Raw genomic sequence first — 64,923 nt, 5'->3', positions numbered from 1 at the left:
GGGCTTCTAGCCTGAGCCCTGTGTTTAACTGTCTGACCCAGGACAGGGCTCTCTCGCCTTAGGGATTGGATCAGATCCCTGAAATCCCTTCTGGATCCTGCCTAGGGATGGAAGTGCCCTTGGAGAGACAGAGAAGACGTGGGTTATCCCTGCCCTTGGATAATCCTGGGCTTGGTAAAGGGAAGCAACTGTTTTGCTAATGATGACAGAGCTCTGGGCCAGGAGACCAAGAACCCAGTTTCATCCTTGGTGTTGACAAACTGTGTGACCTTAAAAAGTAATTAACCTTTGAATGCAACTGTTCTCTTTCAGAAGCATAAGCCCACCCTCCACAGTTCTTTAGGTTTTCTCTGGAGGAAATCCTCAGGGTAAATGAAATGGCTAGCTAAGCTTTCCTCTTGCTTTTACTGACACAGAACTGCCCCATCTTAAACAGTGGAGGGGAGACTCTATTAACAAACACCCACTGCAGTCGCCTGCACACGCTCCACGGGGGCCTCTATGTGGAGCGGCTTTTGGTCAAAGGTTCTCAAACTGGCTGTGTAATAGAATCATGCTTTATTATTTAATTCAGATTCTTGGTGATCACATTTGAAGATTCTGATTCAGTGGGTCTTGGGTAGAACTTGGCAACCTGTACTTATTTAAAAAGCTGGAAAAGCTATATGGGTAATTTGGATGCTTATCCAGGGCTAAGAGGCACTGATTTATATGTTTTCAATTCAACGAATTTTCATTAAGGGTGGCTGTATGGAATATGAAAAAAAAAAAAAAAAAGATATAAGGGCTGGCCTGGTCTTGACTTTCTAGGAAATCCCAGCAGCGTTTGCTCCCAAGAGAGGCAGATGCTAATACAACGAACTGCCATCAGGTGAAACTCGGGCACCAGCCAATGAGAACAGAAACTGCACCATAAGAATGGAGGTTGGTTGTGAACAGTGTGGCCCTACCATTGAGAGGCAGGTGATACTTCTAACTGTAATCATTTGGTGAGTACTCAGCTCCTGCTGGTGAAGCCTCAGAGGAGTAATATTGGAGCTGAGCCTTGAAGAATGAGGAGGATACAGATGTATCTTTGTATTTGCTTAAGATTAAAGTAATTATGGAAGGATAAACCAATGAAGGATAAATTGTGAAAATTGTTTACCGTTAGAAGGAAGAAAAGAGTAGAGGAGACCAGAATAAGAGCTAGATTTCTTTGAATGTTTTATAGAGTTGTCTTTGGAACTATATAAATGCTTTTACATAATTTAAAAATGCAACACAAAAGAGCAGTTCCTACTGATTTAAAGTAAAATGAAAATTTAAAAAGAGAACTTAATGTACATCCAGTTGGAACATCAGTTCAGTTCAGTCGCTCAGTCGTGTCTGACTCTTTGCAGCCCCATGGACTGCAGCACACCAGGCTTCCCTGTCCATTACCAGCTCCCTGAGTTTACTCAAACTCATGTCCATGGAGTCGGTGATGCCATCCAACCATCTCATCCTCTGTCGTCCCCTTCTCCTCCTGACTTCAATCTTTCGCAACATCAGGGTCTTTTCCAATGAGTCAGTTCTTTGCATCAGGTGGCTAAAGTATTAGAGCTTCAGCTTCAGCATTGGTCCTTCCAATGAATATTCAGGACTGATTTCCTTTAGGATTGACTGGTTTGATCTCCTTGCTGTCCAAGGGACTCAAGAGTCTTTTCCAATAACACAGTTCAAAAGCATCAAGTTTTCAGCCCTCAGCTTTCTTTATGGTCCACCTCTCACAACCATACATGACTGTTGGAAAAACCGTAGCTTTGACTAAGCAGACTTTTGTCAGCAAAGTAATGTCTCTGCTTATATAAAAAGTACATATTTTTTATTTCCCTAGTGATATATGCCCTAAGAATAAAAATAACTATACAAAATGAAACAGAACCTTACGTTATGTTTACCAAGCATATTGTTGGTGGTAGCATTGGTATTTTGCTATTCCAAAGTTGTGGTGTAAACGAAGTTGTATATTGCGTGTATACATTATTTTATGCGTATGTGTTGTATGGGAGTAATCAAATGAATGTCATTGACAATAGGGATTTTTACCATGTGAGAAAAGGAATACAGATGTGAGATCAATGAAGCAAAGAAAAACACGTGGTTTTGCATTATTATAGAAAATATTACAAATTTATGAACTTCATTGTCTTTGAAAAAGATACATGTTTCCTGGCTCTATTTGCTGAAAAGACCTACAAATAATGAACAGCTCAGTAGCATGGAACTCTTGTAGCTCCCTGATTATGTTTTCTAAATACCATTTCTTCTTAAAGGGAAATAGAGTTTCTTGAAGAAACTAAATGCCTGATTTAAGATCCAGGGCTGGAAACATACATGATGAGCCTAGAAAATCTGGTCACGCTAGAAAGCAAACTAAATATAAACTACTGGTGTCATGTCAAAAAGGACTCAGGAACCTACTAGAATAGATTTTCGCTGACCAGAGCTGGGATGGTTTAAGCATCAAAAAAGATAATAACTGCAAAGAGTTGGAATTCACAATAAATACATTCACATATGTGAGCTCATGAGGCCGCCTCTATTGATCATTAGAGGATATATCTCATTATTTTTCGTTTGACAAGTAAAAGAAAAAAAGTCAAGTATCTCTTCTGCTTCTCACATGTGATATGTATTGTAGGGTTATCAATTCAATGAAGGGAATGCATGTTTAGAAAAATATGACTAACAAATAAAAAAGGAAGCATAGAAAGTCACTGTTTTGCAGTCCCCTATTATGGTGGCCAGATTTAACAAATAAAAACATAGAACCCCACTTAACTATAAGTTTCAGATAAAAAACAATTAGTTACTTAGTACAAGTGTATTTGAAATAAACTGACACTAAAAATTGTTCATTGTTTACCTGAAATTCAAATGTAACTGGACAGCCTGCATTTGGCTGACAATCTGACCATGAGTTAATAAATCTAGACAGTGATCACTGACACTGCTAACATCCTCACAAAAGAACCAACCAGACGTTGTGAACCTCCTGACAGAAATACATCCCACTGCCCATGAAGTAGGTCTGTCAAATTATTGAATCTCGATCATTAAAGTAGATTGATCAAATGATTAAAGCCTGCAGATCTAATTATCAATATACAAGAAATAAAAAGGGACAGAGAAACATGTTAAATGATATGTAATCAGTAGACTCCAGACTGTTAGAAAGTCTATGCAACAAATGGTCCAATCTTATGACAAAAAAGTTGCAAGGGGAAAATTAGTAAAAAAATAAAATTGAAGGAGGAAACTGTGCATCATCTGGTCCCCTCACTTCATGGGAAATAGATGGGGAAACAGTGGAAACAGTGTCAGACGTTATTTTTCTGGGCTCCAAAATCACTGCAGATGGTGACTGCAGCCATGAAATTAAAAGACGCTTACTCCTTGGAAGGAAAGTTATGACCAAGCTAGACAGCATATTAAAAAGCAGAGACATTACTTTGCCAACAAAGGTCTGTCTAGTCAAGGCTATGGTTTTTCCTGTGGTCATGTGTGGATGTGAGTTGGACTGTGAAGAAAGCTGAGCGCTGAAGAATTGATGCTTTTGAACTGTGGTGTTGGAGAAGAATCTTGCGAGTCCCTTGGACTGCAAGGAGATCCAACCAGTCCATTCTAAAGGAGACCAGTCCTGGGTATTCATTGGAAGGACTGATGCTGAGGCTGAAACTCCAATACTTTGGCCACCTCATGTGAAGAGTTAACTCATTGGAAAAGACCCTAATGCTGGGAGGGATTGTGGGCAGGAGGAGAAGGGGACAACAGAGGATGAGATGGCTGGATGGCATCACCAACTTGATGCACATGAGTCTGAGTGAACTCTGGGAGCTGGTGATAGACAGGGAGGCCTGGTGTGCTGCGATTCATGGGGTCGCAAAGAGTCAGACACGACTGAGCGACTGAACTGAACTGAACTGAAAGAGACATACCAGGCTTACCAGGTAGGTCAGTGGGTAAAGACTCTGCCTGCAATGCAGGAGACCTGATTTTGATCCCTGGGTTGGGAAGATCCCCTGGACCCGGGTGTGGCAATACCCATTCCCGTATTTTTGCCTGGAGAAATCCCCATGAACAGAGGAGCCTGGCAGACTACGGTCCATAGGGTCACAAAGAATCGGACGCGACTGAGCGACTGACCACAGCAAGAGACGTATCAACAAATTTCAGTGTGCGGACTTTTCTTCATATCATTTTGAACAGAGATGGAAAATATTTGATTTTATAGAATCATTCTATATTTTGGGAGGAGGGTGATAATGTTATTATGGTTATTAATTTTTTAAAGTGTGCCCCTTTTTAAAGATGCATACTGAAACCTTTAAGGATTAAATAGGATTTGCTTTAAAACAATCGGGGGCTGGGAGTGAAGTGGGTGGAGTGTGGTTGCAGCTGGATGAGTCATTCATGATACTATTTTGATGTGTGAGGGCCCATTATACTGATATTGTATACATACTATATACAATTATTTATAGTAAGTTTTTTTAATCTGAGGATTTCTGTTGGCTGATGTGGTGGAATAAGTGTATTCTAGGTGCTTTATTCATGTTGGCTCATTTTAACCTCATATATTACCAAATGAAGCAGGTATTATCATGACCCCTATTTTACAGATGAGGGACCAAGGCTCAGACAGGTCAGCTGAGTTGCCCAGAATCACCTAGGAGTAAATGGTAGGGCCAGGGTTTGAGCTCAGTGGGTCTAATTCCGGGCAGTCTCAGCCCATGGTCTTAAGCAGCATTATCCCCTAAACTGGTAAAGGTGGTTCATCTGTCTCCATATCTGGTTACCACAGCGATGACGCACCCTGTGTGGTCCTGCCCCTCGAGCTATTCAGGTGACAGCAACTGTCTGGGCAATGGAGGTTCCTGTGTTGGGAGGCGTTCTAGATGAGATGGGCCAGGTGACTAAATGGACTTTAAGTTCATGTCTGATTATGAGATTTTATAATTCTAAGTAGCCTTCTCTCCCCCTAGGGTGACTGTCCTGAGAGTGTGATGTGATAACACTTCGTCTCCAGGAGCTGTGAAGGCCAGTAGGAAAGAAATCGGTAACCCGGGATGAGGCAGGACAGGAGGAAACTCACAGAGCCTGCAATTTCTCAAGAAGGGCCCTCCTCTGCCTCCCTCAACCCCCGCCTGGGGGAAGGCTGTCAGGGGGTCGCATACCTTCTGTTTTCCAGGTCAGATGATTGGCTTGAATATTTGCAAATGTTTTCTCCGGCTTCTGGGTATAAATCTGGTTTCCATCATGAAGACCCACTCTACTCCCGAAGGAGGCAGACAGCGCCAGCAAATGCCCTTTTTCCCCAACACTGAAGTTCCTCCAAGTTGGACCAAACCTTCCCCAGGTTGTAATCTTGCCAGGAGCTGGAATTTGAATGCCTCCCCTTGAAGAATACAACTTTGTCTCTCTGCACCCTAGATCTTCTCTTTCTTTGAAACACCTCTTGCTCTTTTGCCTTATGAACTTCCTTGGGTAAAAGGATTGAGGGGACGGTCACATCTAGGGGAGCAAAACAGGTGGTTTCAAAGGACTCTGAACTGTGCAGGTGCATCAGCTTTATCAGCTATAGGAAGGAGAGATGAGTTCATGTGTAAGATTGCCTTTCCGCACCCCCCACCCCCCCCAAATTGGGGACAATCTCATAGATTCGCTGACACATATGTTCTATTTTTCATAACTCAGAACTATCTCTGGAGCTGCCAAGAGTCAATTCCAACTCTCTGTTTGGATAAGATGGAGGTTTCAAAGCAAAGTTTTCCTTGGCAAAATTTATGCCTTGGCTGGAACAGTCCCATGATGAAAATACCCAAGACCAAAGGCGAGGTAGGGCTGCTTCCAATTACTGGAGTTGAGCTCTTAGGGGAGAGGCCTCGTGACAGGCCTTGGATCGCGAGCAGACAGTGTTTCGATTGGCAAGCCAGGGGAAAAAGAAAGAGATCATGTCTCTGCTATTTGGTGGACTTTCCCAATGATGGAAAGGTAATTCAAGTCTTTGGTGATTTTGGAAGCCTTTCCACTGGAAAATTCCCCTTGAGTATTGGTATTTGACTTCTTCTGGAGCACTGAGGGAGAAGGCGATGGCACCTCACTCCAGTACTCTTGCCTGGAAAATCCCATGGACGGAGGAGCCTGGTGGGCTGCAGTCTGTGGGGTCGCTGGGAGTCGGACACGACTGAGCGACTTCACTTTCACTTTTCACTTTGATTGAGAGTGGGCTGGAGGGAGCAGAGTCTAAGTTGTCCGGGGGCTGGAGATGAATTCACGGGCAAGTAAGGCAGAAAGGTTGCCTGGGACCTGCCCTGAGGCCTCTGAAGCAGGCTGTGGCTTTTCATGGGAACTGAACTCGTTATAAACCAAAGAGCAGTCAGAAATCCCTTCAAGGCTAAAAACCGACAGAAGCTGAAGTCAAGGAAACAGAAAAGGAACTCACAGGTGGGGAGGCTGGGGGAGGAGCAGTGTTGCTCCTTTCCTGAGCTGGAAGGTGGGACAGGAGAACAACTCTTGAGCTGCTGCCTGGCGTTTCACAGGATGACAACCCTGCTTACTCTGAGTCTGGACACGTAGATAGGAGCTTAGCAGTCCTGACTCCTGACTCAAGTTCCCACTTGGCTTTTCCTGGGTCACCTTTTGAAATAACTGCCCAGAGTTGAGCTCATGAGAAGTTAGTGATCTCCACCCCAACCACCTTATAATAACAGGTGCTCACTACCCTGCTTTGTATTTTCTGCCCACCTGCCTGTGACCTTTGATCTGTGATTGACCTGGGAAGCAGGGATAAAGGACTGTCCCTGCCTCAGCTCACTTTATGCATCCTCCCCATTTATGGGACCTGTGAGAAGCAAATTTTGTCACTTTCTTTCCTTTGTGTGGGTGGGCTTATTGAAACTGTGTGCTGTGTGTGCTAAGTTGCTCAGTTATGTCCGATTCTTTGTGACCCCCTGGACTCTAGCCCACCAGGCTCCTCTGTCCATGGGATTCTCCAGGCAAGAATACTGGAGTGGGTTGCAATGCCCTCCTGCAGGGGATCTCCCTGACCCAGGGATCAAACCTGCATCTCTTATGTCTCCTGCATTGGCAGGCGTGTTCTTTATCGTTAGCACCACCCGGGAAGCCCTGTATCAACCAAAAGGACCTCAGAGTTTTCAATCCCTTGATATGGGAGCTCTGATGCTGAGGAAGTTAGTTGCTGATCACATGTAGGTGGCTTGTACCTCCTCCTTCAGTAGGTCATATGTGCCCTTACTTAATTTTATTATTGGTGTAACGTTGGTTTATAACATTAAATCAGGTTCTTGAGCACAGCATTATACTTTGGCTTCTGTATACCCTGCAGTCTACTTACCATCAAAAGTCAGTCTCCATCTGGCACCACACAACTGACCCTCTTTGTCCATTTCTTCTTCCCTCCATCACCCTTCCCCCTCTTGTAACCGTCTGTTCTCTCTATCTCTGTGTTTTTGTTTTGTCTTGTTTGTTTGTTTACTGTCCCACATATGAGTAAAATCATATAGTATTAGTCCTTCTTATCTGATTTTTTCACCTAGAATAATACCATCAAAGTTCATCCGTGTTGTCCTGAATAGCCAGATTTCATCTTTTTTATGGCTAAAGTGGTATTCCATACATATAGACCATATTTTCTTTATCCATTCATCCATTGAACGGGTGAATGGCACTTAGGCTATTTCCATATCTTGGCTATTGCTAATAATGCTTCAGCTAACATATGGGTGCATATTTAATTTTGAATCGGTATTTTCGTATTCTTAATACAAATTCCCAGAAATGTCATCGCTGGATCATGTGGTGGTTCTATTCTTAATTTTTGGAGAAACCTCGATACGGTTTTCCACTGTGACTGCACCAACTTACATTCCCACCAACAGTGCACGAAGGTGCCCTTTCTCCACATCCTTGCCAACACTTGTCCATTGCTGTCTTTTTTATTGTAGCCATTGTAACAGTCGTGAGAGCATCTAGCATCGTGGTTTTGATTGCATTGCCTGATGATTCATGATGTTGAGCATTTTTTCACGTGTCTGTTGGCCATTCCTATGTCTTCTTTGGAAAAATGTCTGTTCAGATCCTCTGCCCAGTTATTAATCGGATTGTTTGTTTCTTTGTTGTTGAGTTGTATATTCTTAATTCAGCACACCAGCTGCCGCTTTTGAACACACCAACTCAATAATAAGCTCTTTTCCTTTGCTGATGATCCTCAGTCACTGATAAGCAAGCTTGAAGCACTCTGCCTGGACGACTTGTGCCAGGAAAGCCAAAGGGGGTGGACCTCGCCTTTGATCCCTGACACCGCCCTGTGCTCCTTCTGAGCTTCATACTTGCTGAGATACTTGAGTGGGGAGGAGATGAGAAAACTTGGGCTAGAATAAGTGGTTCCCATTTTCAAAGTTTCATGTCTTCTTTTAATCGGAAAACAGCTGCATGTGGCCAAACAGCTGCATATGGTCTCCCACCCAGGCCCCCATCTCCTTCAAAAGCCACAGACCTCCCACACTGTCTAGACCTGTGAGTCTTCTAATTACCATCTGTCTCACCCTGGACAGGTCTCAGCTGTCTCAGCCATCATGAAGGAGGCAACACTTTCATGTTTGGGGGCTCTCTTCCCAGTACTGAATGAACACATGAAAGGTCATCTTTCATAAAATCTAAGATATAAAATCTAAGGAGATCAAACCAGTCAATCCTAAAGGAAATCAAACTTGAATATTCACTGGAAGGACGGATGCTGAACTGAAGCTCCAATACTTTGGCCACCTGACTCATAAGAAAAGACTCTGATGCTGGGAAAGATTGAAGACAGGAAGAGAAGGGGATGACAGAGGATGAGATGATTGGATGGCATCATCGATTCAATGGACATGAGTTTGAGCAAACTCTGGGAGATGGTGAAGGACAGGGAAGCCTGGTGTGCTGCAGTCCATGGGGTCACAAAGAGTAGGACATGACTTAGCAACTGAACACCACCAACAAGATATACGTTTGGTAGAAACAGTACATATTAAGAACACAATTCCCTTGGCCCCCTTGCACATGGAAGGTATCCAGAGGAGCAGTCCTGACCATTTCCACATGGGCAATGGAGGCTTGGTTATCAGTGGGATCACAGTTCCCAGTTCTGTCCTTGGTACAGTGGCTATTTAGTCAACATTCCCCCTGGAGATTCATTCCAACCTCTGCCGCCTAGATGAGAAAAGAGACGAGGGCTTCTGTCTGCCCCTTTCTAAACACAGGCCAGACTTTCTTGCAGTGGCAGGGGCAGGAGGGCAGAGAATCACCGATGCAGAGTTGCTGGAATCCATCTTACACGACATCCCCACCCACAGGACTCTCTCCCTGGCCTACATTCCCCGCACCCGCCTCAGGCTTTCTGCAGCGGGAGGGGGAGAGTGTCTGGGAGGGATCAAACACTAGCAGGGTTGAGCAACTTCAAATTTAATTTCCTGGAAGGACACAAGACACAGCAGTGTTGCGGTGACACAGCTTTCCTGTGAATGATCCTGAGGTCTTTTTGGTACAGATGGGAGGTGAGAGGGCAGCGTGTCAGGCCCTTCTCAACTGGTGGGGAGAGCCCAAGCACCCCAACAGTGCCGTCCCCTGCCATCTGTCTGCCCTCTTCCCAGATGAGGGCTCAGATACCAAAGGTATCTCCCATGCCATTTAACCTTTCTCTTTACCCTTCTTCTCTAAGACCCAGCCACCTGCGTTTGAACACGTTTGATTGGGAGGCGCCCACTCTCACTTGGGAAGCTTAGCAAGGTTGATTTCCACATTTGGAACGCCCCTGCCATTCCACTTTGCCAAAGCACGCCCTTCCCCTGTTCTAAAAATCTGAATCTATTTCATTTCCTTCTGGCGCTCAGATCACTCTTTCATTTTTTGCATCCACATTAGGGATTGATTTGTTCCAGCATCATAAAAAAAAAAAAAAAATCAGAGCCCGTGGTGGCCTTGGAGATTCTCCAACATGCTCCTTTGGGGAAGCTGAGGCCCAGGAGAGGAAGGAACTTGTACAACCATGTGACGGGGGAGTGGAAGAGCCGTGCTTACAGCTCAGGGTTTGCATTCCTTGGTCCAGGACTGTTTCTTCTGTGTGAACTTGCCTTGCTTCTCCTCTGTTTGTACTTGACCATCTTCCCCATCAAGCTCTAAGCTCTGAGGACAGTGGCCTCTTTTTCTTCTTTTCCAGGTTTCCCAATACCTACCACAGCCAGCATCTTACACTTTGGGCACATTATATGTTTCTACACCTATCTACATTATTTCATTTCATCCTCATAAAGACACTCTCCAACAACCTCAGAGACAGAATGGATCTCCTTTACCAGATGATGAAACTCGGTTGCAGAGAATTCAACAGCTTGTTCAAAGACACCTAAGTACACCAGGCAAGGAGATCCAACCAGTCCATCCTAAAGGAAATCAGTCCTGAATGTTCATTGGAAGGACTGATGCTGAAGCTCCAATCCCTTGACCACCTGATGTGAAGAACTGACTCATTGGACAAGAGCCTGATGCTGGGATAGATTGAAAGCGGGAGAAGAAGGGGACGACAGAGGATGAGATGGTTGGATGGCATTACTGACTCAACGGACATGAGTTTGAGTAAACTCTGGGAGTCGGTGATGGACAGGGAGGCCTGGTGTGCTGCAGTCCATGGGGTCGCAAAGAGTCGGACACGACTGAGAGACTAAACTGAACTGAAGTACGCCAGCTCCTGTGGGACAGAAGAAGACCCTGGCACAAAATAACAAGGCAGGCAGTGACACGGATTGTTTCTTATAAGACCTGTAGCCAAAGGGAACTCGGACGCTCAGAAAAGATGGCGCGGTTCTCATGGATCAGGGCACGGTCCAAAATTTCCCTGTGGTTCTCCACTGGCTAGACGCCTGATTCTGTTGTGCCCGGCTTTAAGAGTGGCAGTGCTCAGAGGCATGGCTGGATCACGAAGAGGGGCCTTGCCTAGCCCTGACTATGTAACCAACCTTGGCTCTTCCCTCCCGGCACCCCTACGCTCACCCCATACCACGTGGGTGCCTCGTGCAGACTTCCTGAGGGTCCCTAGGGGAATACCGTGATTCCAGACGGCGGGGCTCTTCTCCGCCCGCCCCTCCTCCCATGCGCGTAGGGTGGTGGTGGGGCGGTTAGGAAATGGACTCGCATTATTTGCATTTATCACGGAGAATATACCGCCTTGTCTGTAGCCTTTAGTCTGACTGAATTGCTTTTCTGCTTCATGAGACACACGGCACGGCAGCCCAGCGCTCCCCTCTCCTCACTTCACCAGCGTCGGGCCGTAACCCGCCTTGCTCTCCCTCGCATTTATCATATTGATCGTATAAGAAATAGATCATAAGCAGAATGAAATTACCGAATGCAATGATCTGGGGCATCCTATGGACCAGATCAATCTTGGGGCAGCCAGGGAAAAAAGTCCCTCGCTGTGACGTTTTTTATCCAAAGTTGATTTTCATTGCAAATAGAAATTTCCATCAGCTGAGGCACCCTGGAGGGGAAAGTCTGCTGTGCTGACAGGGGAGCGTGTGTGTGTGTGTGTGTGTGTGTGTGTGTGTGTGCGCGCGCGCGAGCGCGTGTGTTTAAGAAAATGAGAAAGAGAGAAAAAGAGAGACAGAGAAAATAGAAGTTTGATAAGCCTCATAAGGCTTCTTCATTAGGAAGGAGACTTCCTTAGCTAGAACTCATTTGAGATGGATATTTGAGGCTCTGGTTGTAACAATATCCATCTTCTCTTGCCTACTCCAAACTGCTTATGTGTGTGTGTTTGCCGGGAGTGGGAGGGCAGGAGTGGGGTGGGTATGGAGAAAGAACTGTTCCATGTTCAGAAGACCATTAAGGACACTTTCTAATCTCCTGTGAACTCCTGGGTTGAGAGCAGCCTGTCTTTGTCACCCTGGCCCCAGTGTGTGAATTTGCAGGGTCAGTGGGTGGCTGGAGTTTTAGTGGCCTGGCTTACACAGGACAGTGAGAGGTGTGTTTATAAACTGCTCCTTGAAAACAGGAGCTTTAAGCTTCCCCCCGCCCCTCCGCCCTGACCTGAGGCTCCAGACATGACCTCTGCCATAATAAGAACTTTCTCCCCGTCTGGAGACAAGGTTGGTGAGTTCAGCTGGGACTGGAAATCCACGGGAACAGGGTCTCTGGCAGCCTGCCACCAGCTCAGACTGAAGCTGAAACCCACAGTGGGAATGTGGTCTGAGGCCCCGGTCATCACCCCCTTCCCACTGTGAAATCCATCCCCAGACGCTGAGACTCGGCGCTCTTGGCTTTGGCAACATTCGTCATGCCAATAAACTCATTGAAATTGAAGAACCCAGCAGGGAGAAGGAGAGCAGGGCATAGATGGGGACAGAGGAGGGAGCTGGGGAGGAGGGTGTGGGGAGAACGGCCCCCAGCTCTGCTGTGAGCTCGATGGCAGAGACGTCACGGATGCCAGGCGGCTGAGTTCATGGAGAAGCCACGGCTCAGCCGTGAACAGCCCCTCTTCCCACCCCCGAGCCACCTCCCTCTAGCTCTTCATCTCTGCTCAAGCTTCTACCCTCATGGAAATATCTCTGGAAACCTTCCCATGGGGCAAATGGCCAAGAAAATGCACATGTGCACGGGTACACACACACACACACACACACACACACGCACGCACACACACACACACACACACACACAAGCACTTCTATCAGTGAGATGGTGAAAAAGAAAACACTGCGAAGTGTAACCACCAGGACTACGGAGAAATACCCTCAGCACACGCTGAAGCCGGAGGAGACCCTGGCTGGGTTAAAGGGCGCAAATGCTGGACCCAGCCAGACTCCCATAGCACCCCTTCCCCTAGCTGGAGTCTGCTCAGGCCCTGCACCCTGCCCTGGGAAGAGCCCCTTGGACATTTTCATAGTTTCCCAGAGTTACAGAAGCTTCTAAGAATCCACCCGGGCTAGCTCAGCATTATTTTCTTCTTAGATAGAAGACCACCTCTCCTGATCTTGAAGACCCCGGAAATGGTGAAAGCCGTTTCACAGCCGGCACCAGCAGAGAAGTCCCCTCGCTAGCTGATATCGTAGCTTCGGCTATTTCCTCGTCTCTCCCAGCACTGGGCACAGCCATGTGGCCCCAGCTCAGGGCCCTGCAAGTTCTTGATGAGGGCAGACTGCCAGGCTGCTCTCTGGCACCTCTGGACAAAACCATTCCTACTTCCCTAGCCTCCTCCCCAGGGTGTCAGTTTTGAAGACTGTCTTTCCTTCCCAGTGGTCCTAAACTATTCCAGCTCTTTTCTTGTTTCTTACTTGAGATAGTTTTCCAAGACCAGAGAGACCTGGCTTGTCTGTTCCTTAAGCCTATCTTGTTCCCGCAGCCACCTTCCTCTCTGTCCTAGAGATCAAATATGCAGAAAGATAAGAGCATCTGCTAGGTGAGGAGCGGGGGAGAACTGCTAGAGGAGATTTAGACTGATTTTAAGTTAGCCAAAGTGAGGGCATGGTAAGATGGCAGAGAGGGAGACCACACAGAGCTATGACTGCAGCTTTCAGTCGGTAATCCAAGAACGTTGGACGCTTCTAAGACCTTGGCGTTTTTTGAAAGCTATTAGGGTTTGTTGGATCCGGCATGCAGAAGAGGATATTAACATAGGCAAGAACCATAATTTGAATTTAGGAAGGGGCATTTGCTTTTCAAAAAGACACTATTTCTACATCACAGATTATTCTACTGATGCCCCATCAGCAATGTCATTCCTTTTGCTACTTGTCCCAAGGTGGGTCACAAGTGTGGGTTTCTCAGGGCAAACCCATCCTGGCTCTTGACATGCATGAAAAACCAGTGCCTTCTTGGCCAGGGGAGGATTCCTGGGTATCTGCTGGCAAACGCCATCATGTTACAGGGGCGAGAGCAGCGTCTGATGCAGGGATTTGGAGAACATGTGTCGTGTATAAGCAGACAACTGTGTGTAGTGTTTGCTGAGTCTGAGCCAGCTGAGCAAAACTATGTGGACTCAGAGACTAAATGGCGTAAAGGGCCAGGGGAGGTGGGGTGCAGGAATTTTCCCCAAGGACTCCACAGGAACCTTTTTGATCAGCTGGGGGTTAATTTGAGACAAAAGGCTGATATAGTGAGCATGGGATTCCCGCCCTGTCTTGGGCCTGATGGATCCATTCCCTTAATGAAATGCACACAGTTTATTTTACCAACTCTAATTACGTGAAGAATGAGTGTCAGATTTCTTTATCCTTCTGCCGGCCCTGAATTCAGGCCAACCTCACGAGCCTTACGTGCAGTGAGGCTAATGGAGCTTTTATTCCAATGAGTCCAGAGCCAACCCACCTTTGTAGAGAGAGGACTATTTAGAAAAAAAAAAGAAGAAGAAGAAAGAAATACTTAATGTTCGTCTGGTGGATGAAAAATTTCACAAGATAAATTAAAGTGTTTTCTGGCTGAATGGAGAAAGTGGGGCAGGATGGTGGAGATAATTTTCCCAGGACTCAGAATGATTTATCTTATCTCTGGGTTCTTTAGACGAGAGGTTCCATTTATTTAGTCATTTATTTTATTAGTTTTGTGAAGTTATCCTTCCCTACCCCCACCACCAACACAAAGGCCCAGCGCTTGGCGCAGGGAGCTCGAGGCTGGGAAGGAGACCGGGTCCAGCCTGCCGTTCATCCAGGCGTTGACCCCTCCCTCTGATGCCCATGCCAGGCACCAGGCCGTGGGCTAGAGAGATGGCAGGGCTCAGAGGGAGATGACGCCTGTCCTCACTGAAACGCAGTCTAGTGGGAGACCTTGCTCACGAGCAAGTGAATATCATTTTCTGCGATTAATACAATGCTATCAGAACGCTCTCTGCCACCTACATACCCCAAAATAGGGTTTGAAGAGACTTTGCAAGACTCTCTAGTTCAGTGGTTCTCCAAAGGGGTGAAGCTGCCCTCCCCACCTGCCCCTCCCTCAGCTCCAGGAGACATTGGACAATGTCTGAAGATATTTCTGGCTGTCTTACTGGGGAGCGCGATGTCTGGGATGTAATGAATTGAGGCCAAGAATGCTCGAAACATCCCACCCAGCACAGAAAACCTCCCTATGGCAAAGAAGCATCCAGCCCCAAATGTCAAGAGGGCCACCACTGATAAAGCCTGCCCTTGAGCGTCCACTGGCCTTGACGCTGCTGCGCTGACTCTCCACGCCAGAAACCCTGCTGCTTCTCTCACGCCCCCCTGCTTTGTGTGGCTGCTCTCGCTCAGGCCTGGAGGAGGGCATTTCCCTCTGCTCTGGCCTCGTAACTGGAGTTGGAAGTCGATTTTACCAGTAGCACCAAGGAGTAAGATTATTTGTGTGAGGTGGTATTAATAGAAAAAGCTCTAGGAGAGCCTCGCAACCCCAGTGTGAGGTAGATGAAAAAGGACAATCCTGCCTGGATGCTTCCCATGCCTTTGTTGGGGGACTTTCTACCGCACACTCAGAACTCCTCGCTGGTGGAGTTCTTGGCGGTAGAAATAATTTGAGATGCGGTTGAGTCCTTAAATAGTTTCTCTTTTGCATGTCCCAACCATTATCTGAATGTTTGTAAGAAGACTGCCAAGGCTTTCTCTTCGGATCTTCATGTAACTGTATGTTGCATACCATGGGGTTATTTCTGAGCAATTAAGGCTCCCCATGCCAGGTTTCCTCTTCCTCTACCAAAGGCAGAAAGAGGGGGGCCTTGTGTCTGGCTTTCCTGGGGAAGCAGATGGCACTTGGAGAGCTGGCAGGAGACAGGTGTGAAGTTTCAGGGGCCGGAGGGCTTGTCTGGCATCCTATGCAAATCTGGCTCCTTTTTGCATCCCTCCCAAGAGCTACAACCAAATGGAACCTGCTCTCACGTGTGTGTGTGTGTGTGTGCGTGTGTGTGCGTGTGTGTGTGTGTGAGAGAGAGAGGGGTGGATTGTGTTGGAGGTGTGTATACATGTGTACAGGGGTGATTGAGACCAACTGTGCATTTTGTGGATGAGAACAAACTAAGTCTTAGGTAGCAAGGAAAGCCGTGACTTCATCCTGATGGGAACTGAACACAAATGAGATGGAGAACCCCCTCCGAGAAAGCTCCCTGGGAGGACAGTGTGTAACCCCTCCCACCCCTTAACTTGATCAGCTTCGCAGTCTGCGCCCAGGTGCTGCGCTGGCCGGAGCTCACAGAGATGGAGGTTCCCTCACCTGCAGGATGCGGAGACCTCTGAGTCACTGGCTGAGCTGCTGAGAGTCACACAGAGGCTCAGCTGAGCGATGCTGATGAGGTCTTGCAAGCAGCTCACAGGTGAACCAGAGTTGTGATTAGTGGTTTGTGTTAACTGATTTATCCTGAATTACATGTGCTGTATTCCTAAGTGAGGGCGCTATGTGAAGGTGACCACATGTCAAAGCTTGTTCAAGAACAGTCCACATTTTCAATGTTTTTTTTTTTACTCTCATATTTTCCACACTTGTCAAACCATATGTCCAATTTTTATATTAAAAATATGTTCCTTGTAATTATCTGATTATCTATTCTGCCATGGAAACATTCCTTAGTTTCCGATAACCCAGAAGCCACAAGAACGAAGGCTTACTTCTTCCGACTTCACAGTTTCTGCGCCAGCTCCGCCCAAGCCCGCTCATCCAGAGATGTCAGGGTGCGGCTGAGCGTGAGTGTAGTTAGCGAGGGAACAGCCACTTGCATTTCCTCTGATCAAAGCGCCAGGTTGACCACACCACCTCGCCTCCAATGATTCGGGCGTACCTGCTTTCATGTGCATGCCCTTCCATGGACACGGCCCTTCACTGGCCAGCACGTTGTCATTTGGGCTAGACAAGTGAGGCTGTGTTGCTCAGTGGTAACCCATTCGCAGGGGTTGATCAATACCATATGTTTGTAATGCAAATGGCTGCATGTCACTGAGTAGCGATGCATTCTCCCTGGGAAGCCTTCAGGGAAGACAGAGAATACGTGTTGTGAACAAAGGGAACGCCGGATTTGCCATCTGGGGACCCGAATCGGTTAGGCAGAGGGCACTGCACACACAGGCCTGCTGGTCCTCTCACCAGGGGGTGAGGTGCCACATTTGTGCTCACCTGGCCGTGCTCAACATCTAGTGGTATACTTGGCATTGAAGGCCCTCAGAGGTAACCGCATAGAGACCGACCTCCAGGAGCTCAGACAGACCACAGAGGCAGCCAACGCCTTCCTCATCGTTTAAGGATAGGAGGAACACTATGTTCCTTGCAGGGTGATTACTTCCTGGAGTGAGGACACAGGTCTCAGGGAAGCCAGCTGAGACCTGATCAGATCAGTTTACTCCTTAGAAGCCTTCAGTGGTCCGCCCTGCTGGCGCCATCCCATCGGGAGCCCTTGGCTTGGCGATTTATAGTCCCGCATGCTCTGATCCCCAAAGCCTCTGGCCACACTGCTTCCCACCATCCCCACCTATCAAGTGGTGTGGGAATAGTCTCCACTCCCCGAGAGGCCCCGCATGCCACCATTCCCGTGAAACACTGCCCCGATTCACAACTTCTTATTGCAGTCTGCGTGTTTAGATTTGATACCAAGACTGAGGGCAGGGGCTTCCACTGGGGATCAAGTTTGAAAGTAAATGTCAAAGGTACGCGGGTAGGTGCTAAGCTGCTTCAGCTATCTCCGATCCACTTTAAGAGGAATGACCCCTTCTCTTTCTTAATTCCATAGCGTTTCTATTGCTTTTCACAACTTCCTTACCTTCTATATCGGAGAAGGCGATGGCACCCCACTCCATACTCTTGCCTGGAAAATCCCCTGGATGGAGGAGCCTGGTAGGCTGCAGTCCGTGGGGTCACTCAGAGTTGGGCACAGCTGAGTGACTTCACTTTCACTTTTCACCTTCATGCATTGGAGAAGGAAATGGCAACCCACTCCAGTGTTCTTGCCTGGAGAATCCCAGGGACAGAAGAGCCTGGTGGGTTGCCGTCTATGGGGTCGCACAGAGTCGGACACGACTGAAGCGACTTAGCAGCAGCAGCAGTAACTTCTATATAGGGGCTTCCCTTGTGGCTCAGACAGTAAAGACTCTGCATACAATGCAGGAGACCTGGGTTTGAGTCCTGTGTGAGGCCAATCCCTCGAAAAGGAAATGGTAACCCAGTCCAGTATTCTTGCCTGGAGAATTCCATAGAGAGAGGAGCCTGGCGAGCTACAGTCCACTCGCTTGCAGACAGCTGGACACAACTGAATGACTAACACTACTTTCAATATGGGTCCATCTGATTTACCCGATTGAGAGCTCCGTGTGGGCAGGAGCCATGCTTATTCAGGTTTGTATGCCCAGAGCTGTGCTGGATACAGAGGAGGCCTTGGCACATTAGTTACATTTAAATGACTTGCACAGACAGCTGAGAAGACTCTAGGTCCCATCACTGTGGTAGACATTTGAATTTGGTCTTAGGAGTGTGTGTGTGTGTGTATGTGTTTAGGAGGGAGGCCCCAACTAGAAGCGGGGTTTGGAGTGAAGATTATGGAGATAAAACGAAGTACGTCTGGGCCAGCTTTCAGGGAGCTTGAGATTTTGCTTATAGAGAATGTAATTCCAGATTGATATGAAAGCCCTTTCTTGACTCAGCCACAGGCCTCTTGGTAGGGGCCTCAGAGTGGGAGCATTTAGTTCAGAGGCTCTGCCACATCAGGGTTCAGACTGAAGATGTAGTGGGCGCTCCTCCCAGCACCCTATGACCCTCCTCTGCCCTCTTGAGAGCTTTACTCTCCTCTATTTGTATGCCTGCCAACTCCAGCAGCTCTTCGCTTCTCTGAGTTTTCTCCAAGGCTCAGGATACTGTGGGGTCCCTGGGACTTTAGATCCTGAAGGGAGTTGTGGCTGTTCGGGAGGCCCCTGACTGGCCAGCTCTGGAGAGGACCGTGTAGCTGGGGTAGCGCCCCTGGGGCTGGGATGCAGTTTGGATCTGGACCAGAAAGGGTGCTCCCTCTTCTGGACACGACTGTCACTCATTTGACATCTCAAAGACTATCTATCTTGATTGAAAACTTTTATATCAAATGTTCTGCTAAAATCTGGGGCAGTAGAGCTGAGTGAGACGCGGCCCCCGTCCTGGAGGAGCCCTTTAGAGCAGAGTGACGCACAAGCAAGTAACTTCAAAGCAAGAAGTGTGATAGTCAAGGTGTGGATCAAGAGCACAGAGGGGCGGGGAGCTGGAGCAGAAAGCATCCGTTTGGTGCCTGAACCTGAAATAGATGCCTTGCACATCCACCAATGGGACAATATGGCTACGCGGTTGGGGTGAGGAAACAAACATTTCCGAAGCATAAAAGAAGTATTTATCTGCAGAGTGTTGACTGAGATCAGTCCATCCTAAAGGAAATCAGTCCTGAATATTCATTGGAAGGACTGATGCTGAAGCTGAAACTCCAATCCTTTGGCCACCTGATGCGAAGAACTGACTCCTTGGAAAAGACCCTGATGCTTGGTAAGATTGAGGGCAGGAGGAGAAGGAGACGACAGAGGATGAGATGGTTGGATGGCATCACCAACTCAATGGACATGAGGTTGAGTAAGCTCCAGGAGTTGGTGATGGACAGGGAGGCCTGGCGTGCTGCAGTCCATGGGGTCACAAAGAGTCAGACACAACTGAGCGGCTGAACTGAACTGATTGACTGGGAGCTGAAGAGTGCTGCGGGGCTGAGTCAGAAAGCACAGATGGGAAGGCTGAACCCTGGCTGTGGGGTCTGGGGCCTGGGCTCAAACCTAGCCTTTCTGCATCCCGCTGCGAGCCTTGCACAGTCCCTTGTATTTTAGTTAGCGCTGCTTGTGTATAACACGTGGACAGTAACGCCTGCTCTACGGGATGCACGTAGAGGTACTCGGAACCTATGAAGGGATACGCACATGGTAGCTGCTATTTTTATATAGTGGGGAGGGAGGGCCGAGAACGAAACTATGGGGCTTAAGACAGGTAGGTCCTGCAGCATGAGGAATGGTGGGTTCGAGGGGGAGGGGTTTGTGACGAATGCGGACGCTGAAGTTTCACAGATGTAATGAGCCTGCAGAACACAGCACGTGTCCATGGCAGCCTCTCCTCGGTCTGGAGTGTTCAGAGTTTCCATCCCATAAAGTGGGCAGGCCGATGACAGTGTACAGAATGGCTGCCCCCAGCTTTGAGATTGAGCAGCTGTTGAAAAGTAAAGTATCATTTGATTTTTGCTGTCAGAAAGCGTTCGACTGGGAGAAATTCTCTGTGAAACACACGTGCAGTTCAGGGACAGTTTGTCATCCTCGTGGCTTCAGGTTTTTCCATGCTTTGCTGTTGTCATATTGATGTACAAATTCGAGGTTAGTCCTGACATCCAGAACAAAAGGAGGCATGACTGTGCGTCATCCTCTTTACTAAACTTGTCTCCTGATGGAACGGAGAGCTTGTTACTATTGATTCAAATGTGTTCAGGTACCACTGACAATAGTAAGAACAAGAACGTGACTTTATTCTAGAGTTCCGGTTTCCCCAGAAGAGCCTCTCCGAGCCAAGTGGGGTGTGTGGGGCGGCTCTTGTCCAGCAGAGGAACCCAGCGTCCAAGCAGAACCGGGTGGCAGGCAGCCCTGGGAGACCAGAACCAGCGAGAGGGAAGAAGAGCCTGAACTGCAGGCAAGTAAAGCAGCCACCCGAGAGCTGTGGGCGGGACTGTAAGTCTATAATGAGAAATGAATCAGGAAGTAAAACGGTGGGAGGGTGAACTTTGCCTTTGGTTGCAGAGTGTGAAATGAGAAGGAATGTGAAAGGAAAATAGATCGAAGGGGACTAAGGATTTAAGGCTGTGAGGAAAGAAGAAATATGTGAGTCTGCCCTTCTTTGGAGAGTTGGGGTGAACCTGACTGCCTGGAATACAGGTAGAGGGTGAATATCTGGTTCTAGAGAGTATTTGAAATCCCTCCATCAGAGGTGTGTTCCCTTCAGTCAGCACTTATTCGGCCAACATTTCTTGAGCATCTATTATGTGGCAGGGATTACCGTAGATATTTTGGGATACATCCGTGATAAAAAAAAAAAAACAAAACTCAAGAAACCCTGCTGTAATAGAGTTTGTATTCTAGTAGAATATGCAGATAAAGGAAAATAAACAGCATAAACAGTAAGGCAGCAAAGTATGCAGTATGTTATGAAATTACGAGTGCAGTGGAGGAGGGGAGCGCAGGGCAGGGCAAAGTGGATCAGTGGGGAGGGGGCCTGAGGAGGGGCCAGGGCAGCTGGGCTGCTCTGGGGCTTAGGGAAGAGGGGAGGCTCCTTTGACAGGTGGTATTTGAACAAACACTTGATGTGATAAGGGGATGATCGGAGGAGATCTCTGGGGAAATATGATTCTAGTCAAAAAGCATAGCCAGGGCAAGGATCATTAAATCGGAGATTCAGCAAGGAGACCACTTGCTGGAGGGCCGTGAGAGGGCAGTTATTAAGAAATGAGGGCAGACAGGCTGAGGGTGGGGGCGCATTGCAAAGGTGCTGTGGGACACTTGCGACGGGGACTTTGGCTTTTCCTCTGAGGTTAAACACTGACCAGCTGGATCATCTATTCTTAAGTGAAGTCGCTCAGTCGTTTCCGACTCTGCGACCCCACGGACTGTAGCCTACCGGGCTCCTCTGTCCATGGGATTTTCCAGGCAAGAGTACTGGAGTGGGCTGCCATTTCCTTCTCCAGGGGAAATTCCTGACCCAGGGATCGAACCTGGGTCTCCTGCATTGTAGGCAGACGCTTTACCGTCTGAGCCACAAGGGAAGCCCCATCTATTCTTAAGGGCAGGACAAAATCACCAATAGCTGATTATGAAAGCATTTGTCAGATAGCATACAGCTTTGTGGGTAGGATGGAACTAGAATATTTAGGGCTTCCTGCCCATGCCAGAAAGAAAGAGCACACAGGAAGTAGGCCGTGGAGTCCCCAAGCCCGTATTCATCCAGCTCACCTGCCTTTACATCTCTGGATGAGAATGTGTTAAAACCCTGTTTCAATTTCTTTTCATTCTTGATTTGCACATGGTAGGCTGGTTGGATGGCATCACCCACTCGATGGACATGAGTTCTGAGCAAGCTCTGGGAGCTGGTGATGGATAAGGGGGCCTGGCATGTTGCAGTCCATGGGGTTGCAAAGAGTCGGACACGACTGAGCTACTGAACTGAACTGAACTGAGGCTTCTGATGGATGGAACCTCCTCTGGAGGCTGTGGCCTTCCTTCTTCTCCCTTTCTGGCAGGGCAGGAAGGTTGGGTGATGCCATCCAACCAGCCTACCATGTGCAAATCAAGAATGAAAAGAAATTGAAACAGGGTTTTAATACATTCTCATCCAGACTTGGGAAGGGAAGGGAGAGAGAGAGAGGGAGGGAGCATCCGAGGAGGAAATGGGCATCCTAGCCTCTGCCTGCCCTGGGGTGGAGGTGAGCAGCTACCCTTGTATCTTCCTTGATGGGAGACGAGTTTGTCTCCATAGCAGGAGAGGAGAGAAGTGGACTAATGAAGGCCCTTGGGTTTGCTGCTTGCTTTCAAGAGGTTGTGTTTGGTAGCCGATCAGTAGGTGATTTCCTCCATAGGTTGATCCTATAGAGCTCCTGTTCAGCTGACCGACTGCACTGAACTGATGGGCTGATCCAGAAGGACAGAGAGTTAACTTGGGTTGAGAGACCTGGAAGCCTGGAGGAATGAGACAGTTGAATTTCCAAATGTTACTGCCTAGACAGCCCATTCTTAAGCCAAGTCTGGGGAAATATTTTTCTTTTCAAAGAATGTGTTGGAAGTCTCTAGTTTTGCTTATCTGATCTTGTTTTAAGGACAGAAAGTGTCAACTGTGTGTCTTCAGGAGGTCCTGGGAAATAAAATGAAATATTCTGAGTCAAAGTTAAATATTCCAAGTTGAGAACAAGAGGTTTTCTGGGAAATCACCTTAGATTCATCTCTGTGACCAGGTAGGACTGAACTTCTCCAGGCTGGGGAGTGAGAGCTGAGTGTGTGTGTGTGTGTGTGTGTGAGTGTGAGTGTGTGTGTTCATGTATATGTTGCAGTCCTCTGTCATACTTCCACAATCTCCCTCTCTGGGAAGTCTTTCCTATATCCACGTAAAATTTCTCTTGATCATAACCCTAATGAACACAATTTCTATTGAGATAAATACAAAACAGTTTCAATCTCCCTTCAGATGGGTCTGGCTTCATTACATAGAGTTGCGAGAGATACGCACCATTATTTGGGACACCCTTGACCCCAAGAATTTTCTCTGTGACCTATTACAGTGCCCCAAATAGCATTACAAGCAGCTCATTTCTTTGCTCATTGAAGCCTCATTAAAAGACAGGCTATTAAAATGTAAATATCTCCAAGAAAGGGAGCTTCAGGTAATGCTTTTTGACTCTACTATGACAGCTGGTTGAGGTTGACAAGATCCTTTAGGAATAAGGGTTTGATATCTTCCCGACTGGGGTTTAAATCCTGGCTCCACCATTTAAGAGCTGTATGATCTTGGCAACTTCTTTAATATCTCCATTTTATATTCTGATAAAAAGGGAAGAAATTGGGAAGAAAATTGGGAGGAAATACCAGTTTTCAGCTTTGCCTAAGAATTAAATGAGAAAAGGAGTAGAAAACATTTTATTCAAGGCTTAGAACAGAATAGATATCAGCTTATGAGTATTATTATGATTATTAAATGCTCTGGGGACAGAATTTAGGATGACTGGGGCACAAATACGGGTGAACAGTTAAAAAAAACCCAAAAAACTCTCAAGGGAGAAAGGCCTCCAGAATCCTTTATCCTGCTTCTTCAGTTGGCTCTACCCAAGACCCCTCTGGAAGCTGTCTGCAGGAAGATGAATGAGCAGAGAAAGAAGTGTTCAAGGTTTTGTTTCCTCTAAGCCCCCTCAACCCCTTTGCCCCTGTTCCTTTTCTTTTTCGTCTCTCTCCACTCATCATGAATTTCTTTATCTACTACCCAAGGCACGTTCAAGAGAGAAACTTGGCTCTCAGCACCAGGCTCCCATCACGTGGGCAGTAGGGCAACCAGATGCCACCCCAAGTGCTGCATCAGAGCGGGTGAGACTCGGGCATCATGGCCCTGGCACAGCCCAGGCTCCACTGTGCCAAGGCTCATACTGCGTGATCACGCCGCTTCCTCTTCTGAAGCCTGCTGCATCCACAGATTTAGGAACCAGCTTGATGGAAGGGAGTGGGCACTGGTGAGTTTTGGAGCATCAATCCGTGCTTGCCATCTGTAGCTAGCTTTATATAGTGCAGGGGAAAGGGACAGATCAGGATGGAATGGTTGGCGTTGTTGACTTCGATGGGAGGGAGGGGGATAGGAGGAGTAGGGAAGCTTAAATTGCCGGGGAGAAGGTGATGGCAGTCCTTTTCTCCGCTACTTTGCAACAAATTAACCTGTAGTTTCTCTGGAGGGCAAAGGAGAGACAGGCATATCTGGTGATCTGATGGTCACAGGAGATAAAGGTGCCAGCTTGAACTTGTGGATTCTGAGACAATAGAAAAGGTTGCTATTATTGCTGGGTAAGAGAGCGAAAGATAAAGAGGCAGATGCTACTATCAGAGGTGATCAGTTCAGCCTCTGTCTCCACAGGTACAAAACGAATCCAGAATCCAGGTAGGGAGAACCCTTGAGTGGAGGGCTAGCTGCTTCCTCTAGTGCAGGAAAAGGGCTGCAATCTACACTGATGCCTTTCAAGGGGATATATTTTCTCTTTAATCTTAGGACCAGTGAATCTCAGCTCTATGAATGCAAGTGTTAATTTTCTGCCACACAGGAGATACCTACTCTGTCTTTTTGGTGAAGAGGTAGCTCAGGACAGGATTCTAGACACAAACTTGGAATCCAGTGGATGGACCTGACCATCCAAAGGATGGAACTTATGTCCATCCTTAAAGCGCAGCTCTTTAAGTCTCCTTTTCCTTACGCTGTTTTTCCAGCACAGAGAGCAGCAACGACATTTCTCTCATCTTCAGGCCTGGCTGCATGCTTTAATCATTGAGCATGGCACTCTGATTTTGCCTATTTTTTAAAAATTAGTTTATTTACTTGGCTACCCTGGGTCTTAGTTGTGGCATGTGGGATCTAGTGCCCTGACCAGGGATCAAACCCTGGGCCCCTGCATTGGGCGCATGGAGTCTTAGCCCCTGGACCACCAGGAAACTCCCCTGTGCCTGTTTCTACATGTGTCTTCCCTACGCGTCTACAAGATCTTGGAGGGCGAGGCCTATCGTATTCATCGTTGCACCCTGTGTTTAGTTCTGTGCCTGAAGGAAGGCAAGTAGCCATCACCCCAAGACTTTCCTGGGGTTGGGTGGTACTCAGGAAAGAAACAGCCTCCATGCACGCTTGGAGCACCTATTATTAATGACACCCCAGTCTCTCAGAAACACTCTCTCTTCAAATAGGCTTGGATTTCAGACTTTGTTGTTGGTAAATGACCCAGCGATGGCTCTTCTGGAGGACAATTCTGAAATTGGAGGGTCCTCCTGGTCTCTACAGTAAAACCCTCACCAGGACCCAGCATGGAGGAAAGCTGACCTGGATTGGAAAAATTCAAAGTGTAATTTATTCTCCAAGGATGATCAGTTTATTCTGGAAAACTTCCCAAATCTACTTTGAGAAGGAGAAGGGCATTGTATTAAAACTTGATGGAAGTGGGTTCCCATGCTTGTCATTGTTTCCTGAGAGGATGTTACTTTTCTCTGGAAGACTATCTTCCTGACATTTCTCTCCTTTCCAGGGAGATTAGTGAATCTCTGAGCTCTGGCCTGTGCCTCCTGTTTTAGCAGGCTTCCAGAGGAGATAATTAGTCTCAAAGTTCAGCCCCATATCTAGATGAATATAGGTGAAACTGTTCCCTTCCTTCCTAAACTTGCTCCTTGTGGGACCATCAATTTCCGTGCCTGGCTGTGAGGAGACTTGTGGTTCTATCCAGAAAGAATAAATTACGTCAGCTTGCAATGATTCCCTGTTGGTTCTTTCGGTGTGGGCTGGTGACTCAGCCTGTATGGGAAAAGAAGCTGGTGTTAGTGAGAGGAGAATATGTCCAAACCCCAGTACCTTCACCCACTCCCCAGGTGATGTTGTATGAACCCTTTAATTTCTCTAGACCCCAATTTCTCGTTTCTACAAGACAGCAGGAACCACTGCTATACCCCCTTGCAGTGATATTAAGGGGTTAAATGCGGTGCTCCCTATGAAACTGCTATGTGCTCTCATGCACAGAGCGGAGGTGCTCGGAGTTATCTTGGAGGCAGTGTGCTCTAGTGTGCTGTACATGGGTTTTGGATCCAGTCATCCATTCAAAACCCAGCTCTCCCTGGCTTATTAGCTTGAGATGCCAAGGGCCTTCCCTATGCTTCACTTTCTTTGGCTTTGAATGAAGAACACATACCTCTATGAGTTGGCACGAAGCTTAATTATGACAGCACGTGCCTTCAACATTGTTTATTTCACGTACCATCCCATGTGCACCTGTCAGTTGGGCTTGAATTTCACTAACTCCTTAGATTATACCTCACTCTGTTTAGTGCAGAATATATGCAGTTTCAGCTTTTAGAGATAATTTTCAACAATCTTCAAGGCATTTGATGGAATCTTCCTGTATTCTTTTAGAAAGCACGTTTTCTTGGACTCACTCTTCCGTAGTCTAAATTCAGAAGCTTTATGAATCACAGAGATCTCAAACGCAAATGCTCATAGAGGCTGGGTGATAAGAAAATGTGTGAATTAGCCCATGCATAAGACATTAGGGAATAGTGAGGACTGTAGTAGACAAAACTGTCTGTTCATCCAAAGACTTCCGAAGTCAGATTAAACTCAATAAGCAAATGACAGGTGGCTCAGTGGTAAAGAATCCGCCTGCCAATGTGGGAAACGCAGGTTTGATCCCTGGATCGGAAGACTTCAGGCAGAAGGAAATGGCCACCCAGTCGGTATTCTTGCCTGGGAAATCCCATGGACAGTGGAGCCTGGCGAACTATAGTCTGTGGTGTCGCAAAAGAATCGGACACGACTTAGCGACTAAACAACAACAAAGCAAATAACTAGTGAAATACTTTGCAAGACAGATAGCCTCATTTGGCTCAAAGGATACTGGGTTGAGACTCATGTTTTATCCCTCTCAGTTACTTGGATCAACCTCATTGTTGGAGAAGATCTGGATCGATGGGGGCACCTACACTCCGGTGGCACGCAGGCAATTTGGTACAATCACTTCATAAAACAATCTAACATTATTCTGGGAAGTTTACCATTTACTTTCTCTGTTTCCTTGAAATTGCACTGCTGATCAATACCCAAGAGATACCTCTGCCCATGTGTACAAGGATACGTGCATAAGAATATCCATACCAGCATCGTTCAATGGCGAAACAACTTGTAAACAACTCAAGTACCCACTGAAGGAGAAGTTGTATAATGTATATATAGAGGTTGTATAATGTATAGTTAGTTGTATAATGGAATATTATCTGGCACACAGAAAGAACATGCAACAGCTCCGTGCAATCGTAAGACTGAACCCTAGCAATCCAGCATTAAGGTAAAAAAAATCAGGCACAAACAGATTATGTCACAGGATGCCCACTTCAAGCTAGGTTTAGTTTAAAAAAAAAAAACTAAAATAAAAAGGTGCTTTTTAGAAATACGTATAAAGGAAAGAGATGGCTTCCTTTAGCGTGGTGCTACAGGGCATGGGGTAGGGGAGAAGTGAGGTGGGCAAAGACTACAGCACTGTCGAGTACGGAAAGTGCAAATCTCCAGGAAGGCTCTAATTTTTGCTTTGTTGGTGGGTACGTGGCTGCTTGCTATATTATTTAGGGATAAAACAAGACAAGATCAGATACGCTGCATACCTTTCAGAATGCTGTCAGAGACAAATGAGTAATGTGCGAGTGCTTTGTAAACTCTAGCAGGCAACAGAAACTTACGGGGTTATCATGACAAAGGGATCAGGAACACTGATAGCTTTTTGCTAAGTTCCTGGGGTATTGTGAGTTACCCCTCTGGTGGATTCTATGCCTGTGGGTAATTTGTAGCACCAGGCTCATCTCTTCCAACTTCTTGCTGTTTCCTCCCCTTCATTCTCTAACATGTATGCAATCAGCGAAATAAAGGTCAAATTATAAAAGCAAACCTCCCAGGTAATTGCACATGCCACAGTGCTCTTCACAAAGGCGTGTATGTGTGCACAAACGCACATCTATACCATAGAGCATACACATTAGCTAGAAGGGACTTCTAGGGCATCTGTTGATTTGAGCTATTGATACCATTCTTTTGGTCTGATAAAGCTGGTGATAATCATTTTCAGAGTAATTAACTATTGATTCTGCTCCCTTGTTCTTTCCTTGGTTGAGATAAAATGGGCTTCCAAATAAATATATGTAAAAATATTAACACTAAAGGGGCAGACTTTAGGTGAGAGAGAGGCAATTGTTAACTATCTATTAGGCGTCTAGCATGTGCCAGACACTGTTTTAGGGACTGGGGAGATGGACATGGATATTCCCAGCCTCTGCCCTAGGGCAGCTCTTATGGAAAGGGGTCACTAACTCGAAAGGTGGTGACGCACCCTAGCTAAGGGAACTCCTCCGTATCTTGCAAGAGCACTGACAGGGGAACCTCATTCAGCCTGATGGTCAGGGAAGGCATCCTGGAGGAGGTGGTATCTGGCTATGGAGGAACCGAAGTTGGAAAGTTGGAAAGGCTGGACAGGCAGTGTGAGCTACATACTGTATCTTGGAGAAAAGAGAAAGCATAGCTATTGGGGAGCTTCTGATGGATGGAAGGCAGTGTGTGTGTATGTGTGCTGGGGTGGAGGAAGGGATGCCATTGATGAGAGAAGCAGGAGCCAATTCATGAATTGGTCTCATTACAAGGCCTTTGGATTTTATCCTAAAGTCAATGGGGAGTCATTTAAGGATTTAACCAGGAGAGTAACATAAGCAGATTTAGGTTTTAGAAAAATCACTCTGGGAACAGTATTGCATTTCAGGGGAAGGGACCAGAGGCACTGAGACCACTGTGGGATGATTTCCCTGTTCTTTCCGAACATTACTGCTTTTTTGGGTCATGCAAGGCGAGTAACCGGAGATTCTGTGGGAAGGTATCTTATTCTCCCTTGCTTAAACTATCAGGTATGAGGCTGCCTGAGTAGCTGGGTGTTGAACAACGGAGTTTAATTTCAAATCTCTCACTGCTTTGCAGACTTGGGTCAGTCCTTCTTCAGTGGACCTCAGTTTTCTCTTCTGTTAAATAAGGACAGGCATTACAGTTCTGCTTCTTTCTTCTGGAGCGGATAAGATGACAGCTGCTTCTGACGCTCTCTGAGTTGTTAGAGGATGGACTCACCCACATGCCATTTATTATTCATATTTTAGAGCAGCATTCAACATCGCGCTTAAGAAAGGAAGGCTTCTGGGGACACTTTGCTCCCCAAGCCGGGTCACAGAGTCACCATTCTCAGCCTGCCTTTCCCGACAGTCTCTGCTCCTGGCTCTGAGAACTGTGGGTCCCCGGTGCTTTGTGAAGTTGTGTCTCTTCTTTTTAATGAGACTGATGGTTAATTAATGAATCTTTGGCCTTACTAAGTTTGGGATGAGAGTATTCTGTTTCACGAGTCCCTGGAACACTGACTGGGGGATGAGAGCTTGAGCTGGCTCTTTAAGTGGCTTTATGCTCTCAGACAGCTACCCTTCACTGTGATCTTTTGCCCAAATGCCTGATTTTGTGAGGCCGGCCTCATTTATGGTGGCTGTGGTACCCACCAGATTTCCTAGTCAGAGGGGAGACTTCCTGGTCATATCCAGGCTCGCCGGCTGGTAGCCATGGAAACCAGATATCTCAGGGCGCTTCCCCAAATTCTATTCTGTGGCACAAGCTCCCATCTCTCTGGGATAGTTTAGACAAAGTTTCCATGGAAGCAGGAAAACAGACAGGATGAGGCCAAATCATCCTGGTAGCCTAAGGATCTTGTATTTGAATTCTTTGGAGCCAAAATAATTGAGTAATTGGTATACAGGAGACTGGTTTTCAGAGAAAACACATCTAATATTTATGGAGCAATAAGCAGGCTCTGTTCTAAGCAGTTTACTTATGTTAACTCATTCAGTCCTTACAGCAACCTTCCTATGGTCTGCGCTTCGCAAGTTAAGGAATTAAGGGACGGAGGAGTCATGATTTTATGTCCAAGGCTTCTTGCCTCTTGTATGCTGTTGTAGGCCTTACACCTTGCAAAGACCCTGATAGGTCATTTGGCCCAGTCCCCTGTCTCCGCACAATTAAGGTTTTATGGTGTGTTTTCCCTTTCCCTTGAAAGTCGCTCAGTCGTGTCTGACTCTTTACGACCTCATGGACTGTCCATGTGTTCTCCAGGCCAGAATACTGGAGTGGGTAGCCTTTCCCTTCTCCAGGAGATCTTCCCAACCCAGGGATTGAACCCAGGTCTCCCACATTGCAGGCGGATTCTTTACCAGCTGAGCCACAAGGGAAGCCCTACAAAGTAACAAAGGCCTACAAGATTGAGTAATTTGTCAAAACTCGTAATATGAAATGGGTGGAAGGATGGGAGAGCCCCTTTCTAAAGGCTCAGCAGACCCCTCACTCCATCCGTCTGGTACTCCCCCTTTTATCACGGGCCAAACCAAACATACCCTTGGGTTCTGTCTTCAGTGAATCTGTTTTTCCTCCCACCTGAGATTCCCCTTCGTTTTCTCTGATTTTTGAAGGTGGATCACTCAGGCCCAGCTCTGGGTTTTTATTTTGCTTTCAAGAAAAGTTTTCGTAGACCTACTCTTCCCGCTTTATGGCTAATTGGCTTTGACTAGGTCACGAAGGGGCAGCATGTCCGGGATTCCCTCTGGCTCACAACCTGGCCTCTGGGAGGCGCCGCCCACCATCCCGCTGGAGGGCCCTGCCTGGGGAGGGGACAGGGGTGCTGGGGAGGGAGGGAGGCTAAGGACGGGCAGATTTCACCTCCTGCCCTCCTGCCGCAAATCACAGACAGATTCCCAAGAGTTCAGAGACATCCAGGAGTGAGACGGAGTTATTTTTCTATCTGTTAATTCAAGGCAGCTGAGGAGGACCCTTTCCGTAGGTGATTGCAAGCCTGCCTCTGCTCTCCATGGTTTTCTCAACTTTAACCTTGACTTTCCTACACACCCACACCCACACGCCCATCCTGATCTACTTATTCCTCACTGGTGGCATAAGGCAGAGATGAAACCACTGGCAGAGCCATCTTCCAATGTTCTGTGCCCAGGGCGGCGTCTCTGGCCTCCCCCAGGTGATTGCAGCCTGGGAGTCCGGAGGCTAATGCGGGGAGGCTGCAGATCCAGGGGCCGGGTCCTCCATGTCCTTGGCTTGCTCTCCTCTCCATGGTGGTCTGCCCTGGGTCACGGTCAGCAGCACAAAAGAGTAGAGCACGGGATGCCCGCACTGGTTAACCGCGCTGCACACACACGGGCATCTCTGTTTTATGAAAGTGAAAGTGAAGTCGCTCAGTCGTGTCCGACTCTTTGGTACCCCATGAATGACACCATGGACTGTAGCCCACCAGGCTCCTCCATCCATGGAATTTCCCAGGCAAGAGTATTGGAGTGGGTTGCCATTTCCTTCTCCAGGGAATCTTCCTGACCCAAGGGTCGAACCCAGGTCTCCCACATGGTAGGTAGACGCTTTATCTGAGCCACCAAGGCAGCCCTGTTTTATGAAGCTGAATGGAATTCGCCAAGAAGAGCTTCAAGTACAGAAAGACTATGATACTAGGGCACAAAATGCCCTCTTTCTCATCCGCACACCTAATCCATGAGCAAGTACTATCAGTTTCGGCTCCAGAATACCTCTTAGATCCATCCACTTTTTTCCCCACCTCCTCTGCCCCTCCATCATCTGTCACCCACGGGAGACTTCTCACAAGTCTCCCGGCCAGCATTCTGGAACCCCCTCAAGTTCATTCTCCACATTGAAGCAAAGTGACCTTTGGCGTAAAGCAAAGCAAGTCTCTCCTCTGCTTAACAAGCTACCTTTGCTCTTAGACTAGAACCAACCTGCTCGGTGAGGCACCCACACCTGTGTCCCCTGCCCTGTTCTGGCTTCTGCTCTCGAGGACCTCCCTCCAACGTGCTCCTCCCATCACTCTGTGGCCACGTGGCCTCCTGTGACGTCCCTGCTTGCTGCTGCTCTGGAGCCCTTGAACCTGCCCTTCCTGCTTGCGGGCACTCTCTTCCCCTTGCTTGTCACACGGGTTTCCTTTCACCCTTCAGGTCTCAGACCCAGCGTCACTCATAATGTAGATCTTTCCTGACCGCCGTGTCCAAGAGCATCCCATCTCCAGCCCCTCCCTTTCAATCAGGTCATCTCTGTGCCCTGCATAACATTTATCACCATCTCAAATTGTCTTACTTCACCACTATGGGTTTATCTATAGTTATCAGGCTCTCTGAGTGTTTTCTGTAACTAGAAATAAGCTTGAGAAAGCCAGGGTCCATTTCTGTTTGTCAGACCTCTTAGGCTTGGAGCTTAGCAGACATTCAGTGAATACTTCTGAGGTGAAGGAATGAATGAATGACTTTGCCTCTGGACAAGTCAAAATTCCCAAGTTTGGGGACGTCCATTAAATTTTGTTATGTCTTATAAAAGCCCAAAGATTGTGCACGGTCTGGGGAGACTTTTTGCTTTAGTGTGACGTTCGACAGAGTCTGGAGACACACTCACTCCCGGTGTCTGCCTGGCTGCCTCCGCCGTTTCCCTTGGGCACCTCACTGCCTCCCTCGCCTGGGGACTTGATTTCCTGCTTGATAACACTCCTCACAGGGAAAATGAATTTGTTTTTGCCTCCAGCAATGAGCATGACTCATGAACTCTCCTCTCTCTCAGCGCATGACCTCGATTTAAATCCTTTCCTGTCCAACTCGACCCGGAAAGGTTGCATTCTGGATCTCTGCTGGAACAAGTCCCTGCATGCACCGTGAGGTCTCCCAGCTGAGTGGAGCATCTCCGTAAGGTACTGGGTCTGGGTCCGTGAGATGACACCAGCAACCAGAGAGGAGAGCTGACTTGGCTCTTCCCTGCCTTTGCCCACCGACCACTAAAGGATTCCTTTCCTGTCACGACGTGTCCTGCCCCTTGAACTCTGTTGGCACACATAGCCAGTTTGAAAACAGAAATATCTGAATCATAAAATACATGAGATTCAAGGAACTCATAGGAAGGCAGTGGAACATTCCAGTGAAATGTGATCTCAGAGATTTAGTCCAGTCTCCTAATTTACGATGGTGCTGTATTTTAGTCTAGAGTTGGGCTGCCTGAGTTTAAATCCCAGGCGAGGCCCCTTGGGAAATTTATTTAGCTTCTCTGAACCTTAGTTTCCTCATCTGTGAAATGGGGATGATAGTAGTAATTACCTCATAAGGTGATTGCAAGGATTGAATATGATAATGAACAGTTCTTCACACTTTTATCTATGATTGTCATAGCTAAAGAAGGGGAAACAGCAGGAGAAGTCACCAGAAGCCATTCTGTTAATTGGAGACGTGACTGTTAGACATAAGCTCCCTTAGAGCAGAAATAATCTGTCCTGTTATTTCTCCACCTCAGTTTCAACATCGGAATATTGAACATAAAAGCATTACTTACCTCAGTAGATTGTTCTCATATCTAAAAAGTTAGTTGCTCAGTCATATCTGACTCATCGTGAACTCATGGACTGCAGCCCACTAGGCTCCTCTGTCCATTAGATTCTTCAGGCAAGGATACTGCAAGGATACTGGGGGTGGAGGGGAGTAGCCATTCTCTTCTCTAGGGGACTTTCCTGACCCAGGGATCAAACCTGGGTCTCCTGCATTGCAGGCGGGTTCTTTACCATCTGAGCCACCAGGGAAGCCTCTAACAGTTAAAGTACTCAACAAATGTGAATTACTTAGGATAGCACTTAACACGAATCAATCACTTCAAATTTTATTACTAACATTATTGTATTACTTTTGTTATTTTATTATTATTATTTCAATTGCTATTTTAAGTTTTCCAAAACTTAGCATAGGGCTTGGAGTCTGGCAGGCTCCCAGTGAATTTGTAATGAGTGTAAAGATGAACCCGACAGAGAAGCCAGGTCTCCTGATCCCCGGTTCCAAGTCTTCCCTCCGCATCGCATGGCCCTGTGCCTTCTAATATTGTGCAGCCCTGTGACTAGTTAGTTTCACTCAGGGTTAAAATGTTACTTAGCCACCCTGGGCCTCCCAGGCATTTCCTCTCCTTCTTTTCTCTGGCTCAAAACCAAACCTTTGCCCTTAAAATATACCCCCATTAGCTCTGCTAGAAAGCTAAACTGGTGGCCATCTTCTCCACTCCTTGCCTCCTGCCCTCTGCATCCTTCTTGGAAATCCCATTTGCTTTCCATTCTCTTTTGTGCATTTGGTTGGAGACTGTTGGTTGTTTCTGATCCATAATTGTTAGAAATCCTGTCTCCTTTTTTTTTTTTTTTCTTTTTGACTCCCTCTAGCTGATCCCATCCAGGATGCTTGATGCTCCATCTCCTTCAGGTCCATCTAGGCTGTTCTAGCTAGCTCTGACCAACCTCCAGTTTTCTCAGACACTCACCTAAATCCTCACTGGCTTCAGAATTTCTCCCCATGGCGTCACTCACTGTCCCACTCCAAGCTCTCTCTCCCCACACTTCCCCAAGCCTAAATATCACTTTCTCCCCAAATTCACAGTATGCCATGTGCATGGAAAAAAAGGCAATTCCCATCTGGCTCTTGGAATGTTTCGGAGATTTTTCACTCAAAATATTTAAATGACTTAAAATCCTATTATTCACAGTCACTTTGGATAGGGGGAAAATTTTACTATTTGGTTCTTTCATCCTTGCTTACCTTCTCCTCTTGGTATTCAAAGTATGTTCTGAGGACCAGCAACAGTGACGTCATCTGGGAGCTTGCAGAATCTTGACCCGACTCCAGACTTACTGTGTCAGAGTCTGCATTCCAACAAGACCTCAGCAATCGTGTGGGTATAACTGAATCACATGGCTGTACACCTGAACTAACACATCAATGTGAATCAACTAAAAAGAAAAAAGAAAAGAAAAGAGTAGGAAAAAACAAGAAGCTGACCTCAGTAGAGTCACGTGCGTGTTAAAGTTTCTGACGTGCCGTTCCCCCCAGGTCCCTCACACTTCAATCTAGGTGAGACTCCCTGCAGTTCTTGAACTAAAAGAGGGGTGCTAGTTGAGTAACGTAATCCTGTACGTCTTGATTAATGAGGGAAACCACTGCAGCTTCCTTGAGATTTTTATCAAACATCTATTTTGGTATGGGTTCAGTGTTCTGCTGAGTTCTCCTGTTTTCTGCGAGGTGGATACAGGCGTACCTCATTTTCCTATGCTTTGCCCATACTGCACTTTTTACAAATTGAAGTTTTGTGGCAACTCTGCATTGTCAGAGGATGGTCATTAGCAATAAATATTTTTAATCAAGGTACACACATTTTTTATACATAATGCTATTGCATACTTAATTGATCACAGTTTAGTGTAAACATAACTTTTATATGCAATGGGAAATTTTAAAAAATGCATGACTCTCTTTATGTGATATTTGCTTTACTGTGGTGGTCTGGAACTGAACTGGCAATGTCTCAGAAGTATGCCTGTAATATCAAATAATCTAACAAACTCCTTACCTCTTTTTTTTTTTTCTTGAAAGCCAGCCACAGAGCTTGGAGATATGAAGGAGTTTCTATTTCCAGATTTTTGAATTTGGCTGCCAGACTCCAGCTTCCCAGGATCCCTTTCTCCTAGTATCTATGCCTTTATGTAATTCCCTTACCTTGAGTATGGGTGAGACAGGCAAATTCCTTCTAATAGAATACAGCAAAAGTGATGAGATGTCCCCTTTTATAATCACAAAGCACATAGCGTGATTGTATTACGTTGTATAAGATTCTGTCTTGATATCTGACACAAATCCTCTCCTTGCTGACATGATACATAAGCGTGCATGCAGAGGAAGCCTAGGCGGCAAGGACCTGCTGGAAGACTTTAGGAACAACAGCCAGCAGCCAGCGAAAAACAGCAGCAAGGAACGGAACGCTGCCCAGACTGTGGGAGCATATCCTTCCTCAGCTGAGCCTCCAGGTGAGAACGCAGCCCTCACTGACATCTTGTAAGACCCTAAGCATGGAACCCAGCTGAGTCATGCTCAGATTCCTGGTCTGCAGAAACGGTGAGACAATAAGTGTGTGTTGCCTAAGTTTATGTTCTTGATAATTGCTTTCATTAGTTGAGTTGAGTTCAGTTCAGTTGCTCAGTCCTTTCTGACTCTTTGTGACCCCATGAATTGAATCACGCCAGGCCTCCTTGTCCATCACCAACTCCCAGAGTTCACCCAAACTCATGTCCAAGTCGGTGATGCCATCCAGCCATCTCATCCTCTGTCGTCCCCTTCTCCTCCTGCCCACAATCCCTCCCAGCATCAGAGTCTTTTCCAATGAGTCAACCCTTCACAGGAGGTGGCCAAAGTACTGGAGTTTTAGCCTCAGCATTACTCCTTCCAATGAACACCCAGGACTGATCTCCTTTAGGATGGACTGGTTGGATCTCCTTGCAGTCCAAGGGACTCTCAAGAGTCTTCTCCAACACCACAGTTCAAAAGCATCAATTCTTCGGTGCTCAGCTTTCTTCACAGTCTAACTCTCACATCCATACATGACCACTGGAAAAACCATAGCCTTGACTAGATAGACCTTTGTTGGCAAAGTAATGTCTCTGCTTTTGAATATGCTATCTAGGATGGTCATAACATTCCTTTCAAGGAGTAAGTATCTTTTAATTTCATGGCTGCAATCACCATCTGCAGTGATTTTGGAGCTCAAAAAAATAAAGTCTGACACTGTTTCCACTGTTTCCCCATCTATTTCCCATGAAGTGATGGGACCAGATGCCATGATCTTCATTTTCTGAATGTTGAGCTTTAAGCCAACATTTTCATTCTCTTCTTTCACTTTCATCAAGAGGCTTTTTAGTTCCTCTTCACTTTCTGCCATAAGGGTTGTGTCATCTGCATATCTGAGGTTATTGATATTTTTCCTGGCAATCTTGAGTCCAGCTTGTGTTTCTTCCAGCCCAGCGTTTCTCATGATGTACTCTGGATATAAGTTAAATAAGCAGGGTGACAATATACAGCCTTGACTTACTCCTTTTCCTATTTGGAGCCAGTCTGTTGTTCCATGTCCAGTTCTAACTGTTGCTTCCTGACCTGCATATAGGTTTCTCAAGAGGCAGGTCAGGTGGTCTGTATTCCCATCTCTTTCAGAATTTTCCACAGTTTATTGTGATCCACACAGTCAAAGGCCTTGGCATAGTCAGTAAAGCAGAAATAGATGTTTTTCTGGACCTCTCTTGATTTTTTCATGATCCAGCAGATGTTGGCAATTTGATCTCTGTTTCCTCTGCCTTTTCTAAAACCAGCTTGAACATCTGAAAGTTCTCGGTTCACATACTGCTGAAGCCTGGCTTGGAGAATTTTGAGCATTACTTTACTAGCATGTGAGATGAGTGCAATTGTGCAGTAGGCTGAGCATTCTTTGGCATTGCCTTTCTTTGGGATTGGAATAAAACTGACCTTTTCCAGTCCTGTGGCCACTGCTGAGTTTTCCAAATTTGCTGGCATATTGAGTGCAGCACTTTCACAGCGTCATCTTTCAGGATTTGAAATAGCTCAACTGGAATTCCATCACCTCCACTAGCTTTGTTCATAGTGATGCTTTCTAAGGCCCACTTGACTTCACATTCCAGGATGTCTGGCTCTAGGTGAGTGATCACACCATCGTGATTATCTGGGTTGTGAAGATCTTTTTTGTATAGTTCTTCTTTGTATCCTTGCCACCTCTTCTTAATATCTTCTGCTTCTTTTAGGTCCATACCATTTCTGTCCCTTATCGAGCCCTTCTTTCCATGAAATGTTCCCTTGGTATCTCTAATTTTCTTGAAGAGATCTCTAGTCTTTCCCATTCTGTTGTTTTCCTCTATTTCTTTGCATTGATTGCTGAGGAAGGCTTTCTTATCTCTCCTTGCTATTCTTTGGAACTCTGCATTCAAATGTGAATATCTTTCTTTTTCCCCTTTGCTTTTCACTTCTCTTCTTTCACAGCTATTTGTAAGGCCTCTTCAGACAGTCATTTTGCTCTTTTGCATTTCTCTTCCATGGGGATGGTCTTGATCCCTGTCTCCTGTACAATGTCATGAACCTCCGTCCATAGTTCATCAAGCACTCTGTCTATCAGATCTAGTCCCTTAAATCTATTTCTCACTTCCACTGTATAATCAGAAGGGATTTGATTTAGGTCATACCTGAATGGTCTTGTGGTTTTCCTTACTTTCTTCAATTTAAGTCTGAATTTTGCAATAAGGAGTTCATGATCTGAGCCATAGTCAGCTCCCAGTCTTGTTTTTGCTGATTGTATATAGCTTCCTTATCTTTGGCTGCAAAGAATATAACCATAGCTAACTAATACTCTTGTAATGGCTACAAAGTTGGCCTGTGAGGAGGCAGTTCCATCAGCTGGCGGAGCAGAAAATGACCCCCAGTGAGACTGAGCGTGCCAGAACTGGTATCAGCTATACATGGTTTGTCATCTCCGCTGTGGTTCTCGTGAGACCAATGAAACTGGCGTGGCCAGTGCAGAGGTGACAGTTCCCTTAAGTTCGTCACTGACTCGGTTCTCATGAGATGGTGTGGCCAGCACAGAGGTTCCCCTTCCTTCCTCAGGACTGTTCCATCTGTCCTTCCACACTGCCTCAGTTTCCCTGTCTCTCAGCAATCAGACCCGAGCTTTCCACTTGGGTCAGTGGGGCCAAGGTGACAAGTCATGCATGACAACATTCAATTAATACCCATAACTTGTTTAGAGACTGGGATAAAAACTGCTATATAAGTGAAAAACATTTTATTTAATTAATTTTTTTCACGTGGCACACATCATTTCTCTAAGCCTGTCAGATGTGTTAGCTTTCTTCTGAAATCCGCTGATTCAGGCTCTCTCGGAAAACCAAACAAAAGGAGATACACAGAGGCGTAAACACATTTCCCAACCACCAAATAGATGGAGTTTAGAGCAAAGAGGTTACCTTTCTTAACCCTGTGAAGACCGCACAAGATGCAATCTCCATCTGGCTGGGAATGCTTGACACTTGCACGTGTATGTGTGTGTGTGTGTGTGTGTATGAAAGAAAACTTGATCAATAATTCATTCCAGAATGCCTCCTCTTTCTTGGCACTCCCTTTGCCCATCCTTTCAAGAACACTTTAGCCACTGTGGTATGTATATTTAATAGGTTCCAAAACAAAACTTGGTCACCTTGAAGGCAAGTGGCTTTCAGGAGCGAAGGTCAGAGGATGAGGGACCGAGTGGCATCTGTCTTCAGCTCTGCCTCGATTTGCCAGAATGGAAGGATGGAGGCTGGACGTGGTTCCCCCCTGCTAGGGCTGTGGACCTATGACCTGGCTCGACAGTAAATACACCTGGAAGCTGCTTTCCAGTTGGAAAAGGTTAAGTGACGGTGTGATGCCAGGGAAAAGGCTTTGTGATGGATGTTTTAGGCGGGAGCATGTGCGCTCCTCTCCAGTCTTTTCAGCATCTCCCTAGTTGATGGGGAGCCTGAGCAGGTCCCCGCCTCCTTCTCACAATCCCCTAGAATGTTCTGCAATGAGGAGAGGCGACGACTTAAAATTCAAGATTTCCATAGATAGTTTTATGGCTGCCGAAGTTACCTTAGGACTTCAGGCTGGCATTTTACATCACGAGTCAGATTTTAATGATGCACAGACATATAGGCTGGTGGGTGTGGGCGAGGAGGTGTGGGGGAGAGGGAGCCACTGACACACACCGCACACTCTCCTGTGCCTCAGGCGGATTCTCCAGTTGCAGCCACCACCCACTTCCGGCCCGTCTCTGAAGGCAAAGCCAACTCCGTGTTCTGACAGTGCTGACAACCGCACGCTGCAGAATCCCTTCCTCGCCATCAGACTCGGAGTGTCGACTGAGACGAAGCACACAGAAAGGCTCGCAAAGCAGCCACTCCTCGCAGACCCCGGGCAGGCTCCTGCCTGTGTCTCTGCTGGAGTCCTGGAGGCTGTGGTCACATCCTGAACGCTCTGCGTGGCAAGGCTCCTGGAAGATTCTGCGTGGAATGAGACAGAAGGGGACGACAGGGAAAAGGGGAGAGAGCCTCTTGGTCTGAGGATGTCCTGTCCAAACTGCACAGTCAGTCAGCGCAGTTACTGCATTTTGTTCCCATAAAAAACACAGCTCAGATAAGAAGGAATGGCCCTGGGTCACGGAGTCTTTCCCTTTATATTTTTCGGATTAGAAGACTAAGCCTCATTTCCCCTGCCTTTACATGTTTTCCTCTATAATATAAGAATATGTGCGCCTTGAGAAGTTTCGCAAATTTTCTCAAAGGGTAATCAACAAGAAGGTATTTGAATAAGCGACTCAAATATTGGGTGAGGCATTTTGTAAAAGAGAAGCATGCGGTACGGTCCACACCATGGAATCCAGTTCCCACCTTGGAGGAGCTGGGAGTGTTGGGGAAACAGGACTCACAGGAGGTAAGGACGGGAAGGAGACAGGATGGAGACGAGTAAGATGCGGTCTTTTCTCACTCTAGTTGCTTCAGGGGCTCCAGGAAGCAAAGAGGAAGCGATGGAGCAGAGTCAGGGCAGCCGGTGGACCAGGGAGAACAGGAAGGCGCACGGGGGCTCCGCCCACGGGGGCTCCGCCCACCGCCCTCCCTGGAGTCGGTCTCCCTGGGGCCTTTGTTTTGCTTCCTTTTCCTCCACTTTCTGTGTCTGCTGCGCTCATCCCCTGCTTCCAAGCATGCCCGGACTCGTGGCTGCCAGTAATGTTAGGCCAGTCACCACCACTGTCCGGGCGATGGACTGGCCGTGGCCAGTTAGAATCCTCCAGTTCTAACAGTCCACAGGTCTCTGGAAAGCAGAACCAGGTCAAGAAAAATATGAACAATCTGAAAACTCTGGAGCGTCTGCTTCCCCTAAGCGCTGGCTGAGTCTGCTCTCCTCCTTTTCCTCCCCACCTTCCTCCTCCTCCTCTCTCTCTGAGTGGTGAGCACAGGTGACTTAAAGCTTGACTGGACTTTGAAAAGTGGCGAGAGGTGTGGTGAGTCCAGGGTTATAAAAAAACCCAAAAACCTCAAGACTAAGAATCACACGATCTCTACCTGAGTTTGCCTCTGTCACTGACCAGCTCTGTGGCCCTGGGCAAGTCACTTCGTGACACCTCTGGACTCTGTTGCTCCTGGAACCCAGATGTTGTCCAGCCTTCAGAGGTTACCCAGCCTCCCCTTATTCACAGTCCGCACCAGCCTTCTTTTCCACCCAACTACAGAACAGCACGCCTTCGGCCAGGTTCCCCTGCCCGCAGCTTTGAAGGAGGATTACCCGAGGAACAGCTGCGTGGTCCACAAACACATCCTGCGTGACCCTCATCATTTCCATGCTGGTTTTGTTCTGCATCTCTGCTACGCTGATACTCCTTACCATCTTGCAATTGTTTTGCTTTTCCAGACTGCTCTCTCTCAGGCGGACACACTGAACAAAAGTGAAGTTTGAGGGTAACAGAAGGAAATTATAGCTGAGAATAGAAATGTTTAAAAGAGAGCTACTAAGCAGCTTGGCTTATTGTTTACAGCATAGGATCCCCATTCTCCCTGCCTCTTCTCTCTCTGTCCCTCTCCCCCCCCCCCCCCCCGCCCACCGTCTCTTTCTGTCTCTCTGTCCCTCCCTCCCTCTCTCTCTATCTCTTTCTGTCTCTCTCTCTTTGTCTCTTTCTGTCTCTCTCTCTCTGTCTCTCTGTCCCTCCCTCTCTCTCTCTGTCCCTCTCTCTCTCTTTCTCTGTCTCTCTGTCCCTCCCCCCACATCTCTTTCTGTCTCTCTCTATCTCTTTCTGCCTCTCTCTCTCTGTCTCTCTGTCCCTCCCTCTCTCTCTCTGTCCCCCTCTCTCTCTTTCTCTCTCTCTGGCCCTCCCCCCACTCTATCTCTTTGTCTCTCTCTCTATCTCTTTCTCTCTCTCTCTGTCTCTCTGTCCCTCTCTCTCTCTCTGTCCCCCCCCATCTCTTTCTGTCTCTCTCTCTCTGTCTCTCTGTCCCTCCCTCTCTCTCTCTCTGTCTCTCTGGCCCTCCCCCCCATCTCTTTCTGTCTCTCTCTCTGTCTCTCTGCCCCTCCCTCTCTCTCTCTCTGTCCCTCTCTTCTCTTTCTGTCTCTCTCTGTCTCTCTGTCCCTCCCTCTCTCTCTCTCTGTCTCTCTGGTCCCCCCCCCCCCCCCCATCTCTTTCTGCCTCTCTCTCTCTCTGTCTCTCTGTCTTCCATCATGTCACCAGAGCCAGATGCCGGCCCACCACACAAGTACCTTTGTCCATATTCTACACTGAGATCCCATCTCCTCAGGCTTCTCAGAAGCTTCAAGGGAAAATAAACAAGAAATTGATTTCCCCATCCTCTCTACAACACCCCAGGAAACATATTAGTAATTTCCAGAAATATGAATCTGCCTACAGTGAAGGCAGAGCTTGACAGGGTTTGCAGAACAGATGAAGTTTTCCTCATTCCGAGCATCTCCGCTGGCTTCCTCTCTTTGTAAGCAAGAGTTTAGTGTCCACTGCTTACCACCAAGGAGATCTCAGCCCCCAAATGTAATATGCAAATATCTAATGTTTGTCTAATGTGAACGATTTCTTACAGCTTTGGAATATGACGTTCCTCTGCTTCTAGCCATCCGTGATTCATAAATATTGGGGTCCTTTCACAGAGCACACTCTCAGTTGGGGGCTGTACATCACCCTCCGGGGATCTTTCCAGCTATGACAGCCTATAACCCCTTGGTTTCTGTGAGGTTCTTTCTCTGGAAGAGTCTCCCTTTCAGCCTGTTTTTGGGTGAGCTTCTTTTCCTAAGGCCTGGAGAGAACTGACAGGGCATTTACTTGGTGGCACTACTAGTTACGTGCCCAGGATCAGCTTCAGTGAGATGTAAATGTCCAGGGGGTCCGTGGTGACCACCCATTCCTGCCTATGGTGGTGGGGTGGTCGTACAGAGACCTTGGAACCTCTCTTCCCCGTCACTTGCCTGTGCTCATTTTCTTTACATCTTCACCTATTCTGGGAGCAGTCAATCTTAGCCTGTATTTGCAGCCCCAGCAGGGAGCCCATTTCCATCGAAGAGAGGACTCCTTTAATAAATCTAGCTCATTTGTGCAAGAGCAGTGCAGCCATTGATTAGAGGACTGATTGGAGCTGTGACTTTCCTTCGGAAGAAAATTAAGAAAACAGATTAAAGGCAAATGACGGGCAGCTTTGTCTTCTTGGGAAGTGTGGGGCGGGGGTGTGATGGTGGTGGTGATTCTCCTTATATTCTGCCTCACCTATGCTGACTCAGGTTTCAAATGTTTTGAGATGAATTAACTCCTTCAGGTTAACTGAACGTGGCAAGGAATCACGGACTCTCAGAGCTGAAATGGGTGTTGACTGTTATTTGCTTAGTTCCTTTGTTTTGTAGATTATGTCACCAGAGACCAGATGGCAGGCAGGAAGTGAGTGGCCTTTGGTAAGGGCGGTCCTCCGAACTGTGGGTGGCACTCCCGAAGTGTTTCCCTTCTCACTTCCTCCCTGAAACTTTCCCTGGTGTTCTTTACTCCACCATCTTTGTGGTCCTCACTCACCCACACGCTGGTTCATCCTCTCTTTTGACTCACGTGGTGAGAGTGCCTTTTATTTTTCAGAGCATTTTGTAGACGCTCAGGAGCCTCAAGAAGCCTCTAGGGTTGCTCTGCAGTTGCAGTTTGTTTATAGGAGATTTAACGCTAAGGTAATGAGATAAATGAACAGCAAATGTTAGATGTCTAGTCACGTTGCTTTGTGAGCTTTTAGACAGAAAGGGGGTTTGTGCATTTGACGTGGTGTCCCCTGAATCTACCAGCTTTTGGCACTTCTAGGTGCTCCAAGGACATTCGTCAACTTGCGGACTAAATGAGTGAACTGTGTAGATATGAGTTTGGCCATTTAAGGTTGTCTTATCAGGAGCTTTACAATGATGGTAATTACTCTTGCTCCCAGTATAATGACTTTTAAGTCCCATTATAAGAACTGCCTTCAGATTTAATTTACTAATCACTCCACATCTTTTATATTAAAAAAAAAAACTGCTTTAAAATTTACATTTGGATTTTATGGCCTAAGGAACACTGTTACATATACTGTTATCTTTCGGTTCTCATAAAAATCCTGTGAAGGAATTGTTACCCTTCCTGTTTTATAGATGAAGACACTGAGGCTGAGCGACGCTATGGACTTGCCTAAAGCTACCGGACTGGTAGGTGTCTGAGCAGAGCACAATCCAGGTCTTCTGACGTGGGATCCTGAGCAATTTTCTACGCTCTGCCTCCCCACACCCGAACCTAATGTCCCAGGCTTGCGTCCCAGCTGTATTCTCCAGAGCGAAGAAAGACATCTGGTTATAACAGAAGATCAAATCAATTCACACGTAGAGAGAGAAGAGTTGCTCCTGTCAAAGCTATCCTGAATTTTCTAGAGCCCCTGATATCATTCTGAGGAATGAGTTCTGAAAAAGGCGTCTTTTGCATAATGGCAGCTCTATCGTTATCAAAGTGTAACTTCCCACCACGTGTATTATTTTCACAGGTGTGCGTGTATGAGAGAGAGAGTGCGTGTTCTCTTTGGTTAGTTTGGGGAATCTGAGGAGCAGAGAATAGGGACTTTGCTAATTACCAGATTTCAGACCTTTATTTTCTATTAACCTGTTTAATCTTCACATCACTGCAAATAAGTAAACTGAGATTCAGGGGTCTATGAGAGAACTCAGATCCCCCAAGTTCCAGTCCACAGCTCTTTCTTCCGTGACGTACCTCATGTAGAACCACCCAGTGTTTATTCCCACCAGAGAGTCAGTGGGAAAACGGAAGGAATGCAGAAATTCTAAATGCATCTCCCTGGTAGGACTGGAGGTAAACGGTGTTCCCCAGTTTGGCTGGGGTGCCTGAGTCCTATTTGCCTTCTGCTAACAGTGGCAGCCCACTCCAGTACTCTTGCCTGGAAAATCCCATGGACGGAGGAGCCTGGTGGGCTGCAGTTCATGGGATCGTGAAGAGTCGGACACGACGGAGTGACTTCACTTTCACTCTTCACTTTCATGCATTGGAGAAGGAAATGGCAGCCCACTCCAGTGTTCTTGCCTGGAGAATCCCAGGGACGGGGGAGCCTGGTGGGCTGCCATCTACGGGGTCGCATAGAGTCGGACACAACTGAAGCGACTTGACAGCAGCAGCAGCAGCAGCAATGATACTGAAGGTAGCACAGAGCCTGTGTGCATGAGGGAGACGGGATAAGAGGGAGCAAGTTACCCTGATTCTGTTTATATTGGAGTAAAGCTTTGAAGCTTGAGAGTAATCTGTATCTCAGCTCCATTTACTTTGCAAATAGAATAAAAGCCTCCTTGCATGTGCATCAGTGAGATGGGAACTAGCGAGGGAGGAGAAGGCTTGGGGAAGTAGTGGGTGGAGAGTATTTTCATACAGGCAGGAAGGGCTTGGCTTCTAGCCTGGCTTCTGTCACTATTTATGTGTGACCTTGTGCAGACCACTTTCCCTCTCTGGGCTAATTTCACTGTCTGCAAAATTTTAGACTAGAACCAGGACTCCCCTATTGGCAGCCAGTTGGCCGAATTGAGCCTAAGGATATATATATATTTTTTAAGCAGTGTTTTTAAAAAATCGGGACTTTCCTGGTGGTCCAGTGCTTAAAACTGCATTTTTCAGGGCCGGGGGCATGGGCTCGATCCCTGGTTGGGGAACTAAGATCCCACAAGTTGTGCGGCATGGACAATAAATAAATAAAGGAGTGTTTTTTAAAAATAAATGTAGGCCTCTTTCATATTCCCCATTTCACAGGCCATACCATCCTTGCTAGATGTTACTTGCCCTTTTTACACAGGCATCTGAGATAGACAATTGGGCTAGTTCCTTATAGAAGGCTCTGATGTTATTTGGGAGAGACTGAAGGAAAAGATTAAAGGTGGGAGGAGAAGGTGATGACAGAGGATGAGCTGGTTGGATGGCATCGCCAACTCAATGGACATGAGTTTAAGTAGGCTCTGGGAGTCGGTGATGGACAGGGAGGCCTGGCGTGCTGCAGTCCATGGGGTTGCAAAGAGTCGGACACGACTGAGAGGCTGAACTGAACTGAATGTTATTTGACTCTATCCATATACTCAGCTTGTTCACAACAGAATCTTTTTCCTCCTTAAATTTTTTTAAACTTAGTTTCTATTCCATATTGGCTTACAGTTGATTTTGGAGAAGGGATAGGCTCCCCACTCCAGGATTCTCTGGTGGCTCGGATGGTAAAGAATCCACCTACAACGCGGGAGACCTGGGTTCAGTTCCTGGGTTGGGAAGATCCCCTAGAGGAGGGCATGGCAACCCACTCCAGTATTCTTGCCTGGAGCATCCCCATGGACAGAGACCCCTACAGTCCATGGGGTCGCAAAGAGTCAGACACGACTGAGGCACTAAGCACAGCACAGCACGTAACTGACTGACAGAGCTGTGTGAGTTCCAGGTGTACAGCACAGTGGTTGAATTATACGTATATTTATTCTTTTGTGGACCCTTTTCCCTCATAGGTTATTACAAAGTATTGAGTAGAGTTTCCTGTGCTATAAGTAAGTCCTTGTTGATTGTGTTATTGCTGTTTAGTTGCTAAGTTGTGTCTGACTCTTTTGCACCCCATGGACTGTAGCCCACCACGCTCCTCTGTCCATGGGATTTCCCAGCAAGAATACTGGAGTGGGTTGCCATTTCCTTCTCCAGGGAATCTTCCCAACCCAGGGGTCGAACTCATCTCCTGTATTGGCAGGCAGATTCTTTACCACTAGGCACCAGGGAAGCCCTTGTTGATTACCTATTTAATATATAGTCATGTGTGCATGTTAATTTCACAACAGAATCTTGATGAACGTAAATGTGAGAAGTAGCATAGTGTCTTGGCCAAGTGTTTGGGCTCCACAGCCAGTCTGCCTGCCTTTGAATCCCTGCTGGGCCACTTGCCAGCACATCCCTGATCTGCAGTGTTGCCTCCATTCCCTCATCTGTGTAATGGACACAATCCTGTGAAGAATAAACAAATCAGTCTCTCTAAAGTGCTCAGAATACTACCAGACACATCCTAAGTGGTCAGTGGTAGTTAGTCATCAGTCTGATTATTATTAGGCCTTTTTATGAAATATGTATACAATCTTGAGTAGAAAATCATCTTAAAATGTTTGGCTAAAATTTCCAGGATAAGATGGAGTGCCTGATACTTTGAAATGTGAGCTACTAAAAACACAAGGGTCAGACACAGAGGACCATTTCCAAAAGGCTCTCCAAGCCAGTCATGTAAATACATCTGAAACCAATTGATTTCCGGGATTCTTTTTATCTACAAATTTTCATTTGCCCATAACTCACTCAACCCCTGAGATGCTGGGAAAGGCTGAGTCTATGTCACTTTCCTGGGCCTGCTGGCTGACTTCCTGAGTGCCCGGTTCTTATTTCCATGAAGATCTGGGGCCCCTGTTTCTTCCAGCTATTGGATATGGGTTTTGTCTCTGTGGCTGGCCTGGCCTGGGCTAAGTGGTTCTGCGAATTCTGGTGTCATGCTCACTGGAACAGCAGGTGGGGGAGAAGACTTACAGAGAAAACTCATCAGACTCATCAAAGCTACTCATCAAGTAGCTTCCCGTACATTTGTCATGTGGCGTGAAATAAAAGTAGATCAGATTAGGAAATGAAGGCGAAAATGATGTGTGTGGACCCTCTCTGCGAGTCACTGTGGCCCTCTGGGGCTTCAATAAGAAGTGTGCCTGCTCAAGTACTTTGTTGATCAATTCTAAACTTCAGACATATTTATAACCCTGTTAATATGGCCAGACCCCATAATGTGTGCAGAATTAGATGACAGAGCCACAGTTCTGGGAATACTTGCTTAAAGGCCAAAGCCAAGGCAACACTGGCCTTTTTTGAAAGCAGGAAAGGAGCAAAGGGGTGTGTGTGTGTGAACTGGAATTTGTAAAAATTATCCCTTGAAAACCTTTGATCCTTAAGAACACGGGGGCCGACAGGGACAGTCCTGGGAACCGTGACAGGCTAACAGTTAGCCTAGCAGAGAAGGATCGCAGTTCTTAAGAAAAGGGTAAGAGAAATGGGAAGGAAGTAAGGGAGGTGCGAACTCCCGGGGAGCTGACTGCAGCTTTCCGCAGAAGTGACCGGCCGCGGACTGCGTTGCCGCCTCTGCAGGTCTTTTCTCCCAGGAAAGGCGACAGGCCCGACTTCTGCCCTCCTGGAGCCGGGCGCTCAATGAAGCGCTCGGAACGATGCCTTACCCTCGAGGGGTCTGTGTCTCCTGGGTTTTCCGAGCTTGGGAAACTGGTGTTGCCCCTCCTTGATTCACTTTGCTGAGTGTCTTGTGCTTTGGAATCTATGAGTGATCAATGGTGCGTGTGCTTGAGGGTGGAGGCAGCCTTCTCGCTCCTTGCCTCCTGGTTCCTCCTAGAACTGCTGCTCCCCATGGGGGTGCTGGTGGTATTTTGGATGGGACCGTTCTTGGTGAAAGGCACTGCCTGGCCCATTAGGGGTGTTTAGCTCTTACTCCTGCCTGCTGAGTGCCTGCAGATCCCTTTGCGTTTTCCAAAGTCTCCCACCTTCCTGGGGCATTTAGTAACGATGGAAAAGAAAGCCCCAGATAGAGGTAACACTTCTCTACCCCACCCTCCCTCCTCTCCTGGGCGGGGAGCAGTGATGTCTTCCATTAGAGAATCTAAGTGGGAGAAACTGAGCTCCGCCCCTTGCTTGCTTGCTCTCCGGCCTGGCCTGTCTGATGTATCCCTGTCTCCTCTCTCCTGAGCAGGAAGTCTCACAAGAGGCCAGAGGTTATCCGGCGTGGCCTCTCACACGGTCAGTAAGTCGTAAAGTTCAGGGATGAAGTGTTAGCAGACCTCTTGGGGAAGGTCTTGTTTTCTTGCCACTTAGCAAAGAGGAAGGTAACCTCTTGTTCTCCATCTGTTGATTCTTTCTTCTATACAGAGGGAGAGAAAGGAGTGTTACTTCCCAAGCACCTCAAAATTCAATAGATGTACGTTGGGGGTTGGTCAGCATCTTCTTTCCCAGTTCTCTGCCTAAGACTGTCGCTGATCACCTTGCTCGTAGGAGGATGGCCCGGGGAACACCTGTTCGTGGAGAAGGAGCGGCTCCCTCTCCTTGTTCCTGCGGCTCACGAGGAGGGACTTGTTAAGAGAGATGTCAGGACGGTTTAGTGTCGGGTACCAGCGATTCAGTGAGCTTGGCCTCAATCCCATGCAGACTTGAAACCTCTGCTTCACCCTGTGGACTCTCCCTGAGTCCAGGAACAGGAGCAGCTGGGGCTGAGTCAGGTCAAAGCCTCATTCCCTAAATCTGAAGGTGAAAGCAAGAGTGGGCTCTTCACAGACCTGGGGAAATGAGGAAAGCCAGCCTCCTCCTGAGTCCTTGGTAGGTTGTTGCCACCCTGGACGGAGCACAGGTCACACATCACTCTACTCACGGGGCATGTAAGTGGGTGGGACGGGGTGGCCTGAGGGGCTGGAGAGTTATTGAGTGTTGCTTGGCAACAGCTCCAGAAGAGCTTGGTCCAGCCAGAGGCAGGAAACCGATGCCACTGGGGGTATTCCCTAGTGTGTGAGCGCTAAGTCATTTCAGTCATGTCTGGCTCTTTGTGACCCTGTGGACCACAGCCCGCCAGGCTCCTCAGTCCTTGGGATTCTCCAGGCAAGAGTACTGGAGTGGGTTGCCATGCCCTTCTCCACAGGACTTTTCCTACCCAGGGACTGAACCCACATCTCTTACATCTCTTGCTTTGGCAGGAGGGTTCTTTTTACCATTAGTGCCACGTGGGCAGCCCCAGATCTCAACAAAGCTGGGAAAAAAGGATCTGGCAGAGCCTAAAATGGGGATCCTTGTTCAAACAACTTTTCCCCAGCTTTGTTGAGATATAATTGACATATAACATGTGTAAGTTCAAGGTATAAAAAGTGTTGATTAGATACGGTTATATATTGCAATACAATTACCATGGTGGTGTTAGCTAACACCTTCATCACATCAGGTAATTATCATCTCTTTCTTGCAGTGAGAACATGTAAGATCTCCTCTCCTAGCAACTTTCAAGAGTACAGTATGGTATTGTTATCTATAACCACTGTGCTATGCACTGAATCCCTAGAATTTATTCATCTTCTAACTGGAAGTTTGTACTCTGTGACCAATGTTTCCCTTTTTCCCTACGCCTCTGGGTCTTGGTAACCACCATTCTATTTCATGCTTCCATAAGTTCAACTTTCCGGGATTCTGAGTGTGAGAACATACAGTATTTGTCTTTGTCTGGCTTATTTCACTTGGCATAATGTCTTCACGGTTCATCCATGTTGTTGCAAGTGGCAGGATATCCTTCTTGCTCATGGCCAGATGATATCCCATGGTATATGTTTCTTTGTGTGTCTCAGTCACTCAGGTGTGTTGGACTCTTTGCAACCCCATGGATTGTATCTGGTCAGGGTCCTCTGTCCATGGGATTTCCCAGGCACGAATACTGAAGTGGGTTGCCATTTCCTTCTCCAGTGGATCTTCCAGACCCAGAGATCAAACCCGGGTCTCTCACACTGCAGGCAGATTCTTTTACTGTCTGAGCCACAAGGGAAGCCGTTGTATAAATACATTTCAATTTTGGGAGGAGTGCTCTTGGAGGAAGGAGAGTGAGAAGAACAGGATGGGACAGAGGGAAGGGTTAAGGAGAACATATTTTTCTGGACACTTGCTTTGGTTCTCATCATCAGGGAAGCTGTGAAGCACAAATTGCATATAAAACATGATCCTCCTGAGCAAGGCTCTGGAGGTGGTGGGATAGGGCAGTTATGGCTTAACCAAAGGCAGTTCTACAGAGAAGGGAGCTGTGAGCTGATATCTGGCCAGTGCAGAGCAACTGGGACACTTATACCTACAGGTGAAACATCTGGGTGAATGAAAATCGTATCTACTTTATGGGGGTCGTATGACTGTTAACAGTCGTGACTTAGCCCAGAGCAAGTCTTTACATCAGGCAGTCCCAGGAAGAGGGACTGTAAACTGGATATAGTTATGGCTCTTATCAAGAGTGGCCAGGCATTCATTCCCAGGCAACACATACACATGTAAGCATCAGTGCTTTCTGTATCTCTATAAAACTGTGCCTCTAAAAACCTCTCACACTTGTCATTCAGATGTTGCACTTACACTGAAACTCAAATCATGGCACTTATAAGTAAATCTGATGGTCTTGTTTATAAACTAAAGCTCACAGATTTTTACCCAAGAGAGATGGCTGATGACTCCCAAGAGAAGAATCTTAAAAACTAGCCTGGAGAATGCAGATTCCACAAGGTAGATCTTCCCTGGAACCCTCACTAATATGAGCAGACCCATCTTTTGTGTGAACCTAACCGACACAGATGCCACGCTTAAATTGTCTGAGAAACCCAGTTAATTGTGTCTGCTGTGCGAGACCCATGATATTTCATAGGTATCCTCTGTGTATGCAACCCAATCAGATTCACTGATTGAGCCAGGTCTTCTGCGACCAACGCTATCTTCTATAAGGATCACGTTGCAATTATTTTTCTCCACATCTCTTTTACTTTTAGAGATAAGTCAAAGGTAATGCCTGGAGAAGGTAATGGCTAGCCATTCCAGTATTCTTGCCTGGAAAATCCCATGGACACAGGATCCTGGCAGACTATATAGTCCATGGGGTCATAAAGCATCAGACACGACGGAGCAACTAACGCGCACGCATGCACGCACACACACACACACACACACACACACACACACGTAATGGTACATTTTGGACCAGACGAATGGAAACTTGAAGTTCACTCTTCGTTTTGGAAAACAGTGTGCTTGCCAACCCCCTTGGCTCCCATCTCTCTTTGAGCATTAGGGCCCCCTGAGCCCTTTCCCTGGTTCCATTCCACCACTACCCCCAGTAGCCAAGTTGGCCTCTCATCCATTAGCTGTCTTTTACAAGATTTCCACTTATCCTATCAAAGCTGCTCTGTCTTCCGTCCATTCCCTTAGGGTCCTACTTTCTGTTAACCTGATAATATGTGGCGTCATGCATACATTTGATCAGCAGAAAAGAATCTGCCTGCAGCGCAGGAGATGCAGGAGACACGGGTTTGATCCCTGGGTCAGGAAGGTCCCCTGGAGAAGGAAATGGCAGCCCACTCCGGCATTCTTGCTGGGAAAATCCCATCTCAAGGACAGAGGAGCCTGGCAGGTATTGGTCTATAGCGTTGCAAAAGAGTCGGACACCACTGAAGTGACTGAGCACATTTGCACGCACATTTGCACAAGACCAGCTCCCAAATGAAATGCAAGTGATTTGTCTTGCAAATGTAAGTCAAATGAACACACATCTAAACATACATTTATATCACTCAAGAAAGGAAACAGGAAAACAGGACGACTTTTTTGGTGACGGTGGGAGAGGAAACTATAGCACCCAGGGTCCAGATGGAGGTGTCTGAGGGGGAAACCCACCCAAGAACAATGAAGACCAGGAGACTCAGAAACAAAAGGAGAGAAGGCTTACTAGACAAACCAGAAAGGTTTGGGGTTATGGATATCATGCAGATAAAGGAAAAAGCATGACCTAGGAATTAAAAAAAAATAGGTATGACATATTCCGTTTACTACACAGTAGCTAATGTGATCTTGGACAAATTATTTGACATCTCTGTGTCTCTCTGTGTTATCATGTATATGAAAGGGATGCTGATAATCACGTCATGGGTTGTTAGGCAGTTGGATCAGATGATGCACGTGAAACACTGGGAAGGATGACTAACACACAGAAGGGACTAACTGCATGCTGCTTTTCTCCCGTCCCTTAGTTAAGCCCAAGAATCACAATGCCCTTAGCTTTATTTATTTATTTATTTACTACAAAAAGGAGTTGCAAATCTGGTAAAAGGCATGCTGGGTGTCAGAACCAGAGAGAAGACTCATCCATCCATAGTACTAGAGTGTTGAGGAAAAACTAACTTCTGCCTGAGATTGGAGACGTTTGGGGGAACTACCATTAAGGTGTTGCTCCTGCGTGAAGTCTTAGCCACTGGCCCACCAGGGAAGTCACTTCCTTCTTCTTAGGTACTGGTTTAAAGCTCGCTTTTCACAGCTTCTAACAAGTAGTGGAAGATTTTTAGTTTCATGACCTCTCTCCCTATAGTCGGGATGGATTATCCAATAAAGCAAAATCTTTTAGCACAATAAAGTCAAAAGGAGAGGAAATTTTCAGAGGTAATCATTAGGTTGAAAATCTAGCTCCTGAAAAAGAAAAGAATATAGTTCTGAGTATTAGTGCTCACAATCCAGAAAAAGGGCTTCCCAGGTGGCTCAGTGGTAAAGAATTCACCCGTGATGCGAGAGAGGCACGCAGGTGAAATTTCTGGGTCAGGAAGTTCCGTTGGAAGAGGGCATGGTGGCCCACTTCAGTATTCTTGCCTGGAAAATCCTATGGACAGAGGATCCTGGCAGATTACAGCCCATGGGGTCACAAAGAGTTGGACACTACTCAGTGACTAAACAAACAATCCAAGAAAAGAGCTTAGGTGGATTAAGGGGGAGGCAGAGAGGCGCTAAGGTCAAATGAGAGTTAACTGACGACGCTGGTGCCTGTGGCTGAGAAAGACAGTGAACTCTGGAGATTAGATGGATGAATGCTGGCGTTAAACCAAGTTTGTTTCAGATCTCCATTTGATAATTAGCTGATGTTATGGCTTCATTCCTAATCTCTGTCTCAGTTTGCTCATCTGCAAAATGGGGAGAGTTGATGTTCTTATCCTGTAAGACTGTTGTGAAGGATAAATGAGATAATATACATGTACTCGCATATCGTGTCAGTCAGTTCAGTCACTCCGTCCTGTCTGACCCTTTGAGACCCCATGGACTGCAGCACGCCAGGCCTCCTTGTCCATCACCAACTCCTGGAGTTCACTCAAACTCACGTCCACTGAGGTGGTGATGCCATCCAGCCATCTCATCCTCTGTCGTCCCCTTTTCCTCCTGCCTTCAATCTTTCCCAGCATCAGGGTCTTTTCCAAAGAGTCAACTCTTCACATGAGGTGGCCAAAGTATTGGAGTTTCAGCTTCAACATCAGTCTTTCCAATGAACACTCAGGACTGATCTCCTTTAGGATAGACTGGTTGGATCTCCTCGCAGTCCAAGGGACTCTGAAGAGTCTTCTCCAACACCATGGTTGAAAAGCATCAATTCTTTGGTGCTCAGCTTTTTTTTATAGTCCAACTGTCATATCCATACATGACCACTGGAAAAACCATAGCCTTGATTATACAGACCTTTGTTGGCAAAGTAATGTCTCTGCTTTTTAATATGCTGTCTAAGTTGGTCATAACTTTTCTTCCAAGGAGCAAGCATCTTTTAATTTCATGGCTGCAGTCACCATCTGCAGTGATTTTGGAGCCCCCCAAAATAAACTGTTTTAATAAATATAAATAATATAAATATAAATAATAAATAATTTATATATAATATATAATATATAAATATATAAAAATATATATTTATATATAAATATATAATATATAAATATATTTATAAATAAATATAAATATAAATAATAAATAAACACTGTTTCCACTGTTTTCCCATCTATTTCCCGTGAAGTGATGGGACCACATGCCATGATCTTAGTTTTCTGAATGTTGAGCTGTAAGCTAATTTTTTCACTCTCCTCTTTCACTTTCATTAAGAGGCCCTTTAAGCTTGTGCTTTCTCCAGCCCAGTGTTTCTCATGATGTACTTTGCATATAAGTTTAATAAGGAGGGTGACAATATACAGCCTTGACATACTCCTTTTCCCAAGTGGAACCAGTCTGTTGTTCCATGTCCAATTCTAACTATTGCTTCCTGACCTGCACAGAGATTTCTCAAGAGGCAGGTCAGATGGTCTGGTATTCCCATCTCTTTCAGAATTTTCCAGTTTGTTGTGATCCACACAGTCTTTGGCATAGTCAATAAAGCAGAAGTAGATGATTTTCTGGAACTTTCTTGCTTTTTTCATGATCCATCGGATGTTGGCAATTTGATCTCTGGTTCCTCTGCCTTTTCTAAAACCAGCTTGAACATCAGGAAGTTCACGGTTCATGTACTGTTGAAGCCTGGCTTGGAGAATTTTGAGCATTACCTTGCTAGCGTGTGAGATGAGTGCAATTGTGCGGTAGTTTGAGCATTCTTTGACATTACCTTTCTTTGGGATTAGAATGAAAACTGGCCTAGCACACTCCAAATGATAAGATATTATTTGAAATATACTTGTGCATTGATGACCCTGTGTAACTCCTTCCTCCGCTGCAACATCTGGCCATAGAATGATTTATTCATCACAACTGCTGGCTGAGTGTAGGGCCTGCTGAAGAATCATTTAAAAGAAAGAGCTCCAGGGTTGAGGGTCTTAAGTGGCAATGGAGATGAGAAAACACTGGTGTTAGAAAGGCGGATGAGTCACGAATTCCACTTTGCACAGCCAGTGTCTAGCTATTCATCTATTTATGCTCTGAGTCAACGAATAGTATTGCATCCATATTTGTGTGAGCTGCTGGGGATGCAACCCTTAAGAAAGTCGTGATCCTGACAGAGAAAGAAAAAGTAAAGTTTTGATCAGGACCATAAGGGGCAAGAAGGAAAAATCAGGGTGATGTGAGAATTAAAGATGAGGAAAATCTCTCTGCAGAGGAGGCATAAACAGAGAGCTGCAGGATAAACAGGAGTCAAGCAGGTGAAGTCTGAAGGAAGAGCAAACGTTGTATCAGGGACTCAGAGGCAGGGAAGAGCCCGGTGAGATCGGCGGGAATTAGGACCAACTTGCGTGGAGCAGAGAGAAAGAGGGAGGGGTGTGTGTGAAAATACAGCTGGTGAGGCAGGAATGGCCTGATCCTACCGGTCCCGCAGACAACATCAATGAGTTTAGCTTTATTTCTAAGAGCCGCAAGAAGCTAAGGAAAGGTTTACAGGAAAAAATAATGCTTCCTATAATTTTCTTCAGCCAGTATTTTGAGTGTAGTTGCAGGAGGTTCAGCCAGCTAAGATGTTGTAGAAGGGACAGAGGGCAAGGTCTTCACCACTGATTCCCACTGATGCCAGGCCCTGGACATCATGGGCAGCATGGTCAATGAGACAGTGAGTGGGAGATTCTTATCCTCAGAAATAGATGTGGATGGTTCCCTATGACAGACGTAGGACTCAGACAAGGATCAGGGAGCAGGTGGAACTTGACCTGAGTTGGGTTGTCCTCATGTCTGTATGCACAATGGTCTAAAATGATCTGGAGAGTATTTTGAATCCATGGAGAAAGTGCATCAACAGGGTAGCCAGCAATTGTTAAAAGTCTTCCTCTGTATCCATAATTCAATTTTGAATGACCACCCATGGTAAAAGGCATATTATTCAATAACAGATTTAAAAATCACTTTTATTCAACCATTTCTTTTGACCAATAGTAATAACAACCCTATTTTTTGAATGATTACTATATCCCAGGCATTGTAGGAACTGCTTTACACACATCATTTTATTTAAACTTCACAGCAATCTTGCAAATTAATTGTTATTAAGCCCTTTCATAGATGAGAAGACTAAGGACTAAATTAAGAAGAAATAGCTCATAAATGGTAGAGCTGGACTTTTTAAAATTTTTATGTTTACTTTATTTTGCTTTACAATACTGTATTGGTTTTGCCATACATTGACATGAATCAGCCACGGGTGTACATGAGTTCCCAATCCTGAACCCCCTCCCACCTCCCACCCCATATCATCTCTCTGGGTCATCCCCATGCACCAGCCCCAAGCATCCTGTATCCTGTATCGAACATAGACTGGTGATTCGTTTCTTACCTGATAGTATATAGAGCTGGACTTAAACTCAGGTTTACCTGAGTCTCATTTTCATTTCATGAGTAACTAAAAAAAATATAAATAAATAAAACTTGATGGAGCAAAATATCCTAACATTGATAACCTCATTTTTCCTAATATTGATTGCCTCATCCTGCCGCAATGCTTCCCAGATAAAGGAGAGGAGACCAAGAGGTTATGGAACTTAAAGAAATGGAGACTTGAACTTCAGCCACATTGAAAAGAACCAAGGGAGACAGGTGAAATTACTTTTATTTTTATACTTTATTTGACCCAATATTTCGAATGTATCATTTCAATGTAGAAACAATATAATAATTGGGGCTTCCCTGGTAGCTTAGAGGGTAAAGTGTCTGCCTGCAATGCAGGAGACCTGGGTTCAATCCCTGGGTCAGGAAGATCCCCTGGAGAAGGAAATGGCAACCACTCCAGTACTCTTGCCTGGAAAATCCCATGGACAGAGAAGCCTGGTAGACTACAGTCTATGGGATCGCAAAGAGTTGGACATGACTAATACAATAATTATCAGCACAATATTTTATGTTCACTTTTCATACTTACCCTTCAAGCCCATTGCCCATTTGTATACTTACATAAAACAGTCATTACATTTCAAGAGCTTGGCACATGGTAGCCCCTTTCTAAGCTCTCTCTCGTCCCTAAATTTCAGTCACAGAATATGGAGGATATCTACTTTAAAATCTCCACATTAAATTCAGCAGGCTCTTTCCAGTTTGCTTTGTTAGGCATTACATAGTCAAGGGGAGCTTATTTTCTTATCTCATTACATTCCATAGATCACAGTTCAGAGAATTTTCCTTTTCTGAGTCATGGACAGAGGAGACCATAAAGCACCCTGAATGGCAGGGTGACTCAAGCCCCGCTCCCTCCCGGACATCAGGAGTTGATGGCACATTTACTGTGAGGGCAGATACGCCCTGAGGTCTGTGTGTACTACAGGAGAGTTCATTGGTTTTATGGATCTTATTGTCCGAACGATTGGGAAGAGGCAGCTAATTTATTTGGGAGGGAGGTCTGGTTCCAAGTGGAAAATAGAATGAATAGTTGATGTCACCTTTATAAGATGATTAGCTTGTTTTTAGCTTTTAAAATTATAGCTGAGAATTAAGACAGGAGTTGGCTTAGATTAGAAACTGAGCTTGAAGAAGTTACTTTGGTCTTTCTGCCCAAATTTCTCTGGGCAGGACTGCTCAGCACCCTTCATTCCCTCGTTCTTCTTCAATTTCCCTCCTTTTGGAACCGCCTCCACTTCGTTTGCAAGCTGATTTCACGATGGGGCAGAAATGTCAATCAATCTTTTGGCCATCAGTAGGAGAGCATCCCCAATCTACATTAGTCGGCTGGGCTGGTTTCCAGAGCATCGTCTCCTGCAGATGAATTATTACCAAAACGTTACCACTGTCAGCAATTCTGTGCTGCACAACTTCCTATTATTATTTTTTTTGGTGGACAACATTGAAATTTTAAACAGTTCAATCTTGCTTAAGTAATGTGAATTTGGTGGCTCTAGAAACAACTTTTGCCTCATTGGTGAGATTCCACCCACAACAGTGTGGGCTTAAATGCAGGCAGGGAGTGGGGTCTTGTACAAATGGAAACCCAGAGACAGCTTTGATTTGTTTTCCGTTTTCTGATTTCATCCACTTCCCACCCCTACTTCTCTTTCCCTTTATTGTCAATGGCAAAATGAGGCTTCTTGTCTCATGAGGTTTGGGTAACGGAGGAGAAGTGGAAGGAGCGGTGGATAAATCAGCTTGACATCAGCAGGGTCATGTTGTGTAGCTCTGGTCTTCTCTCACCAAAGAACTCGTGTGCCCAGGACCACTGAGTGCAGCCGGCTGTCTCTGTGATTCATCTGGACTCCACACTATCAGGGGGTAATAGATCTAGCTTGGGAACTCACAAACAGAATGAGATGGCTTTTGTCTCTTTTAAAACTCTGGCAAAATGGGTCATTTATCATTCTGTGTGTGTGTGTGTGTGTGTGCGCATGCACACGTCCATGTGTGTATGTGTGTGTTTAATAGAGACTTTGGGGAGCACAGGGCCACAGTTGGAATTCAGTTGCTGATATTGGGTAGGGGAAGTCTGTTAAATCAGGTGGATCAGCCAAAAGTCCAGTTATACTCGACCAGGGAGACCAGGGTTGGCTGGTGGCCGAGTTGCAGTTATACAGAAAAGAACTAATATCCCAAAGGTACCAAAAAAGAGAGAGAAAGAGAGAAAATTTCAAATCCTAGGCCAAATATCAGAAACCAGTGGAGGTACGGAAGTTCAGAAATGGAACCAGGAAGCAGAAGTGGGGACGTGATGAGACTGTGCCGGAAATGAGAACTTGGGTTGCTGAGGAAGTCCCTGGCCTTGACATTGGGCTCTTCACAGCCTTCCTGTGTGGGCAGGAACCAGGGTTAGCTAGCTTAGGACTCAGAGGAAAAGGTGGTGAGTGTGACCGCCTCAGGCAAACTGAGGAGGTGGAAAGAGAAATGACTCCCGTGGTTGATATTTGCTTCCCTCTGCGCCCTCCTGAGGAGGGTGATGTTAGACACAGCTCTGGGCACCGTGGCCCATCTCCCTGACTGCTCTCTCTGGAATCTCACACGTGTAGTTTTTTACCATGAGTGTGCTTAGACACGTGTTCGGGTTATAGAAACACTTTCCCATAGGGTCCTGTGATCTCACAGCATACATCTCGTCTAAGTGTCTCAATCCCTGTTCCTCCTTAGTGAAGGGTCTCGATTTTGACTACAGGTCACTCCATTCCTGAGCCAAATTCAGGAATGTAGGTAGGACCCATGCAAAAATCCTCACCGTGCACTGAGCTGGAAGAAGAATCAGTCTGCTTTGTGAGGCCTTGGATCAAGCAATTTAGCTACATAGACTCCTGGTTTTCCAGGAGTTCTTTCTCCTAGGTGGGCCTTGGATCCCATGACCTATTCCTGGGGATTTAAGTAAGCCTTCAAACTATGGAGCTTCTCACTGCTCTCCAGTGCAGGGTTGGTCCACAGGGCACTCTGCTAGGGTCTTGGACTTCTCTGAAACCAGTCACCTCTGGGGCTGTCCTCAGGGGAAAGGCCTCCTTGATCTTGAACTGAACTTTTCCCCTGATTGTTTTCACTGGGGGTGTCAGGGAAGGAGCGTGGGGGTGGGCCCTGCCATCTAGATTGGCCCCTGCTTTAATCCTCAAGTCCTAGGCAAACTGTGGCTGGCTAGGTCACCTCTGATGATTGTAGCAGATTCCAATTATGGATATTTATGTTTTCTGTTCAAAAGCATAATAACACTCCATGCCAGTTTATCTTGGTAAACCTTAAATCTTTGTTTAGTTCCCTGGAAAACGGAGCCTGAGGCATAACTTGTGGTGAATGCTTTATGGTATGTTCGTGGAAGAGGTAATCCCAGAGAAGCAGGATGGAGGTGGAGAGGAACCGACACAGGGCAGGAAGAAAGCCGAGTAGAAGGCAGCACGTGGTCAAACCGGCCACGGCTTCACCAGAAAACGTGGCCATGTGTGCCGACCTTGCGGACTCCAGCCCACCAGGTTCCTCTGTCCGTGGGATTTCCCAGGCAAGAATACCAGAGTGGGTAGCCGTTCCCTTCTCCAGGGGGTCTTCCTAACCCAGGGATCGAACCTGGGCCTCCTGTATTGCAGGCAGATTCTTTACTGTCTGAGCCACCAGGGCGAGGTATATTTGCCTAAAAGAGTTGACATTTATGAATGCTTACCTTAAAGGAAAACCAATTTCTTATATATATTAACTCACTTGTTCTTAATAGTAATGCTATTAGTAGCTCTGTTTCATGGCAAAGGAGATGAATGTACAGAGATGGTTGAAGGTAGTTGAAAACACATTTGAACCCAAAGAGTCTGGCTGTTGAGCCTATGTACCCAACCATGCCATCGTATTTCATACTGACTTTCACTGCAATGAGCTGTTTTTGTATGTTAAAAGTCCTTGGTATAAATGTAGCAGCAGCCTTGGTAAAGGGATTCAGGACTCCTATAAAACCTACTGGAGGTTTGACGCATAGATTTACAAAATTAACATGCTTATGAATGAACTCCCACAAGGAGAGTAGGTCTAAATTTTGGCTTAGGCATGCATAGGTTAGAAAGTTCCTATAGGTGATTCTTATCAGCCATGAGGATTGAGAACCATGCTTACATCTTTCCACCTAGACCTAAGCTAGGAAGTAAAGCTGGGAGAGATATCCTAACATTCTTCATAATGGAATAGAAGAGGCTTTTCCCTAGCTCATTGAGCCAAGTTCTACATCCTCTTCCTTAATCTCTTTGCCAGCAGCCTCTTGGTGGTGCTGGTACTGTGTATGTGTGTGTGTGTGTGTGTGTTCATATGTCTTTCTGGCCTCTCTGTATTTTGCTCACTGCAGTTCTGTTTGGATAAATATATATGCCCTGAAATGTTTCAAGGAACATAAATAGGATATGTTGAATTTGACAGAATATCACAAAATATTTCTGTTCACACCGGGCTTTGTTATTCTCCTTAGAAATACGTGTGTGTTGACGCACACAAAGCCTCCAACCTTACTTGTGTGTGTGAAGTTATCTGACAATGTTTCTAACATTTAATAAATGTTATCTAGAGCCAGGGCTGTTCTTTGGGAACATGGTACAGAGAATGTCTTATAAGGCATTAGTAATGCATTCTTGACTGATGATGCTGTAACAAGCTGTTCCTAGAACAGATTCATTATAACACAGAGATAATGTTAGAACAATGGATTTTATTCTCGGCAAATGCACATACCGGAAAGAAAATCAGTTAACAATTGTAGAGTGGGACGTGTGTGAGCGTGTGTGTATGTGTATATGTTTGTGCACGTTTATATCCCGAAGGCAAATGAAAATGGCATTGCTATTTAAAACCTCCAGAAAAAAGTCGGGGAGTCAGGCCTTGGTATGTAAATCTGGTCACCTGTGTGGTCACCCTTCGTAACCAACCTGGTAAGTCACTAAAACCTAAAAGTAGAGTATATTTCATCATTTTACAGGTGAGGAAACTGGGACCAGTAGAAACTAATTGCTAGTTGGAGATAAAGCTAGGATTTTACCTTTCTGTTAGATCTTCCAGCAGCTTCTCAGGCCTAGATGGTAAATTTTTAAGGTGCTCAGGAGAACTCTTTAAGGCAAGGCCTTTGGGGCTCTCTCTCTCACTGGCTAAGAAATATGTTTTTATAATGCAGATTCCCCAATTCTTTGGACTCTAAATTGAATATCTGATTATATTGTCCTGGGCGGCCTTGATCTTGTCTTCCGCAATCGTGGGGAATTGGATTAATAGGCAAATGTTGTCTTCAGTTTCACAAAAGGGGAAACGTGAATGATAAAAACTACAGGCCAGTGATCTTGATGTTCACTCTTAGAAAAATCCTAGAGTGTATTATTAAGCAGATGGTCTGTGAACACACAAAATGTAAAGAGTTGACTATTGGAAGCATCCATGATTTCCTACAAGATAGCCATGCTGAACGTCCTTAGCTCCTTTTTTTTTTTTTGATATTTTTATTAGTCTGGCAGACAGGAATGGTGGTGGTGGGCTGGGTGGTGGAGACACAGAATGACGGTATAGTTAAACTGACAGGGTTTCTCCTGGTATCCTCTGGAATGACCTGGAAAATACAGGCTGTGTGTGAATTTAAGGCTGATAGTGCAACGCCATTCAAAAGGGAGTTAGTTGATCTCTGGAATGATATCTAAGGGGAAGGAGGTCTCTAGGAGCACCTCAAAGGTTTTCGCCTGTCTCTGTCATGTTTCAAGAATTTATCAACGACTCAGATGAAACATTGACCCTGTGCCTATCGAATTTGTGATGACAAGAGGCAGAGGTCAGTTAATATGACAAATGATATAAACAAGTCTCAAAAGATCTTGATATCTGGAAAGATAGGTTGAAAGCAACAAGATAAATTTTACAAGGATTAAAGTAGAGCCTTCGTTTTCAGGTTTGAAAGGCAGCTTGACTTTGCAAATAGAGGATAAGGAAGAAGTGGTTTGAACACAGTTTATAAAAGAAACGTTTGGGTGAGGTTCAGATGACCATAGACTTTATCAGGATATACACGTATACTTCTCTGCCCTGTTGTTTATACATGTATGAATAACATGAGGGCCTGCCCTCTGCTCTCCTAGTTGGAGCTGCTCAGAGCCCTCTGGTCAGTTCTGGGCTCCATGTACTCAGGGAGGACACTGACAGACAGAAGGATGGGGACCAGAATGCTGAGAAATGTCCGGGTGTCTTGTCAACACAAGATTGATTGCACTGGCAATGAATTTAGAAAGAGAATACTTCAGGAAGCAGTAACAGCTGGCTTTAGGTATTTGAAAGTGTCCCATGGAGAAGATGAATTGGATTATTCAGTCGTGTTCCAGAGGACAGAACTGGGGTCTGTGAATGGTAGGAAAGGGAAATGGATATGCACTCAACACACAGAAGATTAGAAAAATAGCTGGCAGCATCTAGATGTGGACAAGGCAGACTTCCGAATTAGCTGGCTTCTGATCACTGTAGGCTTAAGAGCAGAGGTTAGGTGACCAGCTGAGGACCAGATGCTGCTGCTGCTAAGATTCTCGCCCAGAATGGGTGGGCGGGCTAGGGGATCTTGCTGATGGCTCCCAACTCTAGGATTAGTTTGTTCTCTGAGTCAAGCCACCTCTGCTGACCCTTAAAGGGTGCTTAACCCTGATTATGGAAGCCCCTGTCACATTGTCCAGGCCCTACTCCGTAACTCTATAGGAGAAGATGGAAAAGGGGAAAATAAATAGCTTTAGGGAGAACTGGGGTTGTCAGAAAGTTCGGTTTGTTCCAGGTTCTCGGCGCTGAGCTCTACAGAGAGCAACTGCCCCTCCAGACAGCCCAGATGCCGGAGGAGATTCCTGTACTTCAGATGAAAAGGAGAACGGTCACTTCTTTGAAGTGCATGTATCAAAGCCTTAATAAGAGCTAATAAAACCGTTATGTTGGGTTCACATCTCCTGAGAATAACAAGTCAAAGCCTCCCTGAGGAAAGAAACTTATATAACTGTTCTTATGATTTCCACTTTCCCCACATCAATCCTTAATTAAAAGACCACAATAATTATTTTGTATTCACTGTAGAATATTAATTAAATCTTAATTTATCTGTCCAGATTTTTTTTTTCAGCAATGAAGTGGCTAAAAACTGAACACAAGGTTGAGCCACCTGCGTGAACACCTGGGCAGGGGGGCTCCTGGGAATCTTTGCTGTCCCACAGCTTCTAACAGTGTGGCAGTGAATTCTTTCATCCATGAAGGGTTCACATCTCCAGAACGATTTTGCCCAGACAAGGACTGGTCACCTCTCGGAGCTCCAGGTGTACTGACTACCAGTCTTTGGAAGAAGGGACTGTCGTGGGCATAAAGAGTAAAGAGGGAGGCTGGCAGCTCAAATACCCAGAACCAGAGACAGTCCAGGTGGCCAGCATCGGGTGAGCAGGAGAGGTTTGGTGGAAAGGAAGAAAAACCTAGAAAAACGGATGGCTTCGGTGCCAGTTACATGCTAGGAAGTGGATGTTATGATCCTGAATACCCAGCTGAAGAATCCAAAGAAAAAATTCCCATCCCATGGTTGTTTAAGGTCATATACATTTTCAGTGGCTGGGCTGGGATTTGAATTTCATCCAGCCTAATCGGTTCTCACTACCCCACATAGACTCTAAATGTATATATTTTTCAGTCCATGAAGAGTGGCCAGGGGGATCCTTTCCAGAGTGGGGCATA

At 46.2% G+C, this 64,923-nt stretch overlaps 1 long non-coding RNA gene across 3 annotated transcripts; it reads left to right on the top strand.

Moving 5' to 3' along the window:
• The first annotated feature begins 20,777 nt into the window (after positions 1-20,777).
• On the top strand, positions 20,778-40,509 carry LOC106990172 (uncharacterized). 3 transcript variants are annotated; one of them, XR_003590989.3, is made up of 7 exons: positions 20,778-20,879; positions 22,865-22,999; positions 24,024-24,262; positions 32,947-33,073; positions 34,966-35,255; positions 36,064-36,205; positions 39,978-40,509. It is a non-coding gene; the product is annotated as an uncharacterized LOC106990172 (long non-coding RNA). The 3 variants fall into 3 exon arrangements; XR_006055522.2 differs by having other exon boundaries at positions 20,778-20,933; XR_009595882.1 differs by having other exon boundaries at positions 34,966-36,205.
• The last annotated feature ends 24,414 nt before the right edge of the window (positions 40,510-64,923 follow it).

This window comes from Ovis aries, chromosome 12, assembly GCF_016772045.2.
Source record: "Ovis aries strain OAR_USU_Benz2616 breed Rambouillet chromosome 12, ARS-UI_Ramb_v3.0, whole genome shotgun sequence".
Lineage (NCBI taxonomy): Eukaryota > Metazoa > Chordata > Mammalia > Artiodactyla > Bovidae > Ovis > Ovis aries.
This window is presented reverse-complemented; position numbering and strand designations above follow the sequence as displayed.